Below are 62,417 nucleotides of genomic sequence, written 5' to 3'. Positions count from 1 at the left end.
GTCTGCAGCAAGGTGGTTTCCAGCACATTTCACACACTTATTCATTCTTTATTATTTTTCCCCACTGATCATCAGTTGTATTTTATTAGCAATAAGTGATTTTACCTTGCTTATTTATAGCTTTTTATTCCAAATAGTAAATATGAATTTACACAAATGATCATGTTAAAATTTTTGTTTGCCATTGTTTCTTGTCAACATATCCACAGATACTTATGAAGAAATCATAAAAAGTTGTTCTAGCATGTATGTATATTCAGCACTAGGAGTCTCTTGACCTACATAAAATAACGTACTTGTAAACATTTGGGCTTATTTAACTAACATAAATAATATTTGTAATTTGTAATATTTGTAATGTTTAATTTTAGAGTTTCGCCGAAGTTTGATTGACAGCCGATCTGACAGTCAACAGATTTATATAATACAGTTACACCTCAAAAGAGAAAGGCGAGCACAGTTTATTATTGAATAAATTGAGGTGTATTCTCAGTGTATAATTGTAAATGTTGCAGAAATTACTTGCCTTTTTGATCTTGATACTTCCTCAATATAGATATTTTATTATTTCCCATTTGTGAATTGAACTGTTCTCAAATATTTTAATTCTGCCTTTACACTGTATTTTCCTACACTAAAAAACATGCTACTATCTCTGTTTCTACACCTTCACAAAGCCGTTGAACAGGCTATTAGTAGGCATAGTCAAACTTGCATGTCTCAGACTAACTTAGCCTACTTTTTTCTCATACCTGCAAATGTTATTTAGTTTCCCCAATTAATTCAGATCTGCATCATTTGGCATGATGTTTTTACGATGGCAGATTGTAGTTGTATTATTTTTCGGATATCAGACATGATGTTTTAATATAATTTTACTAGGCTAATCATAGTTTTATATATAGGCCTATATATAAACATTTTATTTTTCCAATTCTATTCTTCTTTTTATTCCAAATAGTACATATGAATTTACACAAATTATTTTGTCTAAAAGATTGTTTTTTAACAGACATAGTTTTCAGAATATAATTTTTCTAGTTTAGCAAATTGCTGTAGCCTAGCCATTTTACAATTATAAAAAATTAAAATCACAATAACAACCCCAACAACAAGCTATAAAAATGCAATAGCCAATATTAATTTGGTTTCTTCATAATTCTATCTTTGTGGGGGCATTTGGCCCTCAAAACGTGGGTTAAACAAGAACACACACACATATCCTATATAAAAATCACAGACGCAAGTATCACGTTCATTGAGACGAGTGCAAGTTGCAAAGTCATATTAAAGAACCGATCAGAACGCCGGCCGCTGACACGCTGCACTGAGCCGTGTTGTACTGTGAATAGCGTGTTAAATACGTGTTAGCGCAAAAAAAAACATTACATAACTTCACTGCCACACGTGAATGACGCGTAACGTCTGACTCGACACTTCACTGCCACGCGTGATTTGCGTGACGTCTGCGTCACGTCAGCGTCTTAAATTGAATAGAAATAAATAGCAGAATAAAAAAAAAATAAGACGTTGAGTGAGACGTTCATTGAGACGAGTGCATGTTGCAAAGTCATATTAAAGAGCCGATCGGAACGCCATACCTACGGTGAGCGGAAGCAGGACACGCGCGTTTTGCTTTCACACTGGCAGTGTTGAACCGCGGTGTGTGTATAGACAGCAGGGGCGGAGGGTGGCTAATTGGGCTTAAGCCCCGAATGGTTTGTCAAAAGCCCCGAATCTTTTAGGTTTTTTAAAATAACTTCAACTTTGTTTAATTTCCTCTCAGAATTTCTGATGGAGCGGCAAAAAATTAAACAATGTGCGTGGTGGCGGACGGTAATGCATCGCGCATCACTCAGCTTGTTTGCCAACTGCCAATAAAAACTAACGAAGAAGAATAAAAATTAATCTTCTTCGCCGTTGTCATCAGGGGTTGGCCGCTTGCGGGCTGTTGTATGTTTAAACCGGCGTCGTAGCGAGCTTACTGGCTAACCGGCTGAAGTTATTATAGACATCATAAAGTTTTTTTATACGGAACACTAACAGTAAACTCACCGGCCGGAGAGAGATTCAGAAGCAGCGTCAGACGAACCGCGGACAAGTGTTACATGTGAATCTGCTGTTGTAGGCCTAACACTTGAGTTAAGTGATGACAACAATTCCAAGTACAGATGCATCAATATCGTCAATAAGTTATTTTCCCCCCCATACTTTAATTTAAAAAGTAAATCTTTAATATATTCTAGATTCATTACATAAAAAGTTAAATATTTCAAGCCTTTTATTGTTTTAATCATGATGATGGGCTTACAGCTCATGGAAATCAAAACTCTAGTACGCCTATCTCAAAATGTATTAGAATTTTAGAACAAAGAATTTTTTATACGACCTGACAAGATCTCTAATCAGCTAATCAACTCAAAACACCTGCAAAGGTTTCCTGAGAATTCAATCTGTCAGTTTTGTTCTGGTGGTGCAGCACAATGACCTTTTCCACAATATTACATTTTTTTGAGATGCTCCTGTAATAATGTAATAAACATATTAGTATTTACATAATTAAAGGAATTGTTATGGTGAACAGTGATAATGAATAAATGGTAGCAGCAGAGTATTGCTAATTAAATGAATATCACTGTCCACAATTTTATATGTAAGCTTTTTGGGCAACGCATCATTAATTTACTGTAACATATTGCACAATATCATCAATATTTAATGCAGCAATTCTGAACAAAAAGTATACATATTTAATAATAAGACACAGGTCTTTGGAACTTTTATTGCACACATGAGACTTAAATTATTCTCAGCGAGTTATGGTGGCGTTTTGGCCCCAGTCTAAAAGGGCTGCTATATAAGTTTTACACGCCACCAGATACCACTGTGTTTTACCTATTTAGGCAAACTTAAAAATAGTCAGATAATGGTTGCCTCTTTTTAGTTGCCAGGGGTGAAAATGAGTCATCCTTAACAATTTTGGTGTTTTGGATTCACTACAGCTGGAGAACAATTACACACAAAATAGGTTGTAGGCTCTACTCTGTGATTTTTATTTTTTTTACTGAGTAGGCCTAACTATCATAATTTTCCCAGGTAGTGTATAGATTTTTAGGCTTTCTAATATCTCAAACAGCCTGAAAAATAGTGCATTTAGCTGACGTAAATGGGGAAAAATCTCCAAGGGAGTATGCCCCTGCCTGGACCGCCCCTAGGTTTGGGCTAAGCCCCGAATGTTTACATCGTCTGGCTCCGCCCCTGATAGACAGAGTAGCCTACTGAGTAAGTTGGCATTGCTTTATTTCGTTTTCAAATACATTTAAGAAAAAAGACTTGTCAAGAAGCTTATTTTATTAATTAATATATTATATAACGTTTGGTTCATCTTCATGTTTTTGTAGTTTGGGCAACAAGTTTGTTTTTGGACATTTGCCCAGCCAGCACAGCCATGTGGGGCCCACATGGGTTTGACCTTGGCTATCTAACTGGGACCCAGCCAGTTTTGTCCAAGGTTTCCATATAGGCCCCACATGGGTTTGGCCAGATGAAATCTGTGAAATCAACTGAAGATAAAATACACTAAATCTCTCAAGATCTGATTAAACAACTCCACAAACAGCATTACCAGCTTCACTTATTACTAACCAGGTTTACTTTATTTCTGGTAGACTTCTACAGAAGTTCTTATTGAGAATTAACAGAGGTTAAGATGTTGATGATTTATTGAAAATAAGAGTTTGGTATGATGTCACCATTATAGTGATCAGTGTTTGTTTTTGTTGGGGTCTTGATTTTTTAAAATTAGTTTTTCTCTGCTCAGTTGTATCTGATTGTTATGTTGATAACAGCAAAAGACAATGCAATTGGATGCTATAAACTGATTGATGATAAGAATAAAATCATTGTGTGTGAGCTTTGCATGGGTGATATGTCATTCATTTGGTTTTATTGTTGTGATTCTATAGCAAGAGGTCCAGCAAAATTTTATCAGAACATCAAATGATTTTTAAAACACCATTTACATATTTTGGACCTTTACTCACACACAGACATCAAGAATCAGCATATGAATTTCAACAATGGTGACATGCTTCATGGTGCTTTGCTTCATGAGGGTGTGCTGGCTGGGTTTTTTCTTTTTAAATTGATGAAGGACATTTGATTGACTGTTTAAAACACAATAGATATCATAAATGCGATTTTTGGGTAAAGCTGCTGTGTATTTTGGCCATGATCAATGCACTTTAATTCAGCGTAAGCGGCGCTGCAAAAATAGACTGGGCGCCGAAACTATCGCGGCACTGCTGCACCTGCTCTGCTCCTGTTACGCGCTGCCGCACCGCCTCTGCGTGCGGTGTGAATGCTCTAAAGCCTGTTTTATGCTTTTGCGCCGAATCGGCGGCGTACCCCCGCAGACCCCTCTGTGTCGCCGCGAACGCCTCCGCCGTAGCTCGATGTGCACCTCCAAAAAATTGCAACTACGCGTCGAGGCGATGCAGACCACAAGGGCTGCGATTGGTCAGATGCACCGCGATGCAACTCAACCTGACGCAGAACCATAAAACGGCCACGACACCGTAGGAGTGATGGCGTAGCTACGCCATGGAGTTGACGCAGAAGCATAATGAGGCCTTAATCTGTTAACATGGGCGGCGAAAAAAATACGCGCTGCTCACCCCTAAAATCCACTGGATCCGTCTACGGAGCAGAATGTCAGTGTCGCGGATGACAGAGCTAATTGCGGGCATTATAGTCAATGCTCTAACGCCGGGTTCACACCAGACGCTAAAGCGACGCGGAAGTGCGCGGAACGGAGGCCGCTTCCTTTCGGCGCCCATGTTAACCTATGGTGTCGTTCACACTTCACGCGCCGTGAAGTGCCAGTTTCAGCGTCTGGTATTTTTTTCGCGAGCCGCGAGTGATCCGCGTCAATTCCGGAAGGAAGTTGTAAGGGGTGTACAGTTAAAGACCCAGAACCAGATATGAAGAATGAAGACCCAGATTCACAATTATAAAAAATTAAAGAAAATATTTACTGAAGATAGTTTGCAGTTTCATCAGCAGAAGTCAGCTTCAATACTCGCACAGGAGTTCGTAGGCCGCCCCGCTTACAGTTACAAAGATCACAGCAGTTATACGATTTCCAAGGTCTAAGCTACGTCATTGCTTACAGGATGAATGATTCTCATTGGCTATGAAATAGATAAACACAGTAATTTTCACACATATACAGATAGACTGAAGCATATCTCCATCGATTATGCAGCTGAAGTTAGGCACGTCATGACCTTCCAGGTCGCAGATTTGGGTTGCTGGGCGCCAGCATGTCCAGAACAACAACTCAGTCAATCTCCAATAATGCCAGTGGTTCCTTAACCTGTAACCAAGAAGACTAACACACACACCGACACACAGCTTTTCCAAGGTTGGATTTGGCCAGGCTCTCACTATAAACAGGAGAGTCCTCTCAAAACATCAAGATAATGCGTTCTTTCTCTCAAGGATAGCTAAACTTTAGTCTAACTGGAAAGAAAGGCTTTAACAAAGAAATGGCCCCTTAAACGATTGGCTTCAATGACCCCTATATGTTTAAACACATTGAAGACCTTTCTCAAACACAAAACAAGTCCCTATTTCATTTCTGGAAGCTGTGTTAAATAAGCAAGCACTGCATTCAGATATCAAATACAGACATTAAAGAATACATGAAAAGAACATTTCAGTAATCACACTGGTAACTTATATAAATAAAGTAAAATCTCCAGAGAAGTCATTCAATTCATTTGATATTTAGAAGGAAAAATATTGATTAATACCTTAATTATAATCAATCATTACATATACATTGAAGCAGCAGTGGATTCCAATCCACCCCCTTCAAAGTTACACCAAGAAACACTTGACCATCAGGTCAATTGTCAAAATATGAGCAATTTTCAAATTATAATACCCTATAATACCCTATAATCAAAAGATATAGGGCAAGGACTCTCCTCCTCTCTACTCGTAACCCCTAAAATCCACTGGATCTGTCTAAGGCGCAGAATGTTTTATTTTGAAAATCGACCGGATCCTCTATGCCGTTCTGTGTCTGACTTCCTGCCCGGAACGATTTACTCTGTGCTGCTTGACGCGGCAAGCGGCGAAAATAGACCTGCTACCTATTCTCTGCGGAGTGGAGAGGAGCGGAGAGACGCTTCTGGGACGCTTCTCAGACGCGCTGCGTCCGCAGCTGGTGGACTTAAGAGCATTGACTATAATGGCCGCGATTAGCTCCGGCATCCGCGCCGCTGACATTCCACGCCGTAGACGGATCCAGTGGATTTTAGGGGTAACGGTGCAGATCCACTAGTCCGTGCGACACTTCTGTTGCGCCGCGCTCCACTTTATTCCTATGGGTGACGTCACGCGACTTTAACGCGCCCGCAAAGCATCCCGGGAAGGCGGCGCTTCATTTGGAAAATTTGCTGCGCGTCAAACAGCTGGCCGAAGACCATCTTTATGCAAATGAATTCCGTTGAACACGACGCGACTATCCAATAGAAGCAGAGCATATGTAGACGGGGGGAAGTCTCTCGCAGGTCCTCTGTTCTAGACTGGCCGCTGGCTCAAAACCACACCCATAGCGGTAAACTTGAGGAACGCCCATCAAAGTACAAATGTGGGGAGGCGTCGCGACACCACGCTACAGTCGTGTCGCAAAAGTGGATCTCTACCGTTAGTCCACCAGCTGCAGACGCAGCGCGTCTCAGAAGCGTCCCAGAAGCGTCTCTCCGCTCCGCTCCGCAGAGAATAGGTAGCAGGTCTATTTTCGCCGCTTGGCGCGTCAACGATGCAGAAGTATAAATTAAAACCAATGCGTAGTCTACGGCGTAGAGGCTCCGCCGTAGGTCCGACGCAGAAGTATAAATCAGCCGTAACGCATGCAGTGTGAAACCGGCGTCACACAAGAAGCAGGAGCAGCGCGTGAGCGTCAAGCAGGAGCGTTGCGTGAGCAGCAGTGAAGCAGGGGTTTCGGCGGCGAGTCTATTTTTGCTGCGCTGCTCACGCTCAATTAAAGTGAAAGCACTTTTGATGGACAAAATAAGTTTGATTTCACACAAAAAGTGCCCCAAATGCACAGAATAGGCCTAAGCATGTCTAGTGAGTTTTAACAAGAACTGGAGTACGCAAAAAAAGGAACTGGAGTAGGCAAAAAAAAAAAAAAAATGAAGACTCAAATATATTTATAGAAGATTTAAGCTACACATTTAAATTTGTTTTTAATTATTCAGTTTGAGTGCAAGTATGGTGTGGGCCTATGATAAAAAAAAAAAACGAAAGTAAACTTAACTAGCCAGAAAATATTATATATAAACTTTCTTTTAGTTTATGAAATACACAGACAGCTATAGGCTAGTACAACCCAAATCAAAATAGACTATGACTGAAACGACAAGATTGGATATGTTTTCTTTGTTGTTTACCATTTACATGGTTTACCAACTTCTAAAAACAAATTTATAGTTGTCTTTGTAAATAATTGCTCGCTTATATGTCCTTTGGAGCCGCTGCTGTGACGCTGTACAACGTGAATGCTTCCAGTGTGAATACTCTCGCGCGTCTGCAGCTGCAGTGACGATGTAGTTACGCTGACGCTCTGCTCAAGCATCGCTCACGCTTGTGGTGTGAAAGAGCCGTTACTCTTGATGCAGTTGGCCATCAATATATCAGGCCTACTACCAGCTTGGAATAGTAGAAGAATGGATGAATGTAATCGAGTCTCTTATCTGGCACAGGAATGGAGTGAGCAGAGCGGGTCTAGGAGACGGAAGACTGGCTGAAGGCCTAAGGGCCAGACTGCAGGAATGGCAGGTAAGTAGCACGAAACAGGTATACAGATCATAGGGTAGAAGAATCCCGAAGGAGAGTCAGGAAGTCGATGGCGTATCGACGAGACCAGACAGTGAACTGAAGGTACTGATGGTATATTTAAGGTGTCGATGATGAGAGTGCGGATTGTAGGCAGGTGACGATGACAGGTGCAGGTGATTAATATTCAGGGCATGCGGAACGAGTGGGCGGAGCGTGGAGGTCTGCTGCTGCTGGTGGTGTTTCCTTGACAATATAAGCATTCAAAATTTAAAGTTCTAGTCCCGTAGAACGCCCATCAAACAAAACAAAGAGCTGCTCAGTCTGTCTGAAAACAGACGAGCAGGACACATAAGTTCTCAGCGCCCTGACAGGGCATAGGAGACTCGTATCCTCCTCCTCATCAAGAACCGAAAGGGCGGACAGGGAAATCACCTGGGCCCTGAACGGTGTGTTGAGGGATTTGGCCATGTACCCATGCCTTGGTTTGAGTATGACTTTCGAGTCATTAGGCCCGAATTCCATACATGTCGCGCTCACCGAGAGCGCTTGTAAATCCCCAATGCACTTCACCGAAGCGAGAGCCACAAGAAACACTGTTTTGAAAGACAAATTTTTCATGTCTGACAAATGGATTGGCTCGAATGGGGCACCTTTCATGGCTTCCAAAACCGTAGAAAGGTCCCACACGGGGACTGAAGGAGGTCTGGGAGGGTTCAGCCTCCTAGCTCCTTTGAGGAATCGTACAACCAGATCTATTCTCCCCAGTGACTGGCCAGACGCCGGTTTAGTAAACAATGCTATGGCCGCCACATTAACTTTGAGCGTGGATGGGGTTCTGCCCTTATCCAGTAGCTCTTGAAGGAATGAAAGAACCTCCGTAACCCCGTAGTCTAGGGGTGAAAGGCCCTGAGCTTGACACCAGCCAGAGAACACAGACCATTTTGAGGAATAGAGCCGTCTAGTAGACGGGGCTCTAGCCTGTGTGATCGTGTTTGACACTCTCACCGGGAGGCTAGCGGGTACCCGTTGATGGCCCATGCATGCAGGGACCATAGCTCCGGGCGAGGATGCCAGATCGAGCCCTTGGCCTGAGAGAGGAGGTCTTTTCTCATCGGTATTGCACTGCACTGAGAACACCGTCGGCCTGAGCTGACTGAATGTGTGTTGGTTTCGTTTTTATAGAAACCGTGGGACATGTATCATGTAGTGTTTGTGGGCACTGTGTCGTGGGCATACTCACTACGTTTAATGTACAATCGACATGAGTCGATTTCATTTGTGCGAGGCCTGTACTGTAATGGGCTGTGTTTGTGTGTTGGAATGAGCACTGAGCAGTGGGCAGTTTTATAACACTAATAACACCGTCGGCCGTGGCCGGAATACCAGAAAATACATTATTTTTGAGATTTATCTGGGTCGCTGTAAAAACGGTGTTTGTGTGCAGGCAAGCGGGTTGTGGTACCTGGATGTTTACTGCAAAATACACTGGGACAGTCACATTGTTTGGAACTGAACGAGCGAGAAGTTTTGGTGAAAATCCGGCCGCAGTGGGATTTGAACACCGTCATTTTCCTAGGGGGGCTAGGAAGGTTTTTGACACCTCAGGCTTTATCTCAATCCTTGGCCGGGGCCCGTGTGGAGGGGGGCGGCGGCCAACAGAGCGAGAGTGCGGCCTCTGGTCTCGGGCCTGGCGGCGCTGAGGAGTGGTGGCGGTGGGCTGCGGCTGCGGCTGGGTGCTCCGAGCAGACGGCTGTTTTGAGCAACCTGCTGCGGAACTAGAGCGATTCAGCAAGAAGTGCTTCATTGCCTGTGACGTCTTCTGAACCTGAAGACGGCGGCCATTGTCCGTCGGTGAGCGACTCGAGTGATGCCGGCGAAGCTGGCGGGCGAACCGGCAAGTTTTGGCGGGCAGGAGAAGGCTCGGGTGCGTGCTGAGCACAGCGCTTCTTGCGGCGCGGCACTACAGTAGGCAGAAGTGCAGGCTCTGAGAAAGATGCCAGGCGAGTCCTCAGAGTCACCATGGGCATCAGCTCGCAATGAGGGCATCCGCCATCAGCGTGCGCGAGAGCCGCGTGATCCTCACCCAGGCAGGAAACGCAGATGACATGGCAGTCCTCGTCGCTGAGTGCGGCTCGGCACGAGCCACAGGAATTGTTGGGCATCTTGAAAAAGACGCTAGCTCTTTTAGAGAGGGAGAATGTGAGTAGCAACGGCGAACACACACTCTCAGCAGAGTAAAAGGATATAGACGCCGGAAAGTAGCAGGTATGGCGACTGAAGGCGACGAGGTGAAGGCCAGCGACTTCAGGTTCAAGGCTCGTCCCGCAGAAGGCTTGTTCTCAATGGCGCGGCTTCTCACTCTGGATCCAGCGATGCGTGAGCTTCGCTGAAGAGATGCAAATCAGTTTGTATCAGCCTGTCGAGCTATATTTATAGGTCAAGGCCATGCCTATTTCGGCGGGACGTGACGTAGTGGCACGAAGCGCCCCCGTTGGATATGGCGTCACGCAGGGCCTCTCTCAATAGGCTGGTGCTGTTGCCGCAGGTCAGCCAATAGGCACACAAGCCGCCTTGCCTATGTCTGCATGCTGCCACAACGCGTTTTACATTAATTCAAAATTAAGGATAATTTTTGGGTTCAATATCTCATGGAAAAGAGGTTTTCCCCATAGCGTAAGATATTACGCAGTACGAGAGAAACACTCGTAAGAGAACCTTCTCTGTCTAGTCTGTCGGTGTCAGTGTCCTCTTTGTCCGCAATTTTTCTCTGCTTGAGAAAATGCAGTGGTCCAATCAGTAGTTAAGAGCCTGAACTTGCTTATAGTAATTCGGAAATTAGTGGAAAAAAAATAAATACAGCACAGAAGAATGTCTAATTTAGCATGAGATTTCTTTGTTGAGCGTGAAACCGTGAGATTGAGGCTGAATGCGTGAGTGTCACGCCAGATGCGTGAGAGTTGGCAACCCTGCTTTTTCGCCCGAAGAAGATTTCATGAACTTTGTTCATCAAGTTCGTTGAAATTATCCATCCTCGATCACTTTTAGTCAGCTTTGACAAAACTCCTCTCAGCTAGCAGTATTTTCGAAGGGACTAACAGCCTTGTCACCTGACCTGATAACTGTGCGCTGATTCGCTAAAACAGACTCTTTTGGGTTGACATTTTAACAAATAAGAGACCATAAGTGTAGCACTAAATTTGTTAAAATGTTACACATTCTCTTAATATTGTTGTAAAATACATTAATGAAAAACAAGTAGGCCTACATATATACTATATAATTAGCGCAGCTGTTTAATGAGGCAGCAACATATGATAGATAGGACAGAGCAAGAAAGGCTATTAATCTTTCATTGCCCAAAAGTATTATGATATGAAAGGCTCCAATACTGTGCGGCACAAAGTGCTTTTGCGCATTCCGAGCACAGAATGATGCGCTTGAAGCAACATGGAGTCACAGCGTGCAGCGCTTCGAGTCCGCATTGAAAAGTTTAAAGCACAAAGGAAAGACATATTGATGCGTAGTGTATTATACAGTGTCTATCTATGCAATAGTTTATTGAGCCTTTTCCTTTAACAGTTTTAAATTTCAGTTACTGTGCACGTAAAGAACAATTTTGCTCTCTACTCTAGTGTTGTGTTCTAGCTTACACCCGGTAGAAAGTAACATAAATGTGATTAAGGTACGGCAATAAAGTCCAGGAAGTGGTTTTATGCGAAACCATAGACCTTTTTTTTTTTTACATTGAATCATCTTGGAGAGAGTTTCATCGTGTTGACTGTTGTAACAAAACACGCTTTGAACACTGAATGGAGAATGACTGATAGTCGTAGCGGAGGGTGCCTTTTGTGGGGCTTAACAATAATACAGAATATACGCAAAATATCGGATTTGGATCGGCCTCGTCTGACCGATACCCGATCCGGCAAAGAATGGGAGTATCGGAGCCGATACCGATACTAAATATCGGATTGGTGCATCCCTAGTTGTGTTCAAAAACAATAGGGGTGCGTGTCGGTTTCTGCTGCAAAACATGAACTCGCGATGCCTTGACAGTAGACAGTACCGGCTTTTGTGACAAGACATGTTTAGGGTTCAGTCAATCTTGTCAGGCGTCTATTTCAGCTGAGAAAAGTTACGTGAGGATGTGGAGTGTCAAAATAAAAGTACCGTATATTGATATTTTATGGGTGGCATCGATGCATCATATCGTTAGACATTTGATTGATGCATCGATCCATATAGATGTATTGTTACACCCCTGATGTTAAGTCAAGTGAGATGGCACGTGTGCATCAACCATAAAAATGTGACATAAATTTTGCTTGATTTTTAAAAGTACATTATATATCCCATCCTACCTAAAAATTTTTGTTGTGGCTTAATGGCCATGGGGAAATGATGGTCACATGGCAGCTGAGAACCACTGCTCTAAAGAACCTTTGGTGAAATGGATTATGAATGTTAAAGGTTCTACATGGAACCATTCATGCCAATAAAGAAGATTTAATTTTTAAGAGTGTATGATTGGTTGCATTTAGCACCCCCAGAGACTTTCAGAATAGATCTGTGACCTATTTTTGAGAGCTGATTTGATTGACAGTGCCAGTTAGTGTACATGCCTCATGGTTTTACACCCTAAACCCTCTGACGAAACGTTGCATTGCTTAATCAGGTCTGTGAAAGTAGGTCTGAAGTCACTCCAGGTTGAAGTGTGACAGAGGTGAAAGATGCACTCCTTTGTGATCAGTTGTGTGTCTGTTTGAGTTATTGTACAGCTTCTATCATAAAAGATAAATAATAGACCATATATTACCATTTTAAAACAAAACAAATACATGTGAATTGTTGAAATATTTTTTTTATTTGGGTGTCAAGATTAAATAAGCATAAAAGAGAATATTCATTTCAGTTCATTATGAAAAAAAGTGTAATCATTTGATTTGATTGTTTAGTAAAGCTTGTTTGATAAAATGTACACATGGATAAGTGCATCCTGCCCAGCCCAGTCAGATCAGTTAAATCAGATCCAAGGATTGGTTTGTGCTGATAGATAAAAAAAAACTCATACAGGAAGTTCCTAAGGTTAGTTCTTCCGTGGTCGTACAACAGGGGGGTCTGAGATCACGCCCTCTATGCAGAATGTTGCATCAGATCCTCCTATGGTCCCAGGGGAAACTGTTGTCTCTCAGAGCAATGTACGTCCCAGGGGACCAGAATCGGGGAGCAGACATCCTGTTGAGGTAACTGGTGTAGAGAGCGTGGTGTGGATCCAGTAAATGGCTGGTGGCTTCAGTGCCAGAGTTCCTCCAGAATCTCTCCTCTTGTCTTACCCCGTCCACACTTAATGTGTACATGGCTGCCATTGCAGCTTTCCATACTCCTTTAAGTGACGGACCATTGGGGAACAACCAGCTGGTTGTATGGTTCCCCCGTGGTGCATGGTGGATGAGGCCTGCGGCTCTGACCAGAGTCCCGACATGAGATCTGGCAGTGGTTCTCGAAGGGCTGGCTGCGGCCCCCTTCGAAACTCTGGAGTCAGCTGCGAACCTCACACTCCTGGTACTTTTTCTCCTAGCCACCAATTCTCTTAAAAGAGTGGGAGATCTCCAGGCCCACTCTATATCTCCTGAGTGCCTGGAGTTTGCTCCTGGTAGAGGTACGACTATCTTGCACCCCAGACAGGGCTATGTGCCTAACGAGCCTTCTAATATTCTGCAGGTTTTTCATCCTCCACCTCATGTGACGGCGGAAGATGAGAGACTTTATCTGCTCTGCTCTGCTCTGCCCTGTCTGTCAGAGTCTGCTTAATATCCACATTCAGAAGTCATCTCAGTGGAGGAAGTCAGATTAGCTGTTGGTATGTTTGGGGTCAACTAGGAAGGGGTTTCCTGCCTCTAAGCATATTTATCAGCCATTTGATAGTTCAAGCTATTTTCCTGGCCTATCAGGTGCGCAGTCTGCCTTCACCTCTGCCTTCAGAAGCTAACTCTTTTGTGCCTCGGTGTCCCTTTATAGCTTCCATGTATGCCGTCCCACGTTATGTCATGAAGCAAAGCCAATCAGGACTGGATTAGTTTCATTTATACTTCAGACACGGTATTCTCGGGCATTCCCCAAAGTGTCTTACCGATGCAGTATCTCGTTCCCTTCTCAGGGAACAAGGGTTACAGTCGTAACCCAAGAAGATTTCTTTTTATGTTCTTAGATTTGGCTATAGCCCTGATCTGCTCTAAGCATAATGTATAGTTTAATCATGAAGGAGCTGAATATGACGTGTGAGATAATCTGCCTGAACTACTTGAATATCATACTGTAGCCTATTTATGTTTAATTCTAAATTATAATCTTAATAGAAAATGTGTAATAAAAATGTATAATTATATATTGCAATTTGAGATCTTATTATTGTTCTTGTGCTGTGTAGCGATTAGTTTCAGTTGGTGATTCATCAGACCCTGTTCCTGCTGTACAACGACCACCGATGATATACCACAAACCCTCTAGTCCAATTTTAATAAAGTTCAAGTATGTGCAAATATTTTTCAATTAAACATTTACACAATTACACTCATATCCTGAAAGCAAAGCATCTTAAAGCTGTGACTGATATTTTGTCACATTTAGGAGAAAAGGCTAACTTTGGTATGATTAACTGTGTTTTAATTCTCATCTAGTGTTTTAAAGTCGATCATTTACATGTAAATTGTTGAAATATACATTTTTTTAATTCTAGATTTGTGTCAATATTACTGTTGCTCATCTGAACACATAGATGGTCCAATATAAAGTTACGGTAGGCGAGAGATTACACTAGTTTGAAGTTTGATAAAGGTTGCAGTATCTCTGTGTGTCACAGTTCAGACCTGTTTTACTGTGCGTTGTTGGTAATGTAGACAATATCACAATATGTTGTACATATAAAAACCAAAAGGCGTGTTTTAATGATGTAAATTAAATAATATTGGAGCAAAGATTGTGTTAAACCCGATTTTTTGCTTTTAAAGCTTTATTGTTTGAACAATTTTCCTGTCTTGTTTTAGTCAGCTAAAGAAAGTTAATGATTCACCACAGGGTGTCATATACATGCTGATGTAACCACACCAACCCTCTATTCTCATGTTTTTTGTTTTTTTTACAATCACACTAGGTCCCTCCCTTACATATCGTCTATAAATCTGCGAGTGCATCGGTTCAGAAGCTTAGAGAGAAAATGGCTGTATTTGAGTCACTTCTGCAGTTTCTCAGCACAGGTACATTACTGGGCGCTTTGCTGTTGCTTCTGGTTTTGTATTTGGTTTCCTCTGGATCCAGATCTCAGAAAGAGGGGAAAGAGCCACCGGGACCCAAACCTCTGCCGCTTCTGGGGAACCTGCTGACCCTTGACCTCAAGAGACCCTTTGACACCTTTTTTGAGGTGAGAACTTATTACATTTAAAATGAATAGTGGTCTAACATTTTAAGATTTGTTTGTAAATGTCTTTCTTTGTCTCCTCCAGCTGTCCAAAACCTACGGAAACATATTTCAAGTGTTTTTGGGTCCCAGAAAAACTGTAGTCTTAGTTGGGTACAAAACTGTCAAAGAAGCTCTCGTGAACTATGCAGAAGAGTTCGGAGACAGAAATATTGGACCTGGTTTCAGGTTAATGAACAACGAACATGGTAGGTATCTTCTTATTTTGTGCCTAAAATGAATGTACAAACAGTAAATGCTAGACATTTTGCAAAACAAACACCTCTCCAGATCAATGAAATGTACTTAATTTGATAAACCTACTGAAGGAATAAAGATTTTCATTCAGTTTGGCACAAATGTGAGCTCATTATAAACATGCATAACACATTTGGTGGTGAATCGGCCCCTTTAACAATGAAAAAACCTAAAAATGTGTTTGATCAAGGAGTATTCGGGTTCCCAGCAATATTTGGTGACACAATTGTTTTTAACATTTTAAAAGTAACATAAATTCATGAATAGTTATTTGTGAAATGACTAGTCGCTTATTAACCTGACATATAATGCATTTAAGCAAGCTGACACTGTATAAGTCCCAAAGGTCTAAGGTTAATGTATATTTAACTCACAAAGTAATCATTTTCTGCTTGTGTTGTTGCTGAGACTCACAGTCAGTTGGTTTTGTCTGTGTTGATCAGGAATCCTCTTTTCCAATGGAGAGAACTGGAGAGAGATGCGACGCTTCGCTCTCAGTAACCTGCGGGACTTCGGGATGGGCAAGAGAGGAAGTGAAGAGAAAATCATAGAGGAAATTCAGTATCTGAAAGGAGAGTTTGATAAGTTTGAAGGTAAAAGCTGAAACACATTTATGGACATCTGCAATAATCCTCTTAGTTTAAAGGATCTTTGAGAGACATTTGTTTTTTCGTCACAGGGAAACCCTTCAACACAACACAGCCTGTGAACTACGCTGTGTCAAACATCATCTCATCTATTGTGTACGGCAGCAGATTTGAATACACAGACCCTCGATTCAGAAAAATGGTTGACAGGGCAAACGAAAATGTTCGAGTTGCTGGATCGATTTCTATGTGTGTATGTATAATTGGTAATGTTAACTAACTTGTGGTGAAATTGCCTGTAGTTTGTCCACAGACATTAGAAAGACCCAAAATCTACAAAAGATAATTTTGAAAGTGTATCTCTGGAGATCATCTGTCACTCAGTTTCCTTAAACATGCATTTCTAGATTTACGATGTATTTCCTTGGTTGGGCCCATTCCTGAAAAACAAAAGGATTATTGTAGAAAATATTGTCCAAAGTCGAGTGGAGATGGAGAAGTTGATCACTGGACTGCTGGAGACTCTGAATCCACACGACCGCAGAGGGTTTGTCGACTCCTTTCTCTTCCGCAAACAGAGTGAAGAGGTACAAAATTCAATATGTTACATTTTTTTTCCCCCTCAACATTTTAATGATGATGCCCTTTACTGCAATGATCAGACAATCAGGTGGAAGATGCAAATCATAAGTCTGCACACAATCTGAATAGGTCTTTTTTTCAGTTTATGTTGTTAGTGAAGTGAACAAATAGTATATGCATTTTGTGTATTGCATTTGACAGAAATCCGGCAAGAAGGACTCATACTTTCACGATGAGAATCTAATAATGACTGTGACAAATCTCTTTGTTGCTGGTACTGACACGACAGGAACGACCCTGCGCTGGGGTTTGATGCTCATGGCCAAATACCCTCATGTACAGGGTAAAAACACAGTAATGCCAAGAGTTTTTCTCAATGCTGAATCCAATGGTGTCCATAGGAACAAACATGCATTGCATTTGTGTGCAGATCGAATTCATGAGGAAATTGACAGAGTGATCGGTGGACGTCAGCCAACGGTGGAAGATAGAAAGAAATTACCGTATACAGATGCAGTGATTCATGAAACCCAGAGACTGGCTAATATTGTTCCCTTGAGTCTGCCGCATATAACCAGCTGTGATGTTCACTTCAATGGATACTTCATCAAGAAGGTCAGGCAGAAGAATAAATATTTAGGCCAATAAAAGATACCATGTGCATCTTGAACAATGTTTTCTTTCCTCCATTTTCTAGGGTACCACCGTAGTTCCTCTGCTGACGTCTGTTTTGAAGGATGCAAGCGAATGGGAGAAACCGAACAGCTTTTACCCAGAACACTTCCTAGATGAGAAGGGCCAGTTTGTCAAGAGAGATGCTTTCATGCCCTTTTCTGCAGGTATACGCAACTCTAAACACCCAGTATTTTGAAGAAATAAATATTTGATTTGGAATTTGTTAGAATGGAAATGAAATGGTCCAAACAAGAAGTGCCCCAAATATTGGTCTTTATTATGAACAGATAATACAATATACCCGGCGCCGGCTGGAGTAAAAAGCTCAGCTCAAAATCCTTTGTCTAGAGTTTATATAGTGAAAGTCTTAAAGAAAAGAATACAGGTCTAACCAATAGAATCAAACATTACATCATAGGTATCATATAGACGTTATATAACAGCTTCTTAATATGGGCAATATCCTGTTAGATTTCCAACATATCCCTGGGACCCTAGAAGCTTTTCAAACACACAATGTATAGAAAGAACGAACATTCAGGGGAGGAGGCGATTCCATCCTCCTTTAATGAATACCGGATGTTTAGCTTAAACACAAAAGGAAAAATGTGCAGACATGGCAGTTGTGCTGCCTAGAATAAAGATTGTATGTTCTGTTCTATACGTATGCTGAAAAGGAGAAATATATTTCTAACAGAATTAAAAACAGATATCTCTCTCTCTCTCTCTATCTCTCTCTCTCTCTCTCTCTCTTCTCTCTCTCTCTCTCTCACTCTCTCTCTCTTCTCTCTCTCTCTCTCATCTCCCCCCCCTCTCTCTCTCTCTCTCACCCCCCCCCTCTCTCTCTCTCTCTCTCTCTCTCTCTCTCACCCCCCCCCCCCCCCCTCTCTCTCTCTCTGTCTCAGGCCGAAGGGTTTGTTTGGGAGAGAGTTTGGCCAGGATGGAGCTCTTCCTGTTCTTCACTTCCCTCCTTCAGAGCTACCGCTTCACAACTCCACCTGGAGTGTCTGGAGATGATCTGGATCTCAAAGGAATAGTCGGAATCACGTTGAATCCGTCCCCTCACAAGCTGTGTGCGATCAGACGATCCTGATCCAAGAAAATATCATAAGTCCTTAGAAGAAAACACATAAATTTCACCCTCTTTCAGTATGAGTTGGACGATTTCTGCAAATATTTTACTAATTCTTCTCACTAATTGTATATATGTAAATAATAGATTTCTTTGATTATAAACTTCTCAGATAAGTAAAAAACTTTAATTGGAATTCAACATTTAGTTGCTATATTAAAAATCAATTTAGAATATTGTTACTGATTGTTTGGAGAAATAGCATGTTTATGTCACAATTATACATTGTTGTCATAATTTCTACTTTTTATGTCATAAATATGTTTAATATTTAATAAATCATAAATATGTGTCATTATTGACATTTATCGCATAATTTCATGTTTTAATGTCATAATTATAACTTTAATACAGTCTGGGAGCAGTCTTTTTAGAATAAATAAAAAAATATTTTGTGAAAGACTAACAATTGATTAGCAGAGCAACGAGGTACAGAAATCACCTGTTTTCTTGAAATTTTTAACTAATTATGCTCTTTACCACAGTGTTTGGAAGTGAAGAAGTAACTTGAAAATAATTAGCAGGTAGCTATCAAGTTATTCTGGAAGTTCACGCCAGTCAAGCTCAAGATTGCATCAGTTGACTCTCCCCACTAAACAACATGATGTCCAAAAGACGTCTTTGTCACAAAAGTCGGACGTTGAAAAGACGTCCACTGAGGAGCCAGAATGAAAGTTTTTATGACGTCTTTTTTTGACGTGTTCTGCACGTCCGATATAGACGTTCATCGAACCTTCGTACAAGGTTAAAAACTAGTTCAAATGTGGCCATTGTGGACATATTTTCAACATCATTTATGGTCTAATTTAGACAATTTATACTGTTTCTGGACCAAATAAACACTCAGGATGCATTAAATTAAAACTCATGTTTATATCAATGTAATTTCCTTACATTGTTTAGATGAGGTTTAGATGTTGATGTTTCATTTTAAGTAACCATTGTGGTGATGAGTGTTTGCTTTAGTTGGGCTCTTGGTCCCAATTCTTCTTACTTTAACTTTTCTGTGGCTGTTATAACTGTGTGTTTATATAACACCATTGTTGTGGAAGAGAAAGCCAAGAAAAAGTAAGATCGACTGTCATCAGCTCCTTGTTGATGATGACAAAATCATCACAAAGTAAGCATTTAATGTTGTGTTTAGACTTTTGTATTTATATCTGGCATTTATAACCACCAATCTTGTGGAACTGCATTATTTGGACCAGTACCATTAAAATGATCACTTATTTTAAGGTGGATAAAAAAAGCATGTTTATACAATGTTATTAGAAAATTAATCATATAGTCACACACAGACATCAAGATTTTGCGTATGATTCACAACAATGGTGACAATAAAAAAAAGCTTCATGCTGCAATGCATGATGGGTAGCTTTCAAAGTACAAAACATCCTTGATTCCCAAGCTTTTTTGTTTTGGTTGTCACCGTTGTTGAGAATCATATGCAAAATCTTGATGTCTGTGTGTGACTATGTGATACATTTGCTCAAATCATAGTGTACACATGCTTTTATCCACCTTAAAATAAGTGATCATTTTAATGGTACTAGTCCAAATAATGCAGTTCCACAAGATTGGTGGTCATAAATGCCAGATATAAAGACAAAAGTCTAAACACAACATTAATTGCTCACTTTGTGATGATTTTGTCATCATCAACAAGGAGCTGATGACAGCCGATCTTACTTTTTCTTGGCTTTCTCTGCCACAACAATGGTGTTAAACAAACACACACTTACAACAGCCAAAGAAAAGTTAAAGTAAGAAGAACTGGGACCAAGACCCCAACTAAAGCAAACACTCATCACCACAATGGTTACTTAAAATGAAACATCAACATCTAAACCTCATCTAAACAATGTAAGGAAATTACATTGATATACACATGAGTTTTAATTTAATGCATCCTGAGTGTTTATTTGGTCCAGAAACAGTATAAATTGTCAAAATGAGACCATAAATGATGTTGAAAATATCTCCACAATGGCCACATTTGAACTAGTTTTTAAACTGATACGAAGGTTCGATGAACGTCTATATCGGACGTGCAGAACACGTAAAAAAAAGACGTCAGAAAAACTTTCATTCTGGCTCCTCAGTGGACGTCTTTTCAACGTCCGACTTTTGTGACAAAGACGTTGAAAAGACGTCTTTTGGACATCATGTTGTTTAGTGGGTCAGCTGATCCACGTCTACCTATAAATACGAATCCTATAACAGCATCCATTTTTAAGGTCCATCAGTATTATCAGCAACTTTATCACGTTACTCAGAGGCTAAACGGTGATTTCGGCAGGCAAAACCACATAATCTCACTAGGAATTAAGCGAGAGAAATTTGTTCCCGCTGTCACGACACACACGGGAGATAGACAGCAGATCCAAGTGCAGTAAAGATGTTTTAATGGGTAATCCGTAAAGCGTAAATCCAGTCCAGGCAAAGGTCAAATACCGTGTAAACAATTCAAATACAAAAATAACAAAACACAAGGAACAATCTAGGGCTTGGTACCGAGTTCGGTACTTTTTAGGTACCGACCGAATTGGCTCGATACTACCGAGTATCGAAACATGTCTTGTTTTTCGGTACCAAGTTTCGGTACCTAAGTGGTTAATCTCGTCAATGTCAGTGAAACAATAAACATGCAGCATGATTGGCTGTGGCGGAAAAACACTAGTTTACGCGGATGCCCAGAGACGTGGCTCGTCGCACGTGAGGCTGTAGTGTGTGTGTGTGTGTGTGTGTGTAGGCGTCCAACCCAGATAGATAGAAAATATGTGGAAATGATCAAAAGTGTACCTATGTACCCGACTCAATGCCATAAGCACACGATGCAATATTTTCGACAAGATAATTGCTGCCAAGACCGGTAACACGGTAAATCTGATAAGGCACTTAAAAGCGCACAGAATACACTCGAGAGTAGAAAGTTTATCCGCCTTCGACTACAACAACTGGAGCGCGTCACATATAAACCAAAACTCAGCGTATAGGATACTTGCCTCACAGACATGAGAAATAGTTCTATATATGGTCAAAATATTTCTACTTTTAAACGAAACAATTAGAAATAAATAGTTTGATTACCTAATCCATATAGGCGCGCGTCAGCATCGCAAATTCGCAATAATCATATTTGCAGCCAACACGTTTAGTAAACACTTGTTCATTAATAAACAATTAAAATATCTCCTTGCTATCGTTTCCCGACACATCCATAATCATTAGGCTACTTTTGCCAGTGCTTTGCACAAGCTTCATGTGTGCTGAGCGCGAGGCATATATCCCGCACCCCAGTAGCCTATATTTAATTCAATTCACATTTATTTGTATAGCATTTTTCACAAAACATATCGTTTCAAAGGAGCTTTACAGAAAATGCATGTGTCTAAATTACAATTTAGAGTGATCTGTTATCAGGGGTGACTGTGTGTAATGCATTTCAATTAATTTTCATTCAGTTTCATTGTTAAACAATGCATTAAGTTAAGGCAGAAACAATGAGCTCATTGAAGTAAAGAATACATGTTGTTAAATGATTAGGAAGCATAGAAAACTTTAGCATTGATGCTTTTTTACAGACTCAAAATATGAGTGTAAAAAAGTCAACAAACTGAAAAAATAAAAGTTTTTTTTTAGGTAATGTTATATTGATAAAATTGGTATTCGAAAAAAGTATCGTTCAGGAACCGTTATCGAAGTCAAGGTACCGGTATCGAAAATTTTGTTACGATACCCAGCCCTAGAACAATCAGGAACAGACCAAGAAGTGTCAGACATAACAACGACTCCGTAACACATACTGACACAGACATGGAATATATACACACAGATCTAACAAGACAATGAACAGCTGGGACAATGATTACAGGAAACAGCTGAGTGTAATGAACAGTGATAAGTGACAGACAGAATGCTGGGAATTGTAGTCAATGTGAAGGACACCGTGAAAACGAGGATCTCTAGTGACACCCGGGGAAACACAAACCAGACACTGTGACACCCGCTCTCGGATTTCACCTCAGATTCGTCGCATTGATCAAAAATTGTTTGATTTGGAAGTGACCTGAGTTAGCATTGCTTCTCGCATCGCTGCATTATTGACATGGACTCGCTGAAGATATACTAGTGAGACTACCTTAAAAACAAAGTTCAGATGAAATCTGCTCTTCCACACAAGCTTGTAAGGCTATTTATAAGTGGTGTAACGAGACACTTAGCTCACGAGATGAGATGAGATTTATGCAGAATTTTCAAGAAATCCTCAATGACAAAATTCATACATTTTGAAATGAATGTCATTTCAGGTAAATTTTCTGAGTATTAATGATCATATACATTGAAAGACAACAACATACAAGCACTGTAAAAGGTTTTGCCACAAACTCAACTGAATGGCTTTACTTCTTTGCTGTATGATTTCACTTGAGTCTCTTCAGTTCAGACTTTACTGTACATGAATTGTGAGCTTCCAGAACTTCCAGTTGAGGCTGTGTATGACCTCCTAATTCAACTAATTTTTCACAAATTGAATTACTCTGTGTAGAGGGAGCGCGGATTCTACAAGATAAGACATTTATCAGACGTTTAGGCTCTGTTGCACAACAAATGGTCTTGTTATTCATCACGTGATCATTGAACTGTGATTCCTGATGCACTGTGTGTGACTGCAGCTTGTTTCGTTCTAGATGTTATTGGAAACATGATTGTTCTAAAGGCTATCTAGTTTCTATTGGAACATGCTTGTGTTTTAGGCATATCTGGTGTCTTTGCCAACATGCTGTGCTAAGCTTATCCAGGTATCCACGACATGCTTATCGTTGCTTTCAGCAACATTGCTTACAAATATATACTGAATAAAAAATCTTGTCAGTTCAACTTCTTGAAAATGTACTTCTTGTGGTAACATCTAAAATAACTGGTTTTGTTTGAATTAAATAAATTATTTAAGATTACTGATTATAACTGAATTCAACCAACCTGAAAAAACAAGGTTTTACTGAAGCATAACTGTCAGTAGATAGGCTATAACCTGATTTCTCCAGCAAGGTAATTGCTTAATTTGATATAATCTTTTTTGTTTTAATGAAAGTCCTTTTCCACCTTGATGTTAATACACTCAAAAACTTCATTGCCCTTTCTTAATTAATTGAAGAAATTTTTACACACAATTTAATTTAGTTAATTCAAAATAAATCAGTTTAGTTGGATCAACACAGTTTAGTTGGTTTAGGTCAAATTAATTTACTCTAGTATGTTTACTCTAGTACCTGAACTTTATTTAATTATTTGGAGATTGACCGGGTGTTAGAATAACTTTCTCCTTCAGCATACAATATAACAGTCTATGTACATTTCTTTATTCTAGCCAGCATAACTGCCACGTCTGCACATTCTTCTTTTCTTTTGTTTAAGCTAAACAACTGGTATCCATTAATAGAGGACTACTCAGCCCCTCCTTTCTCGATGTTCGTTCCATTCTATACATGTGTATTGTAAAGGCTTCTGGGCGCTCAAGGCAAAGATGGGAATCTAACAGGATATTGCCCATATTAAGAAGCTGTTATATAACGTCTATATGATATCTATGATGTAATGTTTGATTTTATTGGTTAGACTTGTATTCTTTTGTTTAAGACTTTCACTATATAAACCCTAGACAAAGAATATTGAGCTGAGATTCTACTCCATGCCGGCGCCGGTGCAGTGTATTGTCTGTTCATAATAAAGGACCAAGATTTGGGGCACTATTCGTTTGGACCATTTCATTTCTAACAATTTTGTTGCTCGTCCGGGATATCTCCAGACAGGTAAGAATTACATTTTTTAAAAAAAAGAAAAGGTTGATTCTTCCTGTCTGCTGAGAAAGATTGAACCTAGTGCCGTAGGCCCTACGTGGTTTTATCATATTTGGTCAAATCAACCTCGTGTTTTAATTAATGCGGGAAGAACAGGAAAAAGAGAGCTGATCTCTCTCTTTGTTTCTGTTAGTTTGTCCGTCGCATAGATAAATGCGGGACGTTTGTCCGTCGTATAAAAATACGGGATTTTATCCTTGTGTTCGTGATCGAACGCGGGAAGAACGAAAGGAAAATTGATCACTTTCCTCCGTTGGGAAATAGATTTGACATGAGACATTCGGCTTTTCTCTTGCAAATTCTATTTCGATTTATTTTGGTCCTGGTTGTGGATAGATAATACATTATTTTTTCTCTCTCCGTTTTTCTCTTCTCTTTTATTTCTCTCTTATTTCTCTCTCTTATTTCTCTCTTTATTGGCCAATTTACTAACAAAATAAATTTTCTACTGCATGTTTTTTATTTGTTTTCTATTTGGCCATACTGCAATTTGTTTAAGTTGTATTACGGAGAAATTTGTGTGTTTTGATAATGGGGAATAAAATTAGTCCACCGTTAAAAGACGAATCTCCAAAAGATTTTATGATTAGAAATAATCAAGCATTTTTTGCGGAGCCATATATGTCAAATTTAGCTGGCTGGTCAACTGGCAAAACACAATTAGATCCGTTTCCCCGTGAGGGCTCATTTAAAGACGCGGATTTACGCGCGGCAAAAGACATGATTTTTGGAAATTGGGGCGACCCCGATTGGGACTATTCTTACATGAAACAATCTTATAAAATTTGGAAGGACATGCAAAGTTATTGGAATAAGGGTCCGGAAAGAGTTGAGAATATTGCCAATAATATGATTCCAAAAACTGAACTGGCTGTGAGGGAGAGTGCAGTTTCTGCCGTCCTTACTTCCCCGGCCGAGAGTGACAGAAATTCTCTGCTAGGGGAGGGGCTCTCGCAGCCTATGGAGGAGAAAAAAGGCTCTCACAGTCTGTGGAACAGCAAGTTGTCCCGCAGCCTGTTGTAGCAAAAACCCCCCTACCTCCAAATTACGAGTGTATTCCGACTCTTTCTGAACCAAGAAAAAACAGATTATACCCTGATCTGACGACCGTGACTTTGTGTCCTTTTGTTGAAACTTCAGAAGGATTTAAAGTTCACCCGTTACAACTGTCTGAAGTTACTGTAATTTGTAAAGAATTACCGGATCCGTCTCGCATGCCACACCAGTACGTGTCGATGCTTAAACGGTTAACGGCGTACAGCCAACTTACTGGTCGAGACTATCGCTTTATTTTGACTAAAACATTGCCTTCTGAAATTACAGAGGAAGAATTAATTGATGAGGTTGATCTGTTAGACCCAGTGAACGACGCCCCACCCGTTCGGAGTATTGTGTTCAAAGATTCGGAACCTGTTGTTTTGTCCGACGCAACGAGTGCATTTAAGATAGCTGATTATGGAGATTATACTCCCAACTGGATTTGGTCCAGTCCTGGTAAATTGAAAAAAAATTTCAAACAACTGACTGCATTTTTAGTGAAGCTGTCTTCTGCTAAACAGGTCATTTCGCACGCAGCGAACACAAAGCAGAAGGTGGGAGAAAATCCACTTGCATTTTTTAATCGATTTCGACATGCTTGGATTCACGAATCTGCGATTCCTATTGATGAGGATAATTGTTTGTTGTTTGTGAACACGTTTTTGAATAACATGCACAATGAGACTGCACAAATGATTGGAATCACTACAACTAACATTAGTAACATTTCTGTTGACGAATTGGGAAGACGCTTGCGTGAACTGTCGTCTGCTGGGGCATTTGACAACTCCAGAGGAAAAGTTCCCGCAATGTTTCAAGTTAGTTCCGCTGTCCAAAATCGCCCGCCCCCCAATGACAGAGGAGACATGAAGTGTTTTTTTACTGTGGTTGTCGTGGACACAAGCAACGCCTTTGCAGGAAGAGAGCTGAGAGATTTCAGCAAAATAATGATAAACAGATGTTCAGGCGCTCTAATGGCTCAAGGCCAAAACCCCCTCCCTTCCTTACTCCCTCTGAACGGCAGAAGCCTGTGTATCCGACTTCATGGACACAGAAATGACTGTGCCAGGAGCCTTCGTTTGATAACTTTTCACAGATTTCAATGAGTTTTGCAAACAAGTCAAATGTATTGCCTTTTATTGAATTGAATGTTGACCGTAAACCATATGTTTTTTTAATTGACAGCGGGGCATCAATCTCATCGCTGTCTTCTAATGTCTATGAGGGCCCCATCACGGGAAAGACATTAAAATCTATAGGAATAGACAATGTTCCTGTGGTTTGTAATTTGACACCAACTTTACCGGTTACCTCTAATGATGTACCATCATTGTTCAAGATGCATGAGTTTGCAATAATTCCTGATTCTCTTTTTTGTTTGTGGGGAAGAGATCTAAAGCATAAATTGGGTGTTAAATTGGAATTTGACTCTGACTCTCTGCAACTCATGTTTCCAGCAGCCTTTTCTCTTACGACTGACACAGGAAGTGCTCCCTTTGAGGAGGTGTCTGCGACTGAGCTCGAACAGGAAGTTGCTGGGGTAAACCCGAAACTGTGGGCGGCGCATAAGGATGACGTAGGACTACTTGACATTCAACCTTATGTGGCCAACTTAAAAACGAATAGGCCTGTGATTCAAAAACAATATCCGCTTTCACAGGAAAAAGAGGAGGTAATTCGATTTCTCATTGATCAGTTTCTGGCTCAAGGCATTCTGGTTCCCACTCATTCACCTTACAACACACCAATTAATCCAATCAAGAAAGCAAATGGTTCTTGGCGCTTAACGCAAGACTTGAGAAAAATTAATGATTTGATAAAACCACTTGCTCCTATTGTGCCAGATGTACAGTCTATTATTAATTCTATCCCTTTAGACCATGCATTCTTTTCTGTTATTGATTTGTGTTCCGCCTTCTTCAGCATTCCTGTTGACCAACAAACTCAGCCACTTTCTGCTTTCTGTTTTCAGAATTGCCAGTATACGTGGACGCATTTGCCCCAGGGCTTCAAGGATTCTCTGGCCGTTTTCTCCGCTGTAGTGTACGCAACGCTGAAGGATGTCAGACTCCCTCCTGACACCTGCCTGCTCCAATACGCTGATGACATTCTCGTCACTGGTACCTCTGCGGACATGTGTGCTGCTGCCACTACAATTGTCTGCAACGTCTTAGCAGAGGCTGGTTTCAAGGCATCTAAGGAGAAACTTCTGTGGGTGCAGAGGAAAGTCAATTACCTCGGTCTGCGGACAGAGTAAAAGCCATCGCTTCATTCAAGCACCCTCCACACGGAAGCAAGTGCAAAGCTTTCTGGGACTGGTCAATTACTGTCGATTATGGGTGCCGAATTGTTCCATGTATGACAAAATCCTGCGAGACGCTACGCTGGATGACAAAGAGGACATTACATGGACAAGTGAAATGGACCAAGCGTTCAGACATTTGAAATCCTCTCTGTTAAGGCCTCCCGCCCTCGGCCTTCCATCATACACCCGAGATTTTCACCTGTACGTGCACGAAGGTGGGGGTACAGCCGCAGAAATCCTGGCCAAAGAGCATGGGGGTACTTTCTGTCCAGTAGCTTATTTGTCTAAAACTCTTGATCCAGTGACTCGGGGGCTCCCGGCCTGTTTACGTGCAGTGGCTGCTGCAGCGATCATGGCGCAGGATGCTGAAAGGGTTGTTTTATCACATCCACTTACAGTTCACACATCAAACCAAGTGGGCGCAATCATGCACAATATTTCTACTCAACACATGACGGCCCAATGCCGTTCTGGCTATGAAGCTATATTGTTAGCAACTGCTAATTTAACGTTGAAAGTAACTTCTGTTATTCATGGTCCTACTGTACATCTGCACAGGTTGTTGACGGATGGTGAATTTGAGAGTGATGACCACGACTGCCTGACCAGAATCCAAACTTCGACTGCCTGCAGGCCAGATGTGTCTACATCTGTCCTGGAGGAGGGAGATAATTGGTATATAGACGGATCCTGTTTCAAGCCAAATGACAATTTATACTTGAGTGGGTATGCTATTGTTGAATTACCTGATCGTGTAATTGAGGCATATTCGTTGCCATATAAATCAGCACAAGTAGCAGAATTAATTGCTCTAACGAGAGCTTGTCAATTGGAAAAAGGTCAGTGCATCAATATATACACTGACTCCAAATACGCGTACGGCGTTGTCCATGATTTTGCTAAATTGTGGGAAGAAAGAAATTTCAAAACCTCCGACGGAAAACCAATTTTCCATTACAACATCGTGGCCAAGCTCATCAGTGCAGCACAGCAACCATCGAAACTTGCTGTCAATAAAGTACCTGGTCATAGGACAGGTGAATCGGATGAGGCTAAGGGAAACAGGTTTGCAGATGAAGTCGCAAAATGGGCTGCTAAAGAAGTAATACTTAGTCCATATGTAAATGAATTCGTCGCTGATTAATGATTTGGATATTAAAGTACTACAAGCTAACCCTACACAAGCTGATTTGATTCATTGGTCCGCGAACGAAGTAAAACCAGATCAAGCTGGTATTCTAATAGACAAGCAGGGTAGAATCGCTCTACCAGCATCCACCGTTGTAATGCTGTGCAGGCATTAACACGGGGTATCACACGTGTCAAAAGAAAAAGTGATTCAGAATTTGAATCAATCATACTGCATAGCAAATGTTCGAAAGAATACTTTGTTGATATTGGATGCTTGCTTGGTGTGTGCCCAAACAAACAGACACAAGGCAATCTGCCATGACGCTTTACCGCATCCTGAGCTTCCTTTTCAATATTTACAGATCGATATTACACACATGCCTCCATGTGGAAATCACAAATATTTGCTTGTGATTGTTGATCGATTTTCAAAGTGGCCAGAAGCTTTTCCGTGTGGTAAAGAAAACGCGCAGACGGTTGTAAAGGTTCTTGCAAAAGAAATTATACCGCGTTTCGGTATTTCAACCGTTATAGCAAGTGATAATGGAACTCCGTTTGCTCAAAAGTCACACAATTATTAGCCAAAGAGCTTAATATTAATTGGCATCTCCATATTCCGTATTTGCCACAATCATCAGGCAACGTAGAACGTTTGAACAAGACGATAAAAGAACGTCTAACGTCTAGAAATTGGGTTGATTTGTTGCCTGCCGTATTGACGGAAATGAGAATGTCTCCATCAGCAACCACAAAAATGTCTCCATTTGAAATTCTGATGGGTAGACCTTTCCCGACCCCTTGGGTCAGAGGTCGTGCTGGCAATCTCTCCACAGGTGACACGGAGGTGATCATCGCGGATTACGTGGATTCCCTAGTTAGAACGTTGAATGGCATAAATGGTGATGTCTCTCTCTCTCTCCCTCTTCGTTCAGAAAAGCCGACTCACCCTTTCGTTCCAGGACAACAGGTGCTCATACGGTGTTTGAAGCCCACGAAACTCGGTGAGCCGAACTATTTAGGACCATCCACTGTTATCGCTGTGACGAGGACAGGTGTTCTGACTGATCTCCAGCCCCAGTGGATCCATGCCAGCCGAGTGAAAGCAGCTCCATCCCAGGGTAACGCATAAGCCTATGCGGAAGCGGTGATCGAAAGGAGAACGAGGAAGAGAAGTAGACGAAGAACGAGATTGCTGATTGAGATTAGCAATAATTATCAGTGAATCCATTAAGCTATGTCTGCAAAGTCGATAATATGCCTGATCGTGCTGACAAGCATGCTCATATATACACAAGCACTTATTGGCAGTGGCAATGAAACTTGGTTGAAACAGGAAGACGAACCACATGCGTTTGCCTCCAATATGTGGTGGAGGTTAGCCAACTTCACTGCTAAGTCTACAGGAAAACGGGGTGACTGTTATGTTTGTAAAAAAATGCCACAAAGTGCTTCTGGACCTCATGTAACTGTTCAATCGCCAACGACAGAAGAAGAACTGTTCTGTCCCTTATATCTTAGTAATATTGGTGCACTTGCTCCCCAAAATTCAACGGGAAATTGGACTTGTCCTGGTAATAGGGTACTGACAGTTGCAGTACAAGTACATGTTAAAGTGGCAACTGTAGGTCCTATTCCAGATTCATTGTTCTGTATGGAAAGAAAAATAGGAGCCGCAACATTGGGTTCAATTCCTGAGAATAAATGTAATCAAATATATCACCGTTGTGAAGTACGAAATATGCCCTGTTGTCTGAGCTGTTTATCTGGAGAAGGAACATTTGACTTGGAAGAATGCTCAAAAAGATCTTCACTCCCTCTAAGTACTTTGCATGCTTATGCAGGGGCAACTCCCGAGTTACAAGAGTTATGTGATGAGTATTGTGGACTGTACTCGGGTAAAAATTGTAATAGGTATGTGCCATCTGTAAAAGGAACAAGAGCTTTGAAAGATTGGTTTTGGTTATGTGGGCACATGGTTTATACCTTGTTACCTTTTAACTGGAGTGGACAATGTGCCCTCGTACCTTTTTTGTAGAATATTCTATGGTCATTAGACAACAAAGAAATGAGAAGGTAAATAACCAAAGAAACACAAGTGCTCTCTCTGACCGCAGTTCAGTTAGTAGTTTGGGTAGAGATAATCCAGTACCAAAAGAACACCGATTGTGGACTGGTACAGAAAAATTCTTTGAAGGTATTTTTCCAGTGATAGGTGTATCCAGTCTGCAAATTGAAGTAGAAGTTACCAGATATGAATTGATTTCCTTTATTAAAACTACAAGGAACACTTTAGCTGGTGTAAAAGAAGAGCTTCGAGCACTTCGCTTAACTGCTTTACAGAATCGGTTGGTCTTGGACCAGCTTACCGCTTCTAGAGGAGGAGTATGCGTTATTGTTGGAATTTCGTGTTGTACGTACATCCCTGACAATGATGCAGATTGTCACATTATAGCTGATGGAATAGATAATATGACAAGAATTGCTGACGAGCTACAAAGAAGGGAAGTGAGCGATAGAAGTTGTTTCGGAGATTGGATCTCAAATTGGCAACAAATGCTTATATCTGCTTTAATCCCGATAGGAGTCATACTGTTAATCCTTGCATTTTCTGTTTGTTGTATTATTCCATTTATTAAGATGTTGATTCATCGTGCGATGAATACTTTTGTATCTTCACAGTATGCTTTGATGAATAGAACTGTCAAGTATTAATGATTTTGAAGGAAATGTTTGATTGAAGAATATTGCATGAGTATGCTGAAGTATGATGTGATATGATAATTCTATTATATGACAATTATCGTATCAAAGTGGTCATTGTTAGAATATCTTTCTCCTTCAGCATACAATATAACAGTCTATGTACATTTCTTTATTCTAGCCAGCATAACTGCCACGTCTGCACATTCTTCTTTTCTTTTGTTTAAGCTAAACATCTGGTATCCATTAATAGAGGACTACTCAGCCCCTCCTTTCTCGATGTTCGTTCCATTCTATACATGTGTATTGTAAAGGCTTCTGGGCGCTCAAGGCAAAGTTGGGAATCTAACAGTATGTTGCCCATATTAAGAAGCTGTTATATAACGTCTATATGATATCTATGATGTAATGTTTGATTTTATTGGTTAGACTTGTATTCTTTTGTTTAAGACTTTCACTATATAAACCCTAGACAAAGAATATTGAGCTGAGATTCTACTCCATGCCGGCGCCGGTGCAGTGTATTGTCTGTTCATAATAAAGGACCAAGATTTGGGGCACTATTCGTTTGGACCATTTCATTTTCCTTTCTAACACCGGGTGATTGACCGGGTGATCGGTGGACGTCAGCCAGTGGAAGATAGAAAGAAATTACAGTATACAAATGCAGGGATTCATGCAACCCAGAGACTGGCTGATATTGTGCACATCTCCCTCATGAGACCAGCTGTGTTGTTCACTTCAATGGATACTTCATCAAAAGGTCTGTCAGAAGTATTTACTTGACCAATGAAAACTATAATAGAGGCATTAAGTGTACATATATACATACATACACGTACAATACATATTTTACATACTCTCATATTTTACATTACAATCTCTTTACACCATTTTCTAGGCTACCACTGTCGTTCCTCTGCTGACGTCTGTTTTGAAGGATCCAAGCGAATGGGTGAAACCGAAAATCTTTTATCCAGAACAGAAGGGTCTGGAGAAGGCCCAGTTTGTCAAGAGACATGCTTTTGTGGTGGAATTTTTAATTAAAAAAGAGAGTAAACTGTCTTTTAGAATGAATCATGTTTCTGACCCATAAGAATCTGACGTTTTGGTATGTCCTTATGATAAACGTTTACCTTACCTGGGGGAGCTTGCTTTATCAATCTAACCAATCATAATAGAATGAGCTCAGTCCACAATGAAAACAAAACAAACAAAAAAATTATAAGATCACTTATAAAACAAAATATAGTTCAGATAAAATCAATATCTTTCTGAACGTTCTGTCTAGTTTTATAAATCACAATCGCTGTTATTTCTCTCAGAATTATCTCTGGCGATCTTTTTGTGCTTGCATCATCTTTTGCCCTCTCTCTCCGCGCTGCTCAACATCATTCATTCGCATTTCACGTTCTCTCTCTCCTGATTGGTCAGCAGCGAACTCCATCTAAACTTCTCTTAAAGGCAACATAACATTCAATTATATACAATTCTTACATTCACAACATGAGAAAAATAACAAAACAAGCAAAACAACTTTTGGATCGAATGTTTAAATTTGCTCCTTTAAATCCAGATATTAATTTACTTTTCTCTTCCATTTAGTAACCCATTTGGCTTACTATTGTTTTTCTCCCTTTTTCTTATTTATATTTGTAATCACTCTGGGTTACATGTATAGCCCACCATGGCACATTTTGTTTACTGTAGATCAGTAATTGATCAGTTCTGTTCCATGTCAGTCTCATTTGGATCTTAAGCTATAGCCTACTCAATACACCAGAAATTATGACAAATAGTATTATAAAATGTGCTCAACCAAATGCGCATCTTCACTGGACGATGGGGATGAAGAAACAGTTTCTGCTGCCACAGAGAGGCCTACAGAGGAAATGTTAATGTGTCTACACATCAAACAATACACATTCACATTTCTTCACATTATTTATGTGGAGTAGCCTATAGAATCTAAGTTTATATCTAAGTATAAACGGATATTCTTATCTCTCCCCCGTCCCCAAAGTGTGGAAGAACAGCAGGAGGAAGGTCCATCAACTTCTGGTGCACAGATGAACAGTTCAGTAATTTTAAGTGAATGCCACAGTTTAATTCTGTAGAATTTGTTTAGAACTACATGATGTAACTCTAATCTACTGTATTTTCAGTTGCCAGTTAAGAAGTTATATAGACTTCATCTTATTAAAAAAAATTGGGGGGAAAAACAGCAATGAATAAATGTACCGAAAGAATGAATGAGGTGTTAAACACCGCTTCCTCTTTAAAAAAGGGGAGGAGACTGAAATAAACTCTGGGTTTACCGAAGAAAACCTGCTCCCGACCAGGTTAGGTTCACAGAGTAAGATACCATTGTAACTGACTCTGAGTATAAGTTACCTCTCTTTCAGAAACGGGCTTGACTTAGCCTGCCTTCTCAGGTTTGACTTACCTCCCATTCTGAAACAGAAAACCCAGAGTTTCCCTCATTTCAGGGTTAACATACTCAGAGTTTTCACTTAACCTCCTTTCTGAAACAGGCCCCAGGACTATGTTTGGACACCCTGACCTATAGGCATACTGTAATCTAAAGAAAACATATAAACACAACTAAAAAATGGACTTTTGTTGGAACATGATTGTAACTTGTTACAACTAACATGAGTCTTTTAGCCATGAAAAAGCTCACCTTAAAGGTGCAATGTGTAAAAATATTGAGTATCTATTAACAGAAATGCAATATGACATCCATAACTATGTTTTCAGTGGTGTATAAAGAACTTACTTAATAAACCGTAATGTTTTTATTACCTTAGAATGAGGCATTTATATCTACATAGGCCCGGGAGCGATATTTTTTTTCACAGGATGGTGGGGGAAGACTCATGAATATTCATTAGGGAACTCATCCCTGATTGGTCTTAACCCCAGTGACTGGTAGGTTTAGGGGCGGGGTTAGGGGTAGGTCATCAGACCCCCAGTGACGGGTAGGTTTAGGGGCGGGGTTAGGTCATCAGACCAATCAGGCATGAGTTCCCTAATGAATATTCATGAGTCTTCCCCTACCATCCAGTGAAAGAAAATATCACGGCCCGGGAATCCCCTTCTATGCAGGTCGCCATATTGTGACGCCATGTTTCTACCGTAGCCGACAGCGAACAAACAGCGTTACAGAGCGCGTTTCGTCACAACCTTGAAAGAGAAGCAGAAAGCTAGAAGCTAGCCATAAACACCGTGAGTAGTGACTTTTCCCTTGTCAGTGGTGTAAAATATGTAGTTGGATTGTTTCATGTAACTTAGTTCTTCTCCCTCACTGTGTTATGGCTTTGCTATGTGGGGATAAATGTGCTGATTACGTTCGTGAGACAGCTGATTAGTACTCTTGTCATTGACCGTAAAACAGTAACGTTACAGGAATCACCAGCCCGTCGATCTTGGAAGCATTTTAAGTCGATCGCGAAGAGTTTTCAAAATCAGAGAAAAAAAGCCTATTGTGTGTAGTACATGGTGTCTAGGGGATGCGGAGGCGCGCGCGCTGTACAATCATGCCATTTTTGCCGCACGCACCTTTGGGCTCATGTGGACGCATCGAGTTTAAACAAGGCTTTACGCTTTAACCAGCTCAGCCACAGTAACAGCTCATATTGAGCCAGCTAAACTTTTACTTTCCTGTTAGAAACAATATATAGTTACATAGTTTCATGTGGTTCTTCTCCCTCGCTGTATTATGGGTTTGCTATGTGGGGGGAAATGTGCTGGTTACGTTTGTGAGACAATCAGCTGATTACTATTATTATATTATATATTAAGACCCTTGATCCTCACCTGACTATGGCTTTGTAAACTTGTCCATGATGTGATTTATAATGGACTGTGGTACAGAAACAGTGGGTGCTTCTCATTTCTTATTTGTGCATCCTCGTTTCCTTTCCTCGCTTCCTTTCCTAGCGCCTCAGCTCCTCCCCCTGTAGGTTTTGAGGGAAGGACGCAAGGAAAGAAAATGAGGACGGAGGAATCGAATGAAAGCTTTTTTTATACATTGGAATACTTGATCACTCCAGCGTCACTTCATGGCGTCATCAGCAGCGCTCAAAGGATCTGCCCTTATGTTGTTGAAGTTTGTTTATTCAAGAAATTCATAACAAATAATAATAAAGCAAGATACCCTGTTGAAATATGTGTAATGTGTGGTTTATATAAACTGCAAAGGTAAAGTATACATTAAAACAGATTGTGATCGATGTGAAGGGGGAGGAGAATGTATACGTGCGTCACGTTTAGTCGATAAAACTCTTCCGCATAGGATACACCTGTGTATCCTCGCTCATGACCCCTCTGGAAGCCTCCTCACTCCTCGATCCTCGCCTCCTCGCGGTGCAATTAGAGAATTGAGATGTCCTTCAAGATGGCTGAGCTCGATCGGTTTCCGGGTCATAGGATGGAGGACAGAGGAACGAGGAGACGAGGAGGGATATTGAGAAGCACCCAGTGACAATGTTACACACTCTTGGCTTACTCTGGCTATTCTCTGCTGTCTTAGACGACGATATGTTTGTCCAGTTTCAGGCACCGTAGCTTCTTCGAAAGGGAGGGGCGAGCAGTGGGCTGAGCCCTCAGTGCAACTCGCAGCCGAACCGCTAGATGTCGCTAAAAATCACACCCTGCACCTTTAAAGCTACCAGCCAAAACATTAGCACTAAAAACTTACATGAAAAATTTCTACACAAACACACAATTGAAGGTGTTCGTGTGATTAAATGAACAGAGATGACATCAAAACTGGATGAAATGCCGTGAACTGGCTAATGCTTTTAATAATTTAAACACACTCAAAGCCAATGTCAATCTCTTAAAGGGGAAACACACAGGAAACTAGCATTGAAATACTCTATTCTGATTGGCCAATCGCACCATCCAGTGGTTTTACAGTGTGCACTTAGGAAAGAGAAAAACACTTTTCTAGGATTTGAGACAACTAAGTAACACACTATGTACATAAAACTTATCTGAGGACGCTTCATACAAATCCATTACTTTCTACCTGAAGAGTATTCTTTTCTTTTATCTCGCTTATTGCATGATTAATTGCCAAATAAATAGACAAGGGTTTTATAGTGCATGTGGTGGAAGAAAAAATCGCAGCAAGTTAGCAAAACTATTTAAACTGCTTACCACTTACAGTGTATGCCTAGGCCAGTAAATTACAATATCTTTCTATATATCATACAAATCAAAAATGTTATTTGAATTAGCTCTGATGTTAAAGGCAAGTGTTTAAAATTATGTATATTATTCTTTAACTTGCACACTTGCTGCTTCTGTGGCTTCAGTACTTGAATGTATTGTTCATGTATTAATTGAAGGGTATCATGTATCTGGATGCTGTAGCAACCATAACAGCTCTGCCATAACAGCCATTCTCATGGCTACCTTGTTTTGAATGATAAATTCTCCATGGATTAATTTGAGGTTCCTCCCATGTATGCATCACAAGGGTTTGGATGCAGCAGAATGTCGTTGCAGCCTTGAAAAATGGTTGTTGTTGAATCTATGCTAAATTTTTCCCGCTCAGTTACATTACTGGGTGGTTTTCTTTTGTTATTGGTTTTATATCGACTTTCCTGTGACTCGAGATCTCAGAAAGAGGGAAAAGAGCCACCGGGACCCAAACCTCTGCCGCTGCTGGGAAACCTGCTGACACTTGACCTCACCAGACCCTTTGACACCCTTTGTGAGGTGAGAACTTGACATTGACACATTTCAACAATAATAGTAACATTTTAACAGACGTTTTTCTCTGTGTCGTCCAGCTGTCCAGAAACTACGGGAATGTTTTCCAAGTGTTTTTGGGTCCTAAAAAAGTTGTGGTACTAGCTGGACACAAAACTGTTAAAGAAGCTCTTGTGAACTACGCAGATGAGTTTGGGGAGCGAGATATTACACCAGCTTTCAGGATAATTACCGATGGTCATGGTAAGAATAAGTGAAAGCTTTGTTTGCATTTAAATCATTTCTTAATTTACCATCCAATGGCCAGATTTACTTACAGCTTGGGGCAGCGCAAACTTTTGGTATTAAGAACTTCTGTCAGGATTAACTAAAGACACACAGTGAAAAATTACTGCTGAAAATGCGTGGGCACAGTTATTTTTGCAGCTGACCTTATTGCACATGCATTTGTAGGAGTTTTCCTTTCAGAAGCCACATTTATAGGAGGAGAGTATTTAAATGGATCATGCCAGGTGATTTACTAAGGTTTACGCTCGTCAATTTACTTGTATTTGCTCCATTATTTACCAGCCAAAAAAAGCATGTCTGAAACCATTTGCGCTGTTCTTGGTAGATTGGTCATTATGGAAATGATCCGGCTGTGTCTGTATTCTTCAATGTGTGTGTCATCAGTAGATCACATGCAGAACTTTCCACTCCCATCTGTGCTTTTTTGTAATTGCGCTCTCATGCTAATTTGCCATGTTTAGTAAATCTGGCCCCAAGTGTGTTGAGTTCTGTGCTGTTTGTTATGTAGCATAAATGAAAGCTGTGCAGACATCTCTTTTTGTTGGTAAGCTTTTTAGGGGACAAGCACCAAAGGTGATCGTTGGCGTTTTTATTATTATTATTCCGCTCTGGAAGTCTATGGAAGCTCATTGAACTGCTTGTGGGAAAGTTATGAAATTTGGCACACAAATAGAGGACAGTCTGAACTGTCACTATAGTAAGTTTGGTGTCTCAAACTCAATCCCTCTAGCTAGCACCACCAACAGTCCAAATTTGCACTCATGTTTATGTTAATAACATTTGAACCGTAAGGGCTAGAAACAAAATATTTTTCCTTCTGATTCCTTGCCTCAAGACGATTTGATCCCTATGACATCATGAACATATTTCCGCGATTTAAAATTTTTCAAAAAAAATTGGCACAATTTTGGTGCAGTGCCTCCTAGTGGTATGAAATTATATGTAAATGTGAAGTGTAGATATGAAGTAGATATGAACAATGGCTATTTTTGCTTATAACTTCTGAACTCTTTGGCCAAAAATCTCTTTAGAATAGGTGCAGCATGAATCCTAATTGTCACAAAATATTCCGAAAAATGCTAATAACTTTTAATTGCATCAGCCTTTTGTAATGAATTCAGACCTAATGATTCCGTGGGTCATGCCGAGATACACGGAACAAAATTATAAACGCAACACTTTTGTTTTTGACCCCATTTTATTTGAGCTGAACGGCCCTGGGTCCTGGGCTGGTGTGGTTACACGTGGTCTGCGGTTGTGAGGCCGGTTGGATGTACTGCAAAATTATCTGAATGCCTTTGGAGACGGCTTATTGTATAGAAATTAACATTCAATTCATTGGCAATAGCTCTGGTGGACATTCCTGCATTCCATGCCAATTGCATGCTCCTTTAAAACTTGTGACATCTGTGGCATTGTGCCTTTATTGTGGCCAGCCTAAGGCACACCTGTGCAATAATCATGCTGTCTAATCAGCATCTTGATATGCCACACCTGTGAGGTGGATGGATCTCGGCAAAGGAGAAGTGCTCACTAACACAGATTTAGACAGATTTGTGAACAATATTTGAGAGAATATTCCTTTTGTGTACATAGAAAAAGTCTTAGATTTTTGAGTTCAGCTCATGAAAAATGTCTTCCGATTGTGGCAACAATTTTTTTTCGTAAAACCGTTTTCGTATAACGCATCAACAAATTTGATGGCATGATGCCAAAATGACTCAAAACGCCAAGATGTCTGTATCTCTGCAATGCTTTTGCACTTTCACACCAAACTTTGCATGTGTTATTGCTACCTTATTCTGCAATACACCACAATATTTAGTCACAGCTCCACCTATTGGTCAAAAGTGATAAATCATTCAATCAGATGATTGTACTTGTGATTTTTCAGCCATTGTCTAAAATGGTCTTAATATGTCTTTAATTGCTCATTGTTCAGTTGGTCTGATGCTTCCAACCATGTTGGCATGGCTTATCGTGTTTATTGTGCTTGACCCTGATATTTGCTGCTTGCAGCTATATTCTGCTTATTGTTGCTCTACTGCCATTGGAGTTTAGTGCAGCCAAATGCATATAAGAAAATGCCTGATTAGGAATTTCCCAGACTTTCTAATTTCTAAACGGTTGGTTCTTTCTGTGTCTACATTAATCAGGAATCCTCTTTTCCAATGGAGAGAACTGGAGAGAGATGCGACGCTTTGCTCTCAGCAACCTGCGGGACTTCGGGATGGGCAAGAGAGGAAGTGAAGAGAAAATCATAGAGGAAATTCAGTATCTGAAAGGAGAGTTTGATAAGTTTGAAGGTACAATCTGAAACACATTTATGGACATCTGCAATCATGCTCTTAGTTTAAAGGATCTTTGATAGACATTTGTTTTCTCTTCACAGGGAACCCCTTCGACACAACACAGCCTGTGAACTACGCTGTGTCAAACATCATCTCATCTATTGTGTACGGCAGCAGATTTGAATACACAGACCCTCAATTCACAGAAATGGTCAACAGGGCAAATGAAAATATTCGAGTTAGTGGATCGGCTTCTATGATGGTATGGAAGTGTGTTTTACTGTATGTTTTTGGTGACTTCATTTAAAAACAAAATCAATAATACATGCATTTTTTTCTCTGTGTGTACTTGTAGCTTTATAATGTGTTTCCGTGGTTGGGTCCGTTGCTCAACAGCAAAAGGCTTATTGTAAGGAATGTGTTGAAAAATAGAGCAGAAATGGCAAAGTTGATAACTGGACTGCTGGAGACTCTGAATCCACACGACCACAGAGGGTTTGTCGACTCCTTTCTCAACCGCAAACAGAGCGACGAGGTACTGAAATCACCTTGTTCCATAGAAATACAGGAGAAAGTTAAAAGTAATCATCAGCTTGTTTATAAAACTAATTTAAAAATAATCTATAAAACTAATAATAGTTTCTAAAATTAAAACTATTTTTTTTTTTAATTTTTTTATTGAACTTAGTTATTAAATTAAAATGAAACATGAATATATTTGGGAACACTATAATAAGATTCCCTTTTTTAGCATTAGTTAACTACATTATTTATCATAAACTAACAATTAAAAATACTTCTAAAGCATTTAATTAATCATATGTGATGTTAGTTCCCATATTCACTGTTAAAATTAAAAGATATCTGCTAATATTATTTAATAGACCCAAGTTAACATGGACTAAACAATAAACAGTTGTATTGTTATTAACTAACATAAAAAAAGATGAATAATTTGTCACGAAAACCACACGGAAATTATAGAATCCATGAGCAGTAGTTTTATAAAGGGTAATCCAAACTCGTCGTCAACATGCAGGGGTCAAAATCCAAATAAAGCCGTAAAAACAAGAAACAAAACAGGAACTCGAACAATAACAGACCTGAAGTGGTGTGACACAAAACAAGGAATCCGTAACAAATGCTAAAACAGACAGGGTATTTATACACACAATCTAACAATGTGATGGGAAACAGCTGAGTGCAATGAACTGATGAGTGACAGACAGAATGCTGGGAAATGAAGTCAAATGTGAAAGACACCGTGAAAACGAGGACCTCTAGTGACAAACAAGGGACACACAACCAGACACTGTGACATAATTAGTGTAACAAATGTATTGCTTATTGTTAGTTAATGTTAATGCTAACTAATGAGACCTTATTGTAAGGTGTTATAGATTGGTAGTTCTATTAGTAAAATCTCTTGACTTTTTCAATCCTTGTTGTATCATATGCCAATGGTAAAAGTTCATAAATGGACATGAGTTTCAATGTTTCAGTTTTCTAATTTATGTAGTTTTTAATTTTTTATGTATTATAATCAATGAAGAACTTTGTAATATTTTTTCCTTAGTATTTTATAAAAAGTATAAATTTGGGCTTTGTGGATTTGTACTTGTCAGCAATCCTGCAAGAAGGACACACACTTTCACCAGGAGAATCTTCTTGTGACGGTGGGAAATCTATTTGCTGCTGGTACTGACACGACAGGAACGACTCTGCGCTGGGGTTTGATGCTCATGGCCAAATACCCTCATGTACAGGGTAAAAACACAGTAATTTAAAGTTTTTGTTCCAATGCTGATGTTTATTTGTGAAGGTTTTTTTCCCCCACATCAGCTGAATTCATTTGATTCATAAAACACAAAAAAATGCCATAATGTAGATCGAGTTCATGGGGAGATTGACCGGGTGATCGGTGGACATCAGCCAGTGGTAGACGACAGGAAGAATTTACCATATACAGATGCAGTGATTCATGAAACGCAAAGACTGGCCAACATAGTACCCATGAATCTTCCTCATAAGACCAGCTGTGATGTTCACTTCAATGGATACTTCATCAAGAAGGTCAGGTAGAAGAATAAATATGTAGGCCTAGAAACGAGACCATGTGCATCTTTAATATTGTTTTTTTTTTCTCTCCATTTTCTAGGGTACCACTGTAGTTCCTCTGCTGACATCTGTTTTGAAGGATCCAAGCGAATGGGTGAAACCGAACAGCTTTTACCCCGAACACTTCCTAGATGAGAAGGGCCAGTTTGTCAAGAGAGATGCTTTCATGCCCTTTTCTGCAGGTATACGCTCAACTCTAAACACCCAGTATTTTGAAGAAATAAACATTTAATTTGGAATTAAAAACAGTTTCTCTCTCTCTCTCTCTCTCTCTCTCTCTCTCTCTCTCTCTCTCTCTCTCTCTCTCTCTCTCTCTCTCTCTCTCTCTCTCTCTCTCTCTCTCTCTCTCTCTCGCTCTCGCTCTCGCTCTCTCTCTCACTCTCGCTCTCTCACTCTCGCTCTCTCTCTCTCTCAGGACGAAGGGTTTGTTTGGGAGAGAGTTTGGCCAGGATGGAGCTCTTCCTGTTCTTCACTTCCCTCCTTCAGAGCTACCATTTCACAACTCCACCTGGAGTGTCTGGAGATGATCTGGATCTCAAAGGAATCGTTGGAATCACGTTGAATCCGTCCCCACACAAGCTGTGTGCGATCAGACGCTCCTGATACTGGACAATCAAAACAGAAACAAGATATTTTACATAATATTGATTCTGTACATCTGAACTGGCATGATATTACTTGTTCTGAGTAAATTCAAAAATTGAAGTATGTGAATAACTCCACAAACCTGATTAAACTCCTTGAGAAGCAGGTGCATGTATAGTGTTTGTTCATTTTTTTATGTAAAAATGTGATTGTTAAAAATATCAATAACAATGTATGTTGTTTTTGTCATAGTCGCGTTCAGTTTTTTTGTTTTCATTCATGACGTGTTCCCTTTGTTCTAGTTCACTCGTCAGTCACCATGAACACTAACTACATTCTTCGGTAACACTTTATTTTCGATGGTCCACTTTAGACATTCTGCTATCTATAAGTAACTTTGCAGCTACATGTCAACAAACTATCATTAGAGTATAAGTAGACTGTCAGCTTAATATTTGCTAACACTTTATTTAGTTGGTCTTCCAACAGATATTCTACTGACTTTGTAGTCTACTGACAGTCTACTACAGTCTACTCTAATGAGAGTTTGTTGACATGTAGTTGCAAAGTTACTTATAGTTAATAGAATGTCTAAATTGGACTATCGAATAATCCATTCATCACAGCTGTTTGTCATTTAGTTAATCGTCACTGTGTATTTAGTTCATGACGTGTTCTGCTGAGTTGTCCGGTATTGTTTGTGCATAGCACATTGTCTGGCATGTTAAGTATCTTGTTCTGTATTGTTTAAATAAACCCTGTGTTAATACCTCATCTTCTTCATCTTCCTTGGATTATCTCCGTACAGTTTTCACACAAAATGAACCTCCTATAAAAAAATTACTTATGAGGCACAACTTAATACATTTATTTGACCTTAAATAAAGGTCAAATAAAAAAAATTAAATAAAAATAAAAAAAACTATGTAAAATAGGATTCAAAGTTAATTTGCCAGATCTTAAGCAATTATACCACATAAATGACAACATATTTGATGTACAAAAGCTTTGTCATTGATACTTTTTTTTCTCTCTAGGCCTACCTAGAGTTCAATGGTTTACAAAAATAGTATACTTGAAAAATATATCGGTTGCTTTAACTGTAATCTACTGTGCATTTACACCATGATTTAGAACCAACAACATTGGATTGTGTCCAAGTTTTTGACAGTCTCCACCTCCAATACCAGCCACTCCCACTTTATCTATCTATCTACATTTGAACTGTACAAACCTCAAGGTCTTATGGGTATTGCTCTGTGAACATTGCTTTCATGGAAGCATTTCTTCAGGTTTCCAGCACAGGGACATTAATATGCTTCATTAACTTCCCAGCTAACAGAATTTTGTTATAAGAACGTTCTCTAAATATTCAGTGTTGGTTCTGGGAACGTGAAAAATGTCCAGTTTTCTTGACGCTAGAGGAACGTGTTTTAAAAGGTATAATGTTCCTCAAACGTTCTTTAAACGTAATTTTCGATTAAAAATTCAACATGATAGTAATGTTGATTTCGAACATTCCAAGAACATAAAAATGTCCAGCTTCCTGAATATTACTACACAGCAAAAACTCAAGAGTGTTAAAGACTCAAGAGTGTTAAAGTATTAAAATTTGAGTGTTAAATTAACACTGAGGAGTGTTAAAGTTAATGTGCTATTTAAGTTATTGATTGAGTGATGATTGAGCATTATTGAAGACACCTGATGATAACAAGCAGAATCACTGAAGAAGAAAAATCAAATTTTAGTCAACATTATGGAGATCAGTGTTTGGTTTAGTTGGGCAGTTGACCTTTACATGTTTAGCTTTACATTTTGTTTGGCTGTTGTACATGAGTTATGACAGCCAGATGAACAAAGAAAAAACATTATCTCATGGTGTTGGTTATCTTTTAACATAATAATTTTTTCACAATCAAATTACCTGAGTCAATTAACTCATTTAGGCCTAATCTCTGACATATATGTATATTGATCATTATCACATCAAAGTGATTTAACATCATGAAAATCCAGATTTTTCAATATAATCCAAAAGATTTCTTAAAAGTTGTTCTGATCAAAAGTCGTTGAAAATTGAATTTTTTTTGGACACACAGACATCAGTAATCAGCCTGTGATTCTCAACAATGGTTACAATAATAAAGCATGTTGCAGTGCATTCTGGGTGCCACCAATCAAAACTCATTCATAGCTCCCATCATAAATTGCGGTATGAATAAATTATGATCTGAATTGTCTTAGGAATCTCCTTTTCCTAATCGAATATTATTTTTGTCACCATTGTTGAGATTCATACACTGAATCTATAAGTCTATGTGCCTGAAAGAAAGGTTTATTTTTATTTTTTTATCAGAATAACTTTTAAGAAATCATTTAGATTATATTGAACAACCTGGAATTTATACGGTCGAATCACTTTGATTCTGAAATAACCAATATACATTCTAATCAGAGATTAGGACTACTTGAGTTCAGTGATTCAGGTCATGTGATTGTGAAATAATGATATGTTATAACACAACCAACACCATGAGATCACATTTTCTCTTTGTTTATCTGGCTGTCATAACTCATGTCCAACAGCCAAACAAAATGTAAAGTTAAATATGTAAAGGTCAACAGCCCAACTAAACAAAACACTGATCTCCATATTGGTGACTAAAATTTTATTTTTCTTCTTCAGTGATTCTGCTTGTTATCATCGGGTATCTTCAATAATGCTCAATCATCACTCAATCAATAACTTAAATAGCATATTAACTTTAACACTCTTCAGTGTTAATTTAACACTCAAATTTTAACACTTTAAACACTCTTGAGTCTTTAACACACTTGAGTTTTTGTTGTGTAGTAACATTCAGGAAACTGGACATTTTTATGTTCTTGGAATGTTCGAAATCAACATTACTATCATGTTGAATTTTTAATTGAAAATTACGTTTAAAGAACGTTTGAGGAACATTATACTTTTTAAAACACGTTCCTCTAACGTCAAGAAAACTGGACATTTTTCACGTTCCCAGAACCCAACACTGAATATTTAGAGAACGTTCTTATAACAAAATTCTGTTAGCTGGGTTGCTTCCGCTCTTGGTTGTTTATCTCCTATTCTTCAGGTCTCAGAGAGAAGAAAATGAACCTCCAGGGCCAAAACCGTTGCCACTTTTGGGAAATCTGCTAATGTTGGATATCAACAAACCACACTTGAGCCTATGTGAGGTAAGTGATATCAGTCCTATTGGGCAGCCGCTTCAGCTTTGTTTCCATGTTTTATCAGAAGAGAGCCTCGAAGTGTGCACAAAAACTGGCCTGGTGAGTTTTTACAGAGAACAAATCTGTTTTTTTCCACAGGAAGAAAATTCAATAGTTTTCACAGAAATGACAATTCTGTCATAATTTACTTACCTTCATGTTGCTCCAAACACTTATGACTTTTCTTTTCTTCTGTGAAACACAAACTAACATATTTTGATGAGCCAAACAATAGTCGACGCTATAGACTCCCACTGTATGGACAAAACATATCTTCCCTTGTTCCACAGAATAAAGTCAAATGACCTCAAAAGTCAGATGTTTGGAACAGATTTATTTCTCCTTTAAATGCCTGTCCCTTACAGAACAAAAATATATGGGAATATACTGCAAAATATAATATGATATATTACATAATACATTTGCATATATGAGAAACTAGTGCTTATATTTTTTCGATATACTGCAATATGCTATTATACTATGCTACAATATTACAATTTGCATATTACAATATCACTGTAAAAATTTGTGCTGTAAAATAACAGTAACCTACTGGCAGCTGTGGTTGTTTTATTTGTTTATTTTACCGTTTATATACACCACTGCTTATTTACAGTATATTACTGCAAAAATACCATGAAAGGTAACTCATATCGACTGGGAAATCGACTGCTTCAAAAAGTTCAAGTTTAAAAACTAGTATTTATACTGATAGTACTGCAAACATACTTCATTACAATCCACTGAAAATGAATATTTCATATAAAAGCTATAGAATAGCTTTACAGTCAATAAGAAGAACTGGGACCAAGAGACCAACTAAAGCAAACACTTATCACCACGATGGTGACTTAAAATGAAACAACATCTAAACCTCATCTAAACAATGTTAGGAAATTACATTGATATAAATGTATACGAGGGAGGGCGTTCTCGCATTTAGCTCCTAAACTCTGGAATAGCCTTCCTGATATTGTTCGAGACTCAGACTCGCTGTCCCAGTTTAAAACTAGATTAAAGACGCATCTCTTTAACCAAGCATTGACTTAATGCTTAACCTTTAATGCTACTGCTGAATCAGTTCGAATGCATTAACATTATGAACATCAGCTATGCTAATTATTTCCCATCTGCCTTTCTGCTGTTATCTCGGGACGCTAGTCCCGAGGTAAATAGCGTTCGTCAGCTCCAGTTTGTATCCAGCCTCTCACGGAGACTTCAGATGCCCCAACGCCTGTGAAGAGACGACTCGACGCCTGTGAAGAGACGACTCAAAGCCGGCGATATGTTATGCCATAAATTAATACATGATTAACTAACTGTATTTTTCTATGTACATTTCCGAAATGCACTTTCTGTAAAGCTGCTTTGAGACAATGTGTATTGTGAAAAGCGCTATACAAATAAATTTGATTTGAATTGAATTGAATATAAACATGAGTTTTAATTTAATGCATCCTGAGTGTTTATTTGGTCCAGAAACAGTATAAATTGTCTAAATGAGACCATAAATGAGGCTGAAAATATGTCCACAATGGCCACATTTGAACTAGTTTTTAACCTTGTATGAAGAGGGTCCATGAACGTCTAGATCGGACAGCATAACACGTCAAAAAAAGACGTCATAAAAACTTTCATTCTGGCTCCTCAGTGGACATCTTTTCAACGTCCGACTTTTGTGACGTTGAAAAGACGTCTTTTGGACATCATGTTGTTTAGTGAGAAACACCGCAACAAATGTATTGCTCACGGTTAGTTAATACATTAACTAATGTTAACTTAGTTATTGTACCATATTGTCGACTGTTACCAATATATTCAACATGCATTTCCTTATGTTTTGTGCTGTATTGTCATCTCAAGGTTTTTAAATAAGGTTTTTTATTGTCATCTTAAGGTCTCACAGGACAATATTGTGAAGCATTAATTTTACTTTGCCTAGTAAAATAGGCAAATCTGATTTTATGCTGATAAGACAAAGGTACTTATCAGAGGCATTCAAGATTATAAGACTAATATAACTCAGTAAACTCTATTCAAATACCATCACCTAATCTCCGAAGTCCTCTGTCTGCACCTCTCGTACTATAGGTTTTTACTATTTTAAATATCAGGACAAAATCTTATATGTCCTAACAGAGAGGTCTACTGATGACTGGATTAAACACAATTCATTTGTTCACTTTTCACTTGATGTATTGCACTTATATTTATATACCTTAAAAGCAAAGTAGACTCTGACTGTTTTCCTAGAGCGTATACATATAGTCCGCAGGAGACAAATGGATACAGTGACAATGCATCACTTGTACAGTGTTAAACACGATCACGCAGGCGAGGGCCCCGTCTACTAGACGGCTCTATTCCTCGAAATGGTCTGTGTTCTCTGCATGGTGTCAAGCTCAGGACTTTTCACCCGTAGACTGCGGGGTCATGGAAGTACTCTCCTTCCTTCAAGAGCTGCTGGATAAGGGCAGAACCCCATCCACGCTCAAAGTGTACGTGGCGGCCATAACAACGTTTGCAAAACCTATGTCTGGCCAGTCACTGGGGAAAAACGACCTAGTCGTGCGATTCCTCAGGGGAGCTCGGAGGCTGAACCTTGTGGGACCTTTCTACGGTTTTGGAAGCCATGAAAGGTGCTCCATTCGAGCCAATCCATTTGTCAGACATGAAGCATCTGTCTTTCAAAATGATGTTTCTTATGGCTCTAGCTTCAGTGAAGCGCATAGGGGACTTAGAAGCGCTTTCAGTAAGAGCGTCATGTATGGAGTTTGGGCCTAATGATTCAAAAGTCATACTCAAACTAAAGCACGGGTATGTGCCGAAATCCCTCAACGCACCGTTCAGGGCCCAGGTTATTTCCCTGTGCGCCCTCCCAGTTCATGATGAGGAGGATGCGAGTCTCCTTTGCCCTGTCAGGGCACTGAGAGCTTATGTGTCCCGCTCTTTGGTTATATTTTGTTATATTTTGAATGGTGGTTTAAATAAAGGTTGCTCTCCTCTCTCTTTGTATATCCACAGCGTGACATTGTACAAGGCTGGGCCCCTATTTCCGTGGTGAGACTGCACTGGTTGACATTTTGTAGTGGTTTGTTTACTCAGCTTTGACATTGCATGGTATTTTGAAGTGAATAGTTTAGATGCTAAGTGTGTAGTGAATAGTTAGACGTTGAGTGTATAGTGCATGTACTTCTTGGTGTTGGGTTTGCTGTCTCCCTCTTCTGTCTACCACAGTCACTGATCTGGGTGGCGTGTACGAGCTGACCTAACCTTCTTATCCTGAGGAGAGTAACACTGCTTTCCCCAACCAATGTATTTTCGGGCTAATCTTAATTATGCTGTTGGTATTTTAATTGTTTTTTTTTTTAACGAAACACTTGTAATAAACTTTATTTACTTTTGTATAACACATGCCTCTTGTTCCTGTTCTGGGGTAAATCAGAGTTCACGACATACAACCTTATATACTAAGGGTTCAAAAGGGTTCCTCCTGCCCTTATCAGGAGGTGGCGTAGTCAGGTAAAAAAGGTGTTCTTTCAACCATTTTAGACACTACAATTACATATATAATTCACATCATAATTTATTCATACCGCAATGCATGATGGGAGCCATTAATGAGTTGTGATTGGTGGCAGCAACTGCAACATGCATTATTATTGTCACCATTGTTGAGATTCACAGGCTGATTATTGATGTCTGTGTTCCTAATTAAATTCATTTGGAAGTGATTTGATCAGAACAATGTTTATTAAATATTTTGGATTATAAGATAAATACTGATAATCATATGCTGTTGCGTCACAAAGCTGTTGCAAACAAGTTAAACCAAACTATCTATATAAGTTTCATTTTTCAGATCACAGCAAGATTATGCCAAAACATAGCCAACACTATCAGATCATACTTTTCTTCTTCAAAATGCTCAATCATCCCTAAATTAATCACTTAATTATCTCATTAACTTTAACACTCTTGAGTGTTAATTTAACACTCATATCTGCATCATATCTTCCATCTGAAAGCAGGTGAAGGTGATTTACTACTAATCAAGGATCCGGCTTTACTGACGAGATGCAAATAACAATGTCATGCGATATATCGCCCAGCCCTAATTTATACACAGGAAAAAACAATGACAAGGCTAAATATCTTTAAATTAGGGCTGCACGATTAATCGCACGATATTGTTATGCGCATCTAATCAGTAAAGCCGGTTCCTTGATTAGTAGTAAATCACCTTCACCTGCTTTCAGATGGACGATATGATGCAGATATGAGTGTTAAATTAACACTCAAGAGTGTTAAATGAAACTCATTCAGATGATCTGGTTTAACTTGATAGCAACAGTTTAGTGGTTCTACAGCATGGTGGTGATGCCGCAGTGGATAAGACACACAGGGCCGGCGCTTCGTACACGCACATCACGCACTGCACGTAGGGCACCAAGTGCTTGGGGGGGCACCAAAACATGTGGGTCGTGAAAAATCATCACAATAGGCTACTAGTATAAATAATAAATAAAATGTCTAAAGCATGTTAATATACAAAAGCAATACAAAAGTAATATAGGCCTAGACCAAATTAGTCGAGAAAAAGGTGAATCTCCTGTGCCAGTCTCCCTCTGGTGCCCCCCCTTCCCCACCTCCCAGTGGTCTGTTCATGCCTCAATCAATGTCAAATTTGGCAGACACCGACCTCAGAAATGGGCTCGAAAAGGCACCAAGAGTCGGGGGCGGAAAAAGGAAAAAGAAGAGACAGCGGGATGATACTCGTGCGTCGCTTTCAGGTAAGACAATGTTTTAAATAAAAATGTTGGTTTTGTAGCGCGGGCGCCCTTACATGCATGTATATGCATGTCCAGGGGGGCGTCGCTGGTAGCGCAAATTATCCGGGGCAGGCTTTTTTAGCCCTGCATGTTGAATCTTTTATTTTAACGGGGGTCCGGGGGTTTCTCCCCCGGGAAATTTTGAAACTTGGGCTGTTTAAGATGCAGTTAGTTTGTTTGAGAAGAAAAGGAAGACCGCTTAGATACGTTTTTTCGTTGTTGTTTTATGCAAATAATGCGGCCATTTTCAAGATGTTCATAGGCCAAGGCCCAAGGGCGACATCTGTTGGTGAAACTGCAATTAGGAAAAAAAAAAAAACTACATGTCTACATGATATATGTGTGTGTACGATGTATAATTAATTTGTATATATAAATACACACACATATGCACGTATATATTTAAGAAATATAGCATTTGTGCTTAGGGCACCCAAATGGCTAGCGCCGGCCCTGAAGACACATGCCTTTCGTGTGAGAGACCCGGGTTCGAATCCACTGCGAGACACCAATGTGTCCCTGAGCAAGACACTTAACCCTTAGTTGCTCCAGAGGCGTGCGACCTCTGACATATATAGCAATTGTAAGTCGCTTTGGATAAAAGCGTCAGCTAAATGAATAAATGTAAATATCTCATTAACTTTAACACTCTTGAGTGTGGACTCATATACACTCCCAGGTGTGTTAATTTAACACTGATTTTTTGCTGTGTACAAAGAGCCGTAGTTAACTGACAAGCTGAGCCATATCACATTAAATATCGTTGGCGATATGTCCTCGATTTTAACGCGATTTGGCTCAGCTTGTCAGTTAACTACGGCTCTTTGTAGTAGGCCGATTTACTACTAATCAAGGAACTGGCATTACTGATTAGATGCGCATAACAATATCGTGCGATTAATCGTGCAGGCCTACTTTAAATAGTTCAACATAATACATTAAAAAAACATTTTTTATTTATAAGCCTGATGGATGAAACGAGAGGTAAATTCAACAAGAAAATGAGGAAAACTTAAAAGAGATTTTTTGGGGGGTATAAAATAAAGAAATTAACAACATATTAAAGAGATGATTTTGGGATTTCTTAATAACACTTATATCGTTATAAGGATAAAACTGTGGGTCACATTAGTAGAGTGTGAGAATATAACAACTTAAATGTATTCACAAAATAAATTGGCAGCTGTTTCTTCAACAAAACCACAAAATGAGCAAGTTTCATCAATATCAAGATAGCCTATTTACAGATTAATTAATTACAGATTAATTAAACGTGTCGTTCGTATCTTTTAAATTGTTGGGCTTGTAATAATAACGTCAACATGGTAGATGTCGGATCGCATTCATACTTAACAAGATCTGGCTATACTATTTTAGCGCTCGTTAAGTAAGTACTTATTGAAGTACCTCGTTGAGTATGTGGTTTCGAAAGCGGCCTCGGTCTCGGTAACATTAGTCTCTGTCGCGCGATCTCTGACACACTCGGTCTCTCTCGCGCGATCTCGGACAAACTCGGTCTCTCTCGCGCTCGCTCGGACCATAGGCTCGCTCGGACGGACACATTCTCTCGCGCTCGCTCGCGGAGTTCACTTCGCTTCGCTTTTTTACAGTCCGGCGCCTCAGATATCTGCTCCGCTCCCAACTCAACTTTTTTATATTACTCAAACATCTCTGCGAATTATTGACTGGCGTAATAATCGCGCGACACAACGCATCGATAATGAAATTCGGTGTCAACTATTTTAATATTCGATTTTATCGATTCGTTGTTGCAGCCCTAGTACAAACCTCAAGTTCTTATGGGTATTGCTCTGTGAACATGGCTTTCATGGAAGCATTTCTTCAGCTTTCCAGTACAGGGACATTGATATGTTGCTTGCTTCTGCTCTTGGTTGTTTATCTCATATTCTTCAGGTCTCAGAGAGATGAAAATGAACCTCCAGGGCCAAAACCGTTGCCACTTTTGGGAAATCTGCTAATGTTGGATATGAACAAACCACACTTGAGCCTATGTGAGGTAAGTATGTATGCACACTCTAAAAAGAGATTTTAACACAAATAGTGTGTGCTCAGGGACAACACATGTTGTGTACATTTTAAAACGTAGATTTTAACACATGTAGTCTGTGCTCAGAGACAACACATGTTGTGTAGATTTTAACACATGTGGTGTGTGTGCTCAGTGACAACTCATGTGTAGATTTTAACACATGTTGTGTAGATTGTACACATGTAGTGTGTGTGCTCAGGGACAACACATGTTGTGTAGATTTTAGACATGTAGTGTGTGTGTGCTCAGGGACAACACATGTTGTGTGTATTTAACACACAACCTGTGTTGTTTCTTAACACATCTCTGTGTTTATAAGGACTACACGTTTTGTGTTACCTTTAACACAACTAATGTGTTATTCCTCTTAAAAAGAAGTGTGTTGAAACTTTTTACACACTAATGTGTTATAGTTACACAACTTGTGTCAGATATGTGTCAAATGTGACTAGTCTGTGTGTATTTGCCAGAGTTACTTCCTGTGTTTTTACAACTGAGTGTTTGGATGAACACTGACACATATTGTTAACTTGTGTTTATGTAGTACAGTGATGTTTAATAAAGAGTTTGTTTGAACATTTGGATGTTTTAGACATCATGAATCTACATCAAACTCTAATTGAGAATTAACAGAGGTTTGATGTGTCATTGAATGTTTTATTTGAAGTCACCAGCATCGTGATTAATGGCTCCTTTATTTGATCTCTTGGCCCTTTACTCTTCTTTTAGTTTTTCCTCTGGCTGCTGTAGCTGTATTTAAATCAAATACATCTGTTATAGTGAGAGAAATTTTGATCAGATGGTTCTTGGTGATGTCATAATAAGCAAGCACTGATTTGAACAAGTTTTTGAGAATATGGATGGTGTGCATTTATTTTATTTATATGCTGTTAGTTATAACGGTCTTGTGAATTTACATCAAGCTATCTAAAAGTGCAGAAGGACTTAATAAAAGTTCAGAAAGATTTGAGCTGCCGCAGAAACTAGTCAAACACAGATATCAAGAATCAGCATATGAATCTCAATGGTGACAAACGAAAAGTTTCATGCGGCAATGCATGCTGGTAGTCATGGATGAGCTTTGTAGCTACTATGGTGGCACCCAGCATGCACTGCGACATGAAGCTTTGTCACCATTGTTGAGATTCATATGCTGATTCTTGATGTCTATATTTGACTAACTTCTGCTGCAGCTTAAAACTTTCTGAAAACATATTTTTTTAAGAACTATAGAATAAGGTAGCATAGACTGTAAGATCCTGTAAGCACTACAGGTATTTAAAATCAAACTATAAGCAATATGCCAACTTGCTAAACCTTTTAAAAGTCATCTTTTTGATATTAAACTCTTGCTATGCTTAACGAAATTACAAGATGATAGTATTATCATCTGATGATCTTTTTCTCCTTGTAATTTCTGCTGTTTCAAATGTGCAAAATAAATACGTAGATACAACAACAGAGAAAACTAATGTTTAAGACTGAAGGGTCAAGAGACCAAATTAAGCTGACACTTATCTCGATTCTGGTGACTTCAAATGAAACATTCAATGAATCGTCAACACAAAACCTGGTAATTCTCAATAAGAGCTTCTGTAGACGTCTGACAGAAATAAATAGTTTGGTTATAGAAAATAAATAATAAATTGGTTATTAATAACAAGTGAAAGCAGCCTTTGAAAAAGACATTGCAAAAGAGGCATGATGTGATTTGACTGCCAAAAAATCACCAGTTAATCTTTAAGTTTTTATGAATTAATTTTTATTTATTTATTGTTGTGTATTGTTTTATTTTAGAGTTTTTTATGGGATACCAAATAAAATATACCTATAATTATTTTCATAAACACAAACTTCCCTCTACCCAGTGCTATTCTATCCAGTTACATTTCAACACAACATGTGTCAAAATACCATCAACACATGATGTGTGTTGTTTTTTAACACATCTCGTTTTAGAGTGTATGATATCAGTCCTATTGGGCAACCGCTTCAGCTTTGTTTCCAGTGTTTAATCAGTAGAGAGCCTCAAAGTGTTGACAAACTGGTCTGGTGAGTTTTTACAGAGAACAGTTCTGTTTTGTTTTTTTTCTACAGGGAGAAAATTCAATAGTTTTCACAGAAATGAAAATTCTGTCATAATTTACTTACCTCGATGTTGCTCCAAACTTATGACTTTTCTTTTCTTCTGTGGAACACAAACTAACATATTTTGATGAGCCAAACAACAGTATTGACTCCCACTGTATGGACAAAACATATCTTTTTCCACAGAATAAAGTCAAATAATGTTTGGAACAGATTTATTTCTCCTCTAAATGCCTGTCCCTTACAGAACACAAATATATGGGAATATACCGAAAAATATAATGCGATATATTACATCATACATTTCCACATATGGGAAACTAGTGCTTATATTTTTTGATATACTGCAATATGCTATTATATTATGCTACAATATTACAATTTACATATTACTAGGGGTGTAACGATACACTTAGCTCACGATTCGATACGTATCACGGTACTGGGTTCACGATACGATATCGATATGTATCAGGATATTTTGAACAAAATTAAAAAATGAAACTGAAAATCAAATAACAGATTTATTTAACATTAACAGTGTTCCATAACTGTCTTGTTAAAGGCTACATACAACTTAATTTACAATACTTCAATATAAATCAATATTTAGTTTATCCTTCTATATGTAATTAACTAGGTGTCACTGACCAATACAAGTGAATTGTATCATGAAATTAGAATTTGGATAGATAGCCCAAGAGAGAACTTCTTTAAGCAGTAAAAGTGCCCCCCCCCCCCCCCCCTCCCCCCAAAAAAACAAAAAAAACACACACACCATCAAGTAGTGTCCTGTTCAAGTAATTTCAACACAAACAGCTTTGGGGTTTTTTCAGGTTACTTAGGTTTTTTGCAAGAAAACCAGCATTTCTACATTTTCTGCAGTAGTTGGGATCTTTGTGCATTTACTTAAGCCTTTGCAAGAGGTGAAAGAAGTGGGTACATTTGAGCATCAACCATTTCAGTGGACAGCTAGTGAGGGGAATAGAAGTGTCCTTTTTGTACACGTCAATCTCTACTTCTATCCTACTTTCGGACAGTGCTGTCTTTTTGCTAGGTGGCTGTTCTGGCTCAACTCTGTGTGCTCTATCTCTCTGATCTGCTGCATCAGTGGGATATCCATCACTGGCACCTCCCTCCTTCGTTTCCTTCACAGTGACAGCCTTAAAATATAATAAAATGCATAATTTAAGGTATACTAAGTATAGTTTCAATTACACACATAAAAGTTGTGCACAAAGTAGGTTACACAAACATGCAATTGGAGTGACAAACACACACAAATGCAAATACACAGATTCTCAGACAATTTGTAATGCAGACATACCTGTTGTAACTGGTTTGATTTGTTCTGCAACCGGTTAGGTTAGTTCAAACCTCTTCACGTTGTTCAGGGAGTAAGTGGGGCAATGACCAGAATCAGGGGTCCAAGGCAGTACCCTCTAGCAGATAATACTTTTCCTCTGTGAATCTGCTTGAGAGGTTTTGCACGATGGCCGTCTTCATGTTAGCAATAGTTGTGGAGTCTTTCTCGTCCAGTGTCATGCTCTGTTCGATCATGGCTTTCAAGGGCACAATGAGTCTTTTCATCCGACAGGACAGTGGTGGCCTTTTTTAGCGCACCTCTGTGTTCAAAAGAGGGCTGCCGTTATAGCAGCTTGTTGCTCGAGATAGCGTTCCTGCATCTCCATTGAGCTGTTCCATCGTGTAACAACTTCCATGATAAGATTGTGTGATGCGATCTCAGGCATATTTTGCTTTGCCGCGAGCACAGCTGTTGCTGTGGTACTGCGTTGAAAGAAAGCCAACTTTCCTCACGCGACCAAACTAACGGCTATATTTCTACCAGTGTGCGACTCAATTAAATGACACGTCATATTTATAGTGTTCAACGTCGTGTATAACAGTGTTTGTTTACAGTATTAACACACAGTTCGTGTCCTCCTATCGAGTAACTGGAAAACAAAAATGCTGCCAGCAGGGATTAAAGTTCTCCGTCGCTACGACGGATTTCCGTTAATTGCAGCGAGTCTATGGCGGATTTCCGTCAATTGCAGGGTTCCCGTCTGTCCATGCCTTAAAATCACTTTTCATAATTTTAAGGCCGTAAATAGGCTTTCGTTTCTCAAATAGTGTGATAAATGTCTTAATTTTAGTTTGAATAGGTCTTAAATTAAGGAAAGACGAGGTGTTAACCCTGCTGAGGGGGATGTGATAAAGCCTGGATTGGAGCAAAAGCAAGTTCCTCTCTCCACTCTAAGCATTATGTAATCACTTCGCTTATGATCCACTCCGGGATTTCAATTCCCGCTAACGGAAAAACTGCCCCGTGTTCACTCAATTAATCTTAGTTTTGGAGAAGTGCATGTCAGGCTACAGCTAGTTTGCTGCTGTCCGAATTCGAGCGCGAATTCGGGCGCCCCCCGCAGCGTTGGTCTCTTTTCACACTCAACTTGATTCTATCGAACCCTGCGTTTGCGTGCATATTACGTCATCGCAAACGTGCACTGCGCATGATAGAAAACAGAACGCGGGTCAATATTGGCCGTTTCTCAATACCAAGTACGCAAACTTCGGACTTGCGTCCTTGGTAGTTCAGACTTGCCAAGTTCGACTCAGGAGAACGAACTCCCGAGGACGAGAGGACGCGAGTCAGGTTATTCGGCAAATGGAACAGCGCAGCGGCGTTCTTGATCGCGTCACTCAGCGCGCTCTGGCTACTCCGGTTATGTCTTTGTATATTTTAGGCAACAATAAAACGAAATACAGTGGCGCCACCAGGGGGTGGCCAGGGGTGGCCGTGGCCACCCCTGGCCGACTCCTGGCCACCCCACTGGCCACCCCAATGGCCAGTATAAATTTTAGTAGCATCAGTTATGCATTTCATAAATAAGTCAAAAATATTCTTTAGTAAAAGAAGACGGGAAATTATGTGTCGTGACGTGCTTTTTAAGTGCCAAATGGTTACAGTATACTGTTACAGCAGCTTTTTGATGTGTCTTTGCCAAGTTTTGACAAGCAGGGATGCAAACAGCGCGCTTTTCGGCGCCTCCCGCTTTTTTCACGTCAGTTTGGGTGACAAAGTCATCTGAAGTCATTCAATAGCTTAATGTGAGGGACAGAAGTCTATTTACATCATTAAAGTATACGGAAACTCGTTTTCCCTCCTCTGCGGCTGTCAATCATTCTCCATTCATATTCAAACAGCGCGCGCGCCTCTTGGATGCACGGTAAAACTCTCTCCAATATGATATATTCACATTATAATGCATGATCTGTAGATAAAAGGCTGTAGATTTGCATAAAATGACTTTATTTTGTTGGAGTTTGTTGCTGTTTTGAAACGACTCACTACCGTGTGCTTGCTAGATCACACACATCACAAGGACTATGAATCGGCATCAAACGCACAATAACTGGAATTTAAAACTGTGAAACAAAGGAACAAATCGCACTAGGATTTGTGCGCTCGACATTTCTTCGCTTTGTGACGTGAACTTTTAAATGCGCACTTATGTAGCGCAGCGCTGCACACTGTGACTCTTTGAGCACATCATTCTGCACCCGCGAATCCCGCGATGCGCATACACGCTGTTTGCGCTCTGTTTTTCATGTTATCATGGGTTTGCGCACTGAAATATTAATGAAGCCAATATATTTTGTTATACCTAGCCTGCTCAATACATTTAAAATAAGCATAATTTAATTGTATATTATTTCTTTGTAGTGTAGGCTATATATGCACTTCTGAATTCTTGACATTAATATATAAATATAAAATTGTGAAATGTATGATTGCCTGATTGAATTTTATAAGAGAACTAATAGTAATTTGTTTTTATTAACATATTTAGATTTTATAAAATTACTGTGCAGATTTTTTCAAGAATTACTTTTTGCTGCTGATTTATACACTCATTAAGTTTATTAAAAATTCATAATACATTTATGTAATATTTAAAGGTGTTAATTGTAATCTTACATTGCAAAATAATAACTTAAAAAGGATTAAATTCATCACAATTATGTAATCTGGAAATTTGCCGCGGGCGAGGGCCCTTATATAAATCATATCTATATAATCTATATCATTATATAATATAATATTGATTAGTAGGGCCCTACTAATATCATTAGTAACATTAAATATAACACAATAAACCAAAGTATATCAGTAGGAGTTTCCTTAAGTCTTTCTGATAGTTTTCTACAGGCCGGTTTACTACAACAGTAGAATAAAATTCTGAAATTATGGTTTATAGTTTTGGTGTGCCACCCCAAGATTTTAAGTGGCCCCATCTGGCCACCCCTATGAAAAATTTCTGGAGCCGCCACTGACGAAATATGGTATAAAATACAACTCTGCCTCTTTTCATCAACAATAAAACGAAATATATATAAAACGCCTCTTTTCATTTATAAATGAACATATTATCATAAACATATTGGCCACACCAATGTGGTTCACGCAACGCACATTGATTATCTTCACTGCATATATTTATAACAACACGAAATATAAAACACAACCCTGCTGCTATTTTGTTTTCATTTTAAAAATATGAAACAATATTGATCATTAAAACTGACATTTAACAAACAGAGACAGGGTTGTATCGTTTTATTTTATTATACATGTACATATACAGTGAAGAGAATGCATTGTAAAATATATATAAATAATATTTTATATATTTTAGAATATAACATTACACAACCCTGTCTCTTTTTGTTAAATGTCAGTTTTAATGATCAATAATATCCAGTATAAAAGTATAAGTAGCCTAATAGGTAGCTATAAGAAGCTATACAATGAGAAATAAAGCAAACAATTCAGTCAAACATTAAGTTTGTAGCCTATTAGAGAGCTGACTAGAGTTAAATAGCCTAAATATATAAAGTTATGAAACTTCACTTTGCCCTCAGCCAGAACCATTTGCCATGGAACAAACTATAGGCTATACATTAATATAGTTTAGCATGTTTGGTCTTATAAGATAAATAAAAACATGCACTGAAAAGTTATGTAGATGGTTAATTATTTGTCAAGCTAAGTAATTATTTTTCATAGATTAAAATAGCTTTTAAAATACGCAAACTGGCAATATTAAAGCTGTTTAAAATATCTCCCCTTAAAACGCTATTGGTCTCGACTATTTAAATAAAGTTAAAGGAATGTGTCTTGGCCTGAAAAAAGTTCAGTCAGAAGAATTTTCTTCACTTTACTCCCTGTGCCAGACTCATTTTGCCCTGCTACTGCATAGTTTAAGCGATTCATTTGAGCCTGAATGCAGTGAATGCAAATGTGACGCGAGTACGGTAGCTCAACCAATAGGATAAAACGGAAGTCATATCGTTAATAAATAAATAAAAATCGCCATAACTCTACGATACATATTATAACATTTTTGCATCGCGATAGATCGTACCACCATATTTCGTTACACCCATACATATTATAATATGCTACATACTATTATATGCATTGACCGTATATGGCAATATTAATACATAACATATTTATAAATTAAGACAAAAATAACATTACATGAAATATTCACAAAGTTTTATCCTTTATTAGGCCTATGTACATATATTGCACATACATGTTCCCATATAAATGTGAACATCACAAATATATTTCACACGTTCATGGCAGGCTTTGCTTCTGACTCTGAAGCCAGAGCAAATGTTAAAAATAAATGTTACTTAAAGGGAAACTTGGCAACTAACTTCTTAAAACCGTTTAGAAATCATTTGGATGGTTAATAACCTGTTCTGGTTAGAATGGTGACTTTGCCCGCTCCCCCCAACCTCCCCAACCTTTTTTGGCGGAAAACCAACCTTGTAACATGGGGACTAACGTCCCGGTAAGTTGGAAATAGGAAGTCTCGTGAGAAGCGAGAACGATCGAGAAACGCGAACTGCTTTACGGCAATTCGACATAAACACACACGCCATATGATACTGTGTATGTTGTATTACCCACCTCGGTAGACATACTCCACATGATAAAGTTGGCCGGCTACGATAATAACAAATGCACATGAGCAGCAGTAGAAAGGGGGAGGAGTGTGCCGCAAGTGAGTTTTTTTATGACAGTGTTGTGAAATATACGCCCCACAGCTGTAGGGGGAGCTCGTTGAGACAATGTGACAACAAAAGTGAAAATCTGTGAAGAAATGGCTAGAGTTGCCAAGTTCCCCTTTAAATACTGAATGTGTTTTGGGGGGGATCGGTTGGTGTTTAATGTGCTATTAAATTTATTTTTTTAATTTAAAAGGTTTTCTGGTATGTTTGAGTTTTTGGGGTCACCATTGTGCTGAAGAGTATAGCCTGTGGTTAGGTTAACGATTGGGCAAAACTCTTTTAAGACTATAATTAGTATAATATAAAAATAAAGACTGTGCATTCTTCAGCACAGTGATAGTCTATTGGCTAAACACATTAGTACAAGTAGGTGTGCTTGTATTATTGTGAACTATCCTAAAAATATAAAACATTTATAATGAAATTAATTTAAAAAAATATGAAATATATTACATTATATATTTTTCTTTGTTTATGATGCAGGAGTAAATATATCTGTAATATATTACATGCAGTACCATATCTGACCACATATACATCTACTTTTTATGAAGTGTATTACTGAATATAAAATTAAATACATGATGATATTAGTAAATACAGGTGAAACTCGAAAAATTAGAATATCGTGCAAAAGTTAATGTATTTCAGTAATTCAAATTAAAAGGTGAAACTAATACATTTATTATATATAACTATATACATATGCATGATTATACTTTTCAGAGGGCAGACATTTTTGTATTTAAAATTCTTTTTTTATTGATTTCATGTAATATTCTAATTTTCTGAGATTTTGAATTTGGGGTTTTCATAAGCTGTAAGCCATAATCATCAAAATTATAACTTTTTCACAATATTCACATTTTTCGAGTTTCACCTGTATATTGTCACATATTTTTCGATATATGAAAAGCGTCAATTCCTTATGTTTTATTCAATATATTGTAATATATTAACACAATATTCTGTATATTTTCAAATATACTGTTAAACCATTTAATATATTAATCATTCATATATAGGGAAATATATTTTCTTTTCGTAAGGGGTAAGATCTCTTTCAATCTTCAACAGATGGCAAAGCAGTTCGGTCCAGTTTTCACGGTCTACTTTGGTTCAAAGAAAGTGGTTGTGCTAGCCGGCTACAAAACAGTGAAGCAAGCACTTGTTAATTATGCAGACGAATTTGGGGACCGAGAAATCACGCCACTGTTCCATGATTTCACTAAAGGTCATGGTAAGAGCAGCCCAGTCTCCTGACAATATACTTAAAGGTTTCTTTATACTTATTAACTTACAAATGAGTTACATACAGATTTTGGACATTTAAGTCACACTTATAAAATCTGATTTTCTCTGCATTAGATACAAAAAAATCGAATCAAGATGCATATGTGCTCAAATAACGCTTGAGAGCTTCCCAAAACCAACTTTTTAACAAATGTTTTAACCAACTGTTCTCTCTTCATGGATGTACTGTATGAAGTCTCTTCAGAAAGTGAAAGTGTCCAAAA

General features: G+C 39.1%; 3 protein-coding genes across 3 annotated transcripts in view; all 3 read left to right on the top strand.

Moving 5' to 3' along the window:
• The first annotated feature begins 14,819 nt into the window (after nucleotides 1–14,819).
• Nucleotides 14,820–18,854, top strand: LOC143710972 (cytochrome P450 2K1-like). Its single transcript, XM_077202250.1, has 9 exons — nucleotides 14,820–15,271; nucleotides 15,354–15,516; nucleotides 16,009–16,158; nucleotides 16,245–16,405; nucleotides 16,560–16,739; nucleotides 16,936–17,077; nucleotides 17,165–17,349; nucleotides 17,432–17,573; nucleotides 18,315–18,854. Exons 1-9 carry the CDS (start codon nucleotides 15,068–15,070, stop codon nucleotides 18,500–18,502), a joined length of 1,515 nt encoding a protein of 504 aa, XP_077058365.1. The 5' UTR covers nucleotides 14,820–15,067; the 3' UTR covers nucleotides 18,503–18,854.
• Nucleotides 18,855–37,072: 18,218 nt separating this feature from the next.
• Nucleotides 37,073–42,662, top strand: LOC143710973 (cytochrome P450 2K1-like). Its single transcript, XM_077202251.1, has 9 exons — nucleotides 37,073–37,306; nucleotides 37,381–37,543; nucleotides 39,745–39,894; nucleotides 39,981–40,141; nucleotides 40,235–40,414; nucleotides 41,505–41,646; nucleotides 41,768–41,952; nucleotides 42,038–42,179; nucleotides 42,413–42,662. The coding sequence occupies exons 1-9, from the start codon at nucleotides 37,103–37,105 to the stop codon at nucleotides 42,598–42,600; spliced, it is 1,515 nt and encodes a 504-aa protein (XP_077058366.1). The 5' UTR covers nucleotides 37,073–37,102; the 3' UTR covers nucleotides 42,601–42,662.
• Nucleotides 42,663–52,455: 9,793 nt separating this feature from the next.
• LOC143710970 (cytochrome P450 2K1-like) overlaps nucleotides 52,456–62,417 on the top strand; it is a 24,603-nt gene continuing 14,641 nt past the window's right edge. The window contains exons 1-2 of the mRNA XM_077202248.1: nucleotides 52,456–52,689; nucleotides 61,978–62,140. Coding sequence (XP_077058363.1) covers nucleotides 52,492–52,689; nucleotides 61,978–62,140 — 361 coding nt within the window. The 5' untranslated portion in view covers nucleotides 52,456–52,491. The remainder of the gene's footprint in view (nucleotides 52,690–61,977; nucleotides 62,141–62,417) is intronic.

This window comes from Siphateles boraxobius, unplaced genomic scaffold (assembly GCF_051911475.1).
Source record: "Siphateles boraxobius isolate OS27281-9 unplaced genomic scaffold, OSU_SipBor_1 49, whole genome shotgun sequence".
In the NCBI taxonomy this organism is placed as follows: Eukaryota; Metazoa; Chordata; class Actinopteri; order Cypriniformes; family Leuciscidae; genus Siphateles; species Siphateles boraxobius.
This window is presented reverse-complemented; position numbering and strand designations above follow the sequence as displayed.

Bases quoted from the DNA above. Each gene is read 5' to 3' on its own strand.
- LOC143710972 (XM_077202250.1), top strand. From the start codon at position 15,068: ATGGCTGTATTTGAGTCACTTCTGCAGTTTCTCAGCACAGGTACATTA. The intron at 17,350-17,431 runs GTCAGGCAGAAG...TCCATTTTCTAG, and splicing joins ATGGATACTTCATCAAGAAG to GGTACCACCGTAGTTCCTCT. The intron at 17,574-18,314 runs GTATACGCAACT...TCTCTGTCTCAG, and splicing joins TTTCATGCCCTTTTCTGCAG to GCCGAAGGGTTTGTTTGGGA.
- LOC143710973 (XM_077202251.1), top strand. From the start codon at position 37,103: ATGGTTGTTGTTGAATCTATGCTAAATTTTTCCCGCTCAGTTACATTA. The intron at 37,544-39,744 runs GTAAGAATAAGT...TACATTAATCAG, and splicing joins GATAATTACCGATGGTCATG to GAATCCTCTTTTCCAATGGA. The intron at 40,142-40,234 runs GTATGGAAGTGT...GTGTACTTGTAG, and splicing joins GTGGATCGGCTTCTATGATG to CTTTATAATGTGTTTCCGTG.